Here is a 72089-nt window from a genome sequence, read left to right on the forward strand (position 1 = left end):
ATTATGAATTTCTAATTATTACAATCACTATATTGCATCATACCATAGTGATTTAGAAAGAAAAATCTCCTTAAAGTTATAAATAGTGAAATGGTTTGAGAAATATTTGTCAAATGAATTATATGAGTTGTACACATCCAATTCAAAAGGGGAAGAACTTTTGATGTTGCACACAAAGGACTTTCAATATACAAAAAATTAGACACCTTCATATAACTGAAATAACAATATTAAACTGAAAAAAAAAAGGAAATCTGAAATAGCCCATACAATCCATCATTATTATTAATAGCAACCCCTCATAACAAGAAAAACTGAAAAAAAAAAATGAAAACTATTCATAAAATGACATAAAGCGAATAGAAGTGAATCAAAAAGCTAAAAATACAACTCAAATAATACCACAAATAACTTTCAAATCACTTAAAATTCTAATTCAGGTGAGTCAAATCTGAGGGAAGACAAAAAGTTGTTATTGATAGCAATAGAGTAGTGCTTCATTTATATTGTTTCGAGCAAATCGAGTTAATCCAGCAAGCTGTATAGAAGCCATCAGTCCAAGGAAAAGGAGAAGAAGAAAAGGTTACCATATATAATACTATAATTTGTTAACTACATATCCTATCTTATGTCTAGAAACTAATAATTGTACTCGAAGAAAAGGTAGTCTGCAGTGTTGGTTGGTCTGATACTTTTAGCTCTTTGTGGAAATATAAATAGTATTCAAGTTACACTGGAGAATTCTAAAGGAACCAAATCAAAATACTAATTACTAAACACACAAAAGAAGCACTCTTTTGACTCTTTAAAACTTTAGTTTCTAAACTACCTACACTTAAAAACATTGACAATTTCCCAATTAACACGGATCATACCTAATAAACTGCTTTTCTTTCTCTTCAAATTAATTTTGTTAAATTTTCTACTTTAATCCAACAAACTTATCTTAGTCTACGAAGTCCAGTGATTTGCTTCTCAATTAGTCTAATGTAACCAAGAAGTTGCTTGATGAAATGATAATGACTTGATCCCTTCACACACTTTTTTTTTTCCTAACCCCTTCTCATTTTTTTTTTGTTACTTGTCCTAATAATTTGCGTAATAAAGATTTTTTGTATTTTAAACGATAAGTTAACAATAAGAAAAAAGAAAGCATATTAAGAAGATGCATCTTCAGGAACTAGCCACCAGGCATCCAATTAATTGACCTACAGAGATGAACAAGCATAAATTGATTAATTACACTTTTACATGTTTTCCAGGCCAGGCAACATCTAAAACATGTATTCCTTTCATTTCTTTATTTCTTAATTACACGAGAAGATGCTTCAAGCAAAGAAGAAGCAATATTTATTTATTTTTGAATGGCAAACGGGCTCCAGCATTAATCCAGGAAAGTTAAGAGTCAAAATGTTGAAAAAAAAAAAGAACGAAATAAAAAATGCTAAACACATGAAAATCACTCTGATGACTATTTGGAATTTTTGCTTTTTGAAACTACCAAGCAGGCAAGCACTGAAAACATTGACAGTTTTCCATTAGCCCGAACAAGATTCGGTATTTTCTTTTCTTTCTCTTTAAATTAATTTTGTTAACTTTTTCTTCTCCATTCCAACGCTATCATCTTACACCATTAGACTTGTTGAACCGAATTTTATGATTCTGATACTATCAACATGCATGCAGGATTATTAGGCAGTTGCCTCTCCTTTGTATTCAAAAAAATGTATATATATATATACATATATATACACATACATACATATATATATATATATATGAGTGTGTGTGTGTGGGTGTTTGTGGGAGATAACAAAAAAATAAATAGAGTAATCTTATTGCAAATATATTAGCAAGTTGATTAATTAAATTAATCTAGATAGATAAAATAGAGTAATCTGATTAATCAGACTTTTATTTATTTTACTAATCGATATCTAAAATAGTTCATACCTAGTGCATCCTATATAGTACTAGTAAACAGAATTTCTTAAATAAATAAAGGCCGCCAGCAGCACAAGCCATTGACCAAAGCTAGTAACATGGCCTCATCTTAATGTGCTACTAGTAAATAGAATTTCTTAATGAAGAAATCACAAGCCATTGACCAAGCCAAGAATGATGGCCTCATCTTAATGTAGCCTTAAAACTTTCTCTCCTTCTTTAATATTACCCTCGTTTGGTACATGGAAATGCACAGAATAGAAAGGGTTTTAGCCAGAATATGTTTCCACCGGGATGGTAGGGAAAAAAGTTACTATTCCAGGGCTTGATATACAAGTTAGAATGGAATATTTACTCAATTTCCAGATGTTAGAATGGAATATACTAAATACAAATTTGATTTAATTACCCTAGATTAGTTTATAGGACATAATATATCTTCTTTTTTTTTGTTTTATTTGGTCTGCAATAGTATTTGTCTATTTACGTGAAATTTTGATATCTTTATTTAAAAATAAAGGAGGATTGATATCAAAATTCTTCAATTGTAGTGAAGATTCAAGTTAAATTTCATTTACTACCAATATCAATAGTAGCGTAAAATGTAAATTACATGAAGTTAGACAATTATAATTTATTTTTAATCTATTTTCAATTTTAATATGAGATTCAAAAAAGATTCTTGAACAGTTGTTCAAAAATCAAAGAATAAAGTATCTTAAAACATTTGTTTCCTAGTATAAAAGCAAAATATTATTCTAAGTACAAGAAAATTAATTATTACAATAATTACATTCAAATATTAATTGAGTTTATAAATAGCTTAAGATATGGCGATGCAGTAGACTTGTGACGATAAATTGGACATCCTACTATTTAGGCATTCTAGGATGAAGGAGAAAAAAGCTTTCACTAAATTTTTTTGAGGAATGAGAGATTCTAGAAAAAGTTAGAATGAGCATTTCAGAAAGAAAGAGCTTTCCCACTTAACCAAATACTAGAATAGAATGAACAAGTTGGAAAGGCCTTTCTTTCTTGGTGTATTTGTGAGCTGCATTTATGAGGAAGAAGCTAATGAGCTTCTAAATCCTATGTCGGATCACAAATACATGACAATTTAGTGGTGTAAACTAGTGAAGAAGAATCTTAGCACTGCTGATAGGTTGTAATTTTATCATTTATTTTATTATTAATTTCCCCTATTACCTGACCTAATGTGGATTAATTGTTAGATTCTATTCACTTTTGGCAATTTGCATTTATTTCAGAGAGTAGAACGAAAATACCATAATAAGTGCCAATTTAGCAATTATCAGAAAAGAGTTTAAGTAACAGGGGCATTTTTGGAACGTCAAGACGCGACCCTTTTTTGGTAATTTGGCGGAAGACAGCAGCGAGAAAAGGACGAAAAGGCTGAAGTCTTCTATTCGGCTGGAGGGGCCGCCGCACAGAAGCCAAGCATTAGAGTAGCTAGGTATTAGATAGAAAAAAAGGCACAGAGAACTAGCACTACTTTGATGGCTTAGCCTTTGACTTTTCTTTTTTGTTTAGCTCTTAGTAGTTTTCTTTTCATTTCTTGGATGTCAGGAGTAATTAGGAGATTCAATCATTTTTTGTAATTTTCGTTTTCCTTTCACTTGTTCGGACGAATTGGGCTTTCCCAAATGCAGACAATGGCCGCGACTTTTGCTTCAGCTTTGTATGGGTTTTTCGCATCAAATATGAACTAATTTCTTCACTTTAGTCAATGAACAACGGAGGCTTTGGTTCCCCTAAAAAATGTGAGATCGACTTAATTTTATTTTTTTTTTATTTATTGGTATTCGCGTATTCCTTGATTGCAGTACTGATGATTATTTAATTAATTGATTGTTTTGGATCCGGATAATTAGTTAACTTGAAAATCTATTGTCAATTAGGGCATTAAATTCGTAATTGTTTAATTGCCTTGAAATAGTGACAACTGGCATGATTGGGTTTGTGTCAGGGGAACTCGCGGGCTAATCTGAAATAACTCTGGTAGTGCGTTATTTGATTAGAATAGGGCTCCTATAATATGTAAGGCAATTGGGGAATTAAATCTTATGGGCGTACCTAGGATTATTTCTCAATTAGAACAGTGATTAACGGGCGTGCCTTAATCACCGACACAGTAAGGAGGGATTGACTGTCATCGCTTGTTTGCCAGTTATTACCTATTTATTAATAAATAATTGGAACTGCCTTTGCATCAATGATCAATTAGGTGAACCATTGTTGAAGTTATTTCTTGGCTAGACCTTTAATTATTGTTACTCTAATTTTAGTGAATTGTCATTTAATTTCTAGTTAGTTATTTATTTTTATTTGAATTTCTTTGATTGTCATCGTTTATACAAAAACACCCCCGTGTTATTTTTGGATTTCGAAAGAGACAAATATCCCTAGTCCCTGAGGATACGACCCTACTTGCCCTATTTACAAATTAATAATTATTTGTGAAAAAGCCATCCCATTCGGGTATATCGGATCAAGCAAACTCTTCGGGAACAGGATGAGTCAAGTAATCCATTGCACATCTAGAGTCCCTGCTCCAGTACTTGGAATCGGGTTTTGGTTATTTTAATTGACAAATATGTTTATTTTTATTATTGCACAGGCATTGATAACCTGTCAACTGCCCATAATTTTTTTTTTCTTCGTTCCTCAAGAACGTAAAACAGAAGTCCTACCAACCACATAACACTTTATTATGATTCAATCAACTCATTTGGTTGAGCAAAGAAACCGAGGTTTCTATTCCAAAATGAAAAAGATATTATGTAGATCTGCCAACTCTTTTAGATTTATTTTAAACGACAAAAGGGCTTCAGCATTGACCCAAAAAATGAGGAGCGAAAATTTTAAAATGACTCAAATCAAAGAACACGTAGAAAGCTCTCTTTTTCTGAATCAAATTCATCAATATCTTTCCTTTATCTTTAAATTAATTTTATTAAGTTTTCTTCTCTGCTAATCCAACAAGTTATCTTCTGTCTACTAAATTTAAATAATTCCATTTCTCAATTTGTTTCATAATTACATAAGCAATCAAGAAGTTGGTTGATGAAACGAAAAAGTCCTCATCGATTCTAATCTGTTTGTTCCCTGTCTTAATTGATTAAGTAGTCAAGAAGAGTTGGCTTAATTGTTTCAGAAATCGAGAAGATTCTTTGCAGTGTGAATAACAAATAAACATTGAGGAAAAAAGAAAAAGAAAAATGCAAAGTAGGAAGATGCATTTTCGAGGAAGTAGCCACCAGGCATATTCTAATACCAGCCAGATTGAATAAATGAACTTGATAGACAAAGTAGAATAAATTGATTAATCAGGAGCGAGATTTCAGATCTATGTCTCCTGTTGCCAGCCCCTCAATCAGTTTAGTTAAGTCAACTCTTCTGAGTTTTGTGCACTGTTACATTAATCACAATTATACTAATCTGAATCTCACACATCAACCCACTGGAATCGTTAATCATCTCTCTCTTATTCTGACTGGCTTCTATTCTGATTTCTATCATTTGTTGCTGAAACATTCCTTCCATCTCTGATATTAGAAAACCTTTCGATCCAAGTTCCAATTCCAAGCAAGAAACAATGGCTGACGCTGCTATCAGTGCTACTGTTAAAGTCCTCTTGGGGACAGTTACTTCCATTGCTGCGGACCGCATTGGTATGGTTCGGGAGGTCGAAGCGGAGTTGGAGAGACTAAGCAATACTGCTGCAATGATCCAAGGTTTCCTGGCTGATGCTGACGGGAAAATGCATAGCCAAGGGGTGCGAGAGTGGCTCAAGCAGCTAGAGGATGAGGTTTTTAAAGCTGATACCGTGCTGGACGAGCTCCACTACGACAATCTTCGTCGGGAGGTGAAGTACCGAAATCAACTCATCAAGAAGAAGGTATGCTTCATCTTCTCCTCCTTTAATGCAATTGGTTTTAGTTCCAGCTTGGCTTCAAAGATCCGAGACATCAACACCAGCCTAGAGAGGATCAACCAGCAGGCAAATGTCTTGCAATTGGCCAGAAAGCAGCAAAAAGAAGCTGATGCGGCTGGTGCCACGGCAAGCAGACAGACCGACTCTATTGTCGTTCCGAACGTTGTAGGAAGAGCTGGCGATGAGTCAAAGATAGTGGAGATGCTGTTGACCCCATCTGAAAAGGTTCTTTCTGTTATTCCCATAACAGGCTCGGGAGGTTTGGGAAAGACAACTCTGGCGAAATCAGTCTACAATAATCCAAAAATAGATGGGCACTTTGGCCAAAAAATTTGGGTTTGTGTGGCTAAAGAACAAATTAAGATAATGGAGCTGTTCAAGCTCATTTTGGTACAATTGACACGAAAAGAAGTTAAAGTGGATGACAGAGATGTTATCGTTAAAGAAATTGGAGAAAAGCTGAAGGGACAAAAATATTTCCTTGTTCTTGATGATGTGTGGGATCATGAACAAGGATTGTGGGATGACTATTTCAACACTTTGATGGGACTCAATGAAACCAAAGGAAGCTGGTGTCTTCTCACTACTCGTCTAGAATCAGTGGCTAATGCTGTGCCTAGACATTTGCAAATGAATGATGGTCCTTATTCCCTAGGAAAGCTATCAGACGATGAGTGCTGGTCTATGATAAAAAGAAAGGTACTCGCAGGGGAAGAAGTACCAAAAGAATTGGAAGCAATACAAGAGCAAATTTTAAGGAGATGTGATGGTCTACCATTGGCGGCAAGTTTGATTGGTGGCTTGTTGCTTAACAACGGAAAAGAGAAGTGGCACTGCATTGTGCAGAAGAGTCTCTTGAATGAAGATCAAAGTGAGATCAATCAAATACTTAAGGTGAGCTTTGATCATTTATCACCTCCATCAGTTAAGAAGTGTTTTGCATATTGCTCGATTTTTTCCCAGGACACTGAATTAGGAGAAGATGAACTAATTGAGCACTGGGTTGCTGAAGGTTTTGTTCTACCAGATCGGGAAAACACAGGAATGATGGAGGAAAGAGGAGGCGAGTATTTAAGGATTTTGTTACAAAGTTCCTTACTAGAAAAAGTCGCAGATGAGGGGAGCACATATTATAAAATGCATGATCTCGTGCATGATTTTGCAAAATCAGTTCTCAATCCTAAAAGCAGCAGCCAGGATCGCTACCTTGCATTACACTCATATGAAGAAATGGCAGAAAATGTCAGAAGGAATAAAGCGGCATCAATCCGCTCGTTATTTCTCCATTTAGGGGGTGGCATATCTACTGACATGCTTTTAAGATTCAAGTGCTTGAATGTTCTCAAATTGTCTGGAGATGATGTCAAGTTTCTACCGAGCTCCATTGGCAAACTACTACATTTGCGGTTGCTCGACATTTCATCTTCTAGAATCACAAGTTTGCCAGAATCTCTTTGCAAGCTATATAATCTGCAGACACTAACGATGAGAAATGGTGCACTTAAAGGAGGTTTTCCAAAACGGATGAGCGATTTGATTAGCTTGCGGCATCTAAACTACTGTTATCATCGTGCAGAATTGAAAATGCCGGTGCAGATGGGACTATTGACTTGTCTTCAAACTCTGGAGTTTTTTAATGTAAGTCAAAAAAGGGGATGTGGCATCGAAGAGCTTGGGACCTTGAAATATCTGAAAGGATCGTTGACTATAAGAAATCTTGGACTAGTGAAGGGCAAAGAAGCAGCTAAACAAGCAAAATTGTTCGAAAAGCCAAATCTGTCTCGCTTGGTGTTTAAATGGAAGAGTGGGGATCGAGAAAGCGATAACTGTGATGAGAATGTGCTGGAAGGTCTCCAACCTCACCCAAATTTGCAAGAGTTGGAAATTCGATATTTCATGGGTAATAAATTTCCGCAATGGTTTATGAATTTGGCAAATTTGGTGGGGTTGCGGATAGAAGATTGCCAGAGATGCAGTGAACTCCCTACAGTCGGACAACTGCCATCCCTCAAACGTCTCTATTTGAAAAGATTGGACAACATTCGATCTGTTGGAGATGAATTCTACGGTGTTACTACTAATGAGGAGGAGGAGGGCAGATCACGAGCATCAGGGAGCTGCACTAGAAGACGGAAATTCTTTCCAGCCCTTGAAGAACTTCGTGTAGAATATATGGAGAATTGGGTAGAGTGGAAGGATGCAGACCAAGTAGATGTCTTTCCCATGCTGAGGGATTTTCACATTCTAAGTTGCCGTAAGCTAACAAGTATAAAAACGGGTCACGGCACTGCTTCTATTGAGGAGTTGAGTATCGACACTTGCGACAATCTTAGGGAGCTGCCAGAAGATGTGTTTGGATCGAGTTTGCAGCAGCTGACCATAAAAACTTGCGCAAGATTAATTAATCTGGGAGTAAATGGACAGAAATGCCCCCTACCATGTCTTACGCGATTGTTTATTTGGGGTTGCGATGGGTTGACCACTATATCCGACAAAATGTTCGAGTCATGCCCGTCTCTGCGGTCCCTGTCGGTGGGGTGGTGCCCCAGTCTGGTGTCGTTTTCGCTTAATTTGCAGGAGACGCCTTCTCTCGAGGAATTCAGCTTACTCCGATGTCCCAAATTGATCCCTCATAGGTTCAAAGGATTTTCTTTTGCCACCAGCTTAAGAAAATTGAGCATCGGTCCCGTCTCCTTAATGGATGATTTTGATTGGTCTGGCTTAATATCTGCTTCAACACTCCGTAGCCTTCAATTAGAAGCGTTGCATCACTCGGAGTCCCTGCCACACCAGATTCAATACTTGACAGCACTCACTAAACTGAGTCTTCACAACTTTGGAGGAATAGAAGTGTTACCGGATTGGATTGGAAACCTTGTGTCCCTTGAAACCCTAGTACCATGGAATTGCGAAAAGCTTTGATCTTTACCATCCGAGGCCGCCATGAGACGCCTCACCAAGTTAACTCGTGTTGAAGTTTATTATTGTCCTCTACTAAGACAACGATACACTCCCCAAAGAGGCATCTACTTGGAGGAGTAGATTTCAAGTGATCCGGTGAGATTTTCCTATCTAAAGTTCACACTCATACATATTTATATGTATATATGTATATAAGTTCACACTTATTTTGTATCTGGATCTTATTGACATATATTTGCTCTTCAGTCTCTTATACTCTTTTTCTCTATCTCGTTTCTGCAAAGTTATTCTTTATAATTCTCTTCTTTTGGGCAGACATTGGTTTCTCTTCAAAGATTAGTTTTAACAAAGCCTGGTTTTGAACAAATTGGAAGCAACCAAAATTCTGGATTTCGTCTGCCTCTCTGAACCACTGAAAGATTTTAAACATCTTAAAAACTCCTTACACTTCAACTTGTTAAATTCTATTTGGCCAAGGACGAAATTATTAGCGACGGTGCATACACAATTAGCCTCTTTGTTTTAATGTGTTGGAAAATGCTTCGTTTGATGTGCAATGCTAGATGTACATGGATGCATTCTTCATTTTTCTGTCACTGATATTGCCAGTCTCAATGGATAACATTAAAGCTAATCGAGAAATGATGTTGAAAGAAAATTCAAGACACAATTTGCTGTTCTTTGGGACTCTGTGTACTTATTTGCTATAAAATTAGATCAGTCAAATTGAACTTCAAATATGTATGTGGAGGAACCCGAGTGCTGTGAACGTTCACCCCTTACAATTGATACTGCATGCTTCATATCAATGACAATAATGTTTTTTTTTTCAAAGAGATAATGTTGGATAGTTGCTTATCATCTTTCACAAGTTTGAAAAGTTTATACGCCACAATTGCCTTGATTTTCTGTTCAGTGAGCTGGATTAATGTATTGTAACCTTGCAGACGAGTAATGCAATGAATGATGGTGCTCAAACATCAGCTTCATGTTGTTTCCCATTGTTGCTGAAGAAGAAGAGCTCAGGAGGTATATAGTGCACAAAAGTGATAATGCAGCACTTCTCTCCCCAAGAACTCTAAGTTTGCATTCTAGTATGCTTAAGTCATGTAATTGGCATGAAAACAGGGTATTTTTCTGCACTTTTATGTGTTGTTGAATGTTCCTGCGAAAGAGTGTGGTTTTCAATTTTCTTGCACAAGTTTCCAGGCCATACTTTTTCTTTGCTTTCATAGTTCGTCATGATTGAAGCCGTTCTGAAACGTAATATTACGGTGCTTATTCCAGAGTCTCAGGAAGCAGACCTCATGTTGTTGGACAAAGGACACTGCTGTTACCCATTGCATTTTTTACTAGATTGCCAAGGGACACAAGTTATTTTTCATTGACCAGAGGATTTGAAGATGAAGGCAGTTATCAATGATGTCAATTTAGCTCATTCGATAGCATTAGCTTTGATGGATGTTTCACAAATAGTTGGTTTCTCAAACATAAGTTTTTCGTTATTTCCTGGTCAGAATGCAGAAAGGAAGTTTTTATATAAACATAGGTACTTAATACAAATGAAACAACGCCTTTCATTATTTGTACCATTTCTAGATTCGTGAGATGTGCATGCCCATCAAATATTCTACTTGTACCAATTTTTATATAACAAGGAATCAAGAAAGTTTTGGGCAGGGAAGGAGCCAGCCATAGCAAGAACAAGGCATCAAATTTTCATCAGTATTCAGTAAATTAGCCATCCTTTTTTCAAATTTTAAAATTGGACCAATGTGTTCAATATTGTGGTCGTATTATAAGTTTTCTCCTCTAATTCACCTGTGCTGCCATTGAAGTTCAACAAAAATGTCATACATTTCTAACAACTAGAGTTGTCAACAACCATTCAACTTGGTATTCATTTACTATTATTTGTGGGAAAACCGGTTAAAACGTTTTTCACATTTTGCAAAATAATTTTTTTCATCCCTCATTTTTAAAAGTTTAATTTTACATCTCTTACAAATACAAATTCATATCAGTTAAATTTGGTCCCTACGTAGGTTTTTGACTGTCTTTTGGCCGGAACCCAAACACAATTAGCATTATTCTCAAAGATATGTGTAAATTCCATCTTATCTTTGCTAATGTCAAGAGCCTAATCTTCAAATCCAAAAACTTACTAAAGCAATTAAATTAAGTATTTGTACTAAGATTTTTATTTCCCTCTTTCTTTCAAGTAAGGTGGGGTGAGATGAGCAATCCATAGCATTCTTCAATCTTCAATATAGAGAATAGGAGTCTTTTCTTTAAGGGTGTGTTTGATAAAATTAAAGTTTGAAAACTGAAATCTAAAGTCTGAATTCTGAATCCATTAAATTACTGAATTAGTAAGTACTAAATTTGATACATTTAATTATATATCACATTAAGTAATAAGTAAATAACTTATCATTTGTTTTTTAAAATAAGTTTACATAGAAAATTCAATGCCATTTAATTAATTCATATGTTTTAGTTTTAGTTATCAAACGTGTCTGAACATATTAAAATTTAAATCCATTAAATTTAAGTACTAATTGGGTTATCAAACAGGATCCAAACTCAACAGAGTTTCAACTAAAAATCAATAGGTCCGTTGGGCTAACATAATTTGCTAATAATAATAATAATAATAATAATAATAATTTCAAATATTATTCAGTCTGTATTACAAACACAATTTTTAAAAATCTTTTTATCTCATATACATCACATTAAAAGTACTACAATGTTACATTTCTTTTACCGATTCTTTGGACTATGAGATTCTTTTCCCATGCTTGCTCAAAGAAATGAGACATGAGCCTTTAGTCTTCATTCTCCAGTTGAACTTAGATGCTTTAGACTTTTAGTGGAGCACTTCTTTCAGGTAAAAATAAATTTCACAAAAACATTTATATAATTATAGAAACTATTGTTCTCTTGATTTTGGATCATAAAATATTTAAAGGTCTAACATATTGATTCCTATGTTGTTGAACCTCATAGTAATTATCCAAGAACCTTTTGCAATAACATCCTGCCAAGAGATTCATAATCCATGCTCTATTGCATGTTGAAAATCAAACAAAAAACCTTGCCCAGTCCCACGAAAATCACAATACTGTAGCACATATAATTAGTTAATCTCTGGTCTTCGTAGAGTACATATAGTCTCTGTTTGAACCATTTCTTTAGCCCAAAAAGGAAATTTATAAGCAGTGAAAGAAATGACCACATGAACAAAACAGTATGACAAAATATACTTTATCCTCCTATGATTTAGCGCTGATAGAGCAATTGTTGGGTACCATTTGCGATGTTATTTGGTCATAATCTTGGTTACTTACTGTGTTAAGTATTGAGATTTTGCTCAAATTTGATATTTGTGTAAATTGCAGGCGGTTGGTGTTAAAAGTGGTATTTTGGGGAGAATTTTCAGAAGATTTTTCATCTCAGGGCATGCCAACACCAGAAACTATAGAAGAATACCCAAAAGCCTGACTCGCGGGATTGGTAGCAGCAGGGCCAATTAGGAAACCCTAGACAAAGTCTTGCTCCCTGACGTTTCTTTGCTTTTCTTTTCGGCGGCTACAAAAGGGGAAGAAGGCCAGATTCACGCCATATGAATTAGATTAGTTTTTAGCTTCTTTTCTTCGATCAGACTTTTTCTCTACTTTTCGGCGGCGAACAGAGGAAAAGCCAGAATCACGCGAGCTTAATAGATTAGCCTTTATTTCCTCCTGTCAGACAATTTTACTCGCGGCTTTGGCTCTTGTTTGCAGCCGACTTCCTGTAGTGCTTTTCTTTTACTTTTTGCTTCAGTAAGAACACAGACCGAGAGATAATCAAGACTTTTCCTTTTGCTTTCGACGTTACTTTATTTTTCCCAATTCTTTGGCAATTGCATGGATGGAATCAATTAAACCACACGAGAGTAACACGATGAGGAGCGGCTAGATTTCTCCTCTACCCAAAGGTTGACGCGAAGGCGCGGTCCATAACATCTATGAGATCTAATCGAATTTTTATTATTTCTTCCGATTCGTTACTATTCGTGCGTTTCCTACATTAATTGTTCATGGGTATTTTATTAATTGAGTATTAATAGCCGGATATTTAATTTAATCTAATAGCCCACTGCCACGTTAATTAAATTGAATCCATAATTGTTTGTTTAGTTGACAACTAGTGGCAACCACCATAATTGATTTTATGTTGGGAAAACGTAAGATCTAGTTTAAGTAAGATCTAGTTTAAGTAAACCCTCTTAGCGTGTTTATTGGTTAGAGTTGGGTTCTTCTAATTTTAATGCAACTGGATAATTAAATTCCTACGGTCGTACCTAGGGTTGTTTTCTTGTTAAAGAAGCAGTCAATGGTCGTACCTTGACTGTCGAAAAAGTAGGGAAAAACTGGTTGTCAGAGTTTGTTGATAGTTATAACCAACCTGGTGACGAATGAATGAAATGTCTTTGCATCGATAATCATTTAATTGGACCGTGTCTGAAAAGTTGATCATTTGGGTAGAATTTTATTAATTGTTATTTTTAGTAAATTGTACTTGTTGAGTTAACTTTTGAATTTTGTTTATTTTATTCTCATTCCTATTCCATTAAATATCCCCCAATTCTGTTTTATTGACTTGGAAAGAAACAACTTTCTACTCGTTCCCTATGAAATCGACCCTACTTGCCACTGTCTGTTAGTTAGTGAATTTAGTCAAGTAATTAATTCTTGTATATCGGATTAAGCAAACTTTTCGGGAACAGGGTGAATCAAGTAACCCATTGTATACCTAGAGTCCCTGCTCCAGTACTTAGAATTGATTATTGACTTCTTTTGGTGGTAGTTAAGTTATATTATTACTATTGCACAGGCTCGACACCTATCAATTTTTGGCGCCGTTGCAGGGAAACGGTGTTTTGGTTAATTTTGTTTCTTTCTAAGTTGTTCTCTTTGGATTTGTCTGGCATTTTTCTAGTTTATGCCTCGTTCTTCTCGTACAAGCGATTTGATTTTCGATCCTGAAATAGAGAAGACTACGCGCCGAATTAAGAAAGAGACTAGGCAGCTCAGAGAGGAGCAATCTAGCACTGCATCTCAGGGACTTGATCCTGAGTTTGAATCAACAGATTCAAGTAGTGATAATTCAAGTGACCCAGGCCAAGAGAATATCTCTATGGCGATTGCAAGAACACTAAGGGAGTTGGCTGCTCCGGAATTGCCCCAACAACCATTGTGCATCACATTTTCAACTTTAGCTGAGAACACCTTATTCGAACTGAAGTCAGGATTGATTCACCTTTTGTCCACATTCCATGGCCTCTCGAGTGAGGAACCACATAAATACATCCAAGAGTTCGATGTGGTATGCTCCAGTATGAAGCCTCCAGGAATTATTGAGGAACAATCAAACTTAGAGCCTTCCCCTTCTCTCTCAAGGATGCAGCAAAGGATTGGTTGTATTACTTACCTGCAGGCAGTATTACAACATGGACCCAACTGAAAAGAAATTTTTGAAAAAATTCTTTCCTGCATCCCGGGCCGCAAGTCTAAGAAAGGAGATATGCAGCATTAATCAGTATCCCGGAGAATCCCTATATGATTATTGAGAAAGGTTCAATAAGTTGTGTACTAGATACCCACAACATCAAATTAGTGAACAACTATTGATCCAATATTTCTATGATGGACTCCAGTCGTCCGACAGAAGTATCATTGATGCTGCGAGCGGGGGAGCACTGACAAATAAGACCCCGAGAGAAGTATGGCTGCTCATTGAAGTTATTGCAGAAAATTCTCAACAGTTTGGCTTCCGTGAGAGTAACCCTACCCGTAGGGTTAACGAGGTAGAGACGTCATCCATTCAGTAGCAGCTATCAGAGCTAACATCTTTTGTTCGCCAATTAGTTGTAGAGAACATGCATCAAGTCAAGGTCTGTGGAATCTGCACAAACGTGGGCCACCCCATTGACTCATGCCCTATGTTGCAAGAGAAGGGAGTTGAACAAGTGAATATGGCTAGGGGCGTGTCAGCGCCTAGTAGGCAGTACGATCTATACTCCAACATATACAATCCGAGTCGGAGAGATCACCCCAATTTTAGCTATGGAAACAGGCCACAGAATTCATTTCCAAATCGTCCACCAGGGTTTCAATAACCATGACAACAAAAGCCTCAACCATCATCCTCAAATTCAGGAAGCTCTTTGGAGGATATTGTTAAGAGCCTGGCCATGAGTATTGCTCAATTCTAGCAGGAAACTAGATCTGGTATGAAAAATCTGGAGACTCAAATAAGCCACATGGCGACTGCAATTAATCGCTTAGAATCCCAAGTTTTTGAAAAATTTCCATCGCAACCCGAGACAAATCCCAAGAATGAAAGTGCTATGACACTGAAGAGTGGCAAGGAAATGGAGGGGTCAAAGGCCACGAACCTAAAGAATAAAAGTGAATAAGAGATCGAAAAGGAGATTGAAGAAAAAGAGCACATTCGCGAAGACCCTAAGGTAAAATTTACTCCTTCACCTCCTATTTAATCTAACTTACTTTCTTTTCCTTGCAGGTTGGAAAAGACAAAGAAGCAAAATAAGGAAAAGGAGATTTTAGAGGTATTTTGAAAGGTAGAAATCAATATCTCTTTGTTGGACGCGATCAAACAAGCGCCAAAATACGCTTAATTCTTGAAAAACTTATGCATCAACAAGAAGAAGTAGAGGGGGGATGAACAAATTGTGGTAGGTAAGAACGTTTCAGCTATTTTATAAAGGAAACTATCACCTAAATGCGGAGATCCAGACATGTTTACTATCCCCTGTAAGATTGGGCGTTCTAATATCAAAAATGCCATGATAGATTTAGGGGTTTCTATTAATGTGATGCCTAAATTATTATATGATTCCCTAAATTTAGGACCTTTAAAAGAAACAGGAATAATAATTCAATTGACTGATCGTATATTTGCTTATCCGGATGGGATAGTTGAGGATGTTTTAGTGCAAGTAGATGGATTAATTTTTCCTACTGATTTTTATGTGCTTTACATGGATGATAGAAGTGCTCCAAATCCATCACCCATTATATTAGGAAGGCCATTTTTTAGTATTGTCCAGACTAAAATTGATGTTAGTAAGGGTACTCTCACGATGAAATTTGATGGAGAAATAGTCCGATTTAATATTTTTGATACAATGAAACATCTTGTTAACTCTCATTCTGTGTTTGCTATTCATGCTACTAATCTCTCTGTGCAAGAATTTTCTGAGTTTGCTTGTAGAGATAAATTCAAAGTTACTGCAATCAAGTATCATGGAATGAAAGCAATTCATGAGATAAAAAAAATTAAAAAATTAAGAAAAAATATTGCACTCAATGGATACTTGGATCCCGGAAGAGGGTTACCGATTACAAGAAAAATTGAATTACACCCAGACTAAAGAGTGGTGTTTAATGTCTAGCCAAAAACATTAAAGAAATGCGCTACTTGGAAGGCAATTCAAGGATTTCAATTGTATTTTATTTCATATTTGTGTGTTCAAGATCAGTGGGTTTAGGTTCTTGTTGACAAACAATCTGTATTGTAGGTCATGAGTGTTTCTGTGCAGTTTTATTCTAGGTTGGGGGCACAAATTCGTGGGCAGAAGACTTCATGTTACAAGGCGTGCCCGCGCCTTGTATTCACCGCACATGGACATTTGTAAAATTTGGTGAATAGAGGACTTACACCCCCAAGGCATGCCCACGCCACACAGCAGATCGTGTCAGACATATTACACCACGATAGGTAGATGACCTCGACTTCCAAGGCGTGCCCATGCCTTCCAACCTTTGCGACAACAAAAGTCAAACGCGACCAGGACCCTCTCTAATCCTATTTTTCTACTTTTTTTATTTTCTTGTTTTGTTTGGTCTTTTTAATTTCTTTTGTCTTAGTTTCCCCTTGTCTTCTCCCCCTTTGCTTCACTCCCCCTCGTGCGCCCCAGCTCGCGCAGCACCTCACACTACCGCTCGCTCGACCTCCAGCCTAAGCCAGCTGACGAACGACTCAGCGCACGCCTTCCCCTGTGCGGGAAGCCTAGCGAACCCCAGTTTTGCAGCGCTGCAAGTTTTCGCACGTATTCGGACAGAGAGTTAGGCAGCTTTCTTTCCTCATATTGGATTCCAGTCGCCTCATCCGCCTCCCTCTTAGTGGTTTGCTGCATCGTCTTGGCTGTCAGGGAAGTTTCACCCCTTTATACTTACAATCTATTTGTCTTTGCTACATTGAGGACAATGTACGTTTTAGGTGTGGGGGGTATGGTTTCTATTATTTCTTTTTGCTTAAAACACAAAAAAAAAAGCAAAGAAAACAAAAATAAAAAAAAAGTGTAGTTAGTTGACTTTTTCTTTTGTTTCTACATTTGTTAACTGCTAGAGTATGTTGCTATGATGGATTGCACAATCAGGGTGCACGGGTGTGTGGTTATATATGCTAGCTATGCTTTTTGGTTTTTCTTGGCAATATCGTTGAATGTTGAATATGCTAGACTTGACCCATTTTTGAAACTTTTGAGAGCTTTTGAGCCATACACAAGCACATTATTCTTGTTTGCTTCGTTTATTTGATTGAGTGGGTATCACACATGGTATTGGCTTTCTAGAACTTGCTATTTTATATATGTTGAGGCCACATTTTGTAGAACTGAATGCATTTGAAATGATAAGGGCATTTAGGATCTAACCCTCTTTAACTTGCTACAAACCATGCCTTTATTCTGTTTCCCAATAGTGAACCAATTTGAGCTTTTAACCTTTCCTTTTGTTTATTGGATGTGATCGATAACCCATTACTTTTTTTAGACTTTCTTGTTCACCCTTGTGTCGTTAAGGGAAGTTTGAATTTCATCGTTTGTGCAAGGCAAATGAATTTAGGGTCGCAAGTGTTGTTAGAGTAGAATTTGTATGGTGCCGTTTCTATGCATCTGGAACAAAAAAAGGAGAAATCGTCAATAAGCTGGTGAGCAGAAGACTCTGTCTTCATCTCAGGGCGTGCCCACGCCAGAAACTGTAGAAGGATATCCAAAAGCCTGACCCGCGGGATTGGTAGCAACAGGGCCAATTAGGAAATCAGGTCCACGTGAACCGCTAAGATGCATGGGATGAAAACCCCTGGACAAAGTCTTGCTCCTTAACGTTTCTTTGCTTTTCTTTTCAGTGGCTACAAAAGGGGAAGAAGGCCAGATTCATGCCATATGAATTAGATTAGTTTTTAGCTTCTTTTCTTCGGTCAGACTTTTTCTCTTCTTTTCGGCGCCGAATAGAGGAAAAGCCAAAATCACGCGAGCTTAATAGATTAGCCTTTGTTTCCTCTTGTCAGCAATTTTACTCGCGGCTTTGGCTCTTGTTTGCAACCGACTTCCTCTAGTGCTTTTCTTTTACTTTTTGCTTCAGTACGAACACAGACCGAGAGATAATCAAGACTTTTCCTTTTGCTTTCGACGTTACTTTATTTTTTCCAATTCTTTGGCAATTGCGTGGATGGAATCAATTAAACCACGTGAGAGTAACACGATGAGGAGCAGTTAGGTTTCTCCTCTACCCAAAGGTTGATGCAAAGACGCGGTCCATAACATCTGTGAGATCTAATCAAATTTTCATTATTTCTTCCGATTCGTTACTATTCGTGCATTTCCTGGATTAATTATTCATGGGTATTTTATTAATTGAGTATCAACGGTCGAATATTTAATTTAATCTGATAACCCACTGCCACGTTAATTAAATTGAATCCGTAATTTTTCGTTTAGTTGACAACTAGTGGCAACCACCATAATTGATTTTATGTTGGGGAAACGTAAGATCTAGTTTAAGTAAACCCTCTTAGCGTGTTTATTGGTTAGGGTTGGGTTCTTCTAGTTTTAATGCAACTGAATAATTAAATTCCTACGGTAGTACCTAGGGTTGTTTTCTGGTTAGAGAAGCAGTTAATGGTCGTACCTTGATTATTAAAAAAGTAAGGAAGAACTGGTTGTCAGAACTTGTTGATAGCTATAACAAACTTGGTGACGAATGAATGAAGTATCTTTGCATCGATGATCATTTAATTGGACCGTGCCTGAAAAGTTGATCATTTGGGTAGAATTTTATTAATTGCTATTTTTAGTAAATTGTACTTGTTGAGTTAGTTTTTGAATTTTGTTTATTTTATTCTCATTCTTATTCCATTAAATATCCCCCAATTCTGTTTTATTGATTTGGAAAGAAATAACTTTCTACCCGTTTCCTGTGGAATCGACCCTGCTTGCCACTGTCTGCTAGTTAGTGGGTTTAGTCAAATAATTAATTCTGATATATCGGATTAAGCAAATTTTTCGGGAACATGGTGAATTAAGTAACCCATTGCGCAACTAGAGTCCCTACTCCAGTACTTAGAATTGATTATTGACTACTTTTGGTGGTAGTTAGGTTATGTTATTATTATTGCACCTCTCATATGATTTTAAAGCTATATATAACGCCCTCATAATTTGGATTAAAGTGTCAAAATGACAAAATTTGCATTCCATAATATAGTCAACTAAAATGTCAAAAATGTCTCTATGTAAAGTTGAAAATTATTTATTAACCACAGGCGTTTATGTATATGGTTTGAAAACTATAAGGGGATTATATGCTAAAACAATAAATCATAAAGGGATTTTATGATAAACTATAAAATCATACAGAGTTAGAGTGTCATGCATATTATGTTTATATATTTTGGTTGCTTCAAACATTTTAGTTATTAAACAAGGGTAATTTGGATATTTTCATGAATTCTATTGCAAATGATAATTTTCGTCATTTTGACACTTTAATTTAAACTATGAAGAGGTTATATATAATTTTTGAAACTATAGAGGGATTATATAAAAAATTGCTCAACGATGGGGGTAAAGTGTATTTTGCCCAAAACAGTACTGCTAGATTCAAACTGATGGAATCCTCTATGGATTGAAATTGTAAATACCCTTTTTCCTTTGACAGGACGAGACTTTCTTTGTAAAGGATTCGATTCTGCAATTACTTAACTCGAGCTGAATTCATGTTGCTCCATGAACTTTCAAATCAAACTCGATAACGATGCAGTCTACTCTTTTTTTTTTATAACAATGATGACATTTCTATAATTTAATTTATCCTATTCTACTCGAAGGGGAACTTAATCTATCCTATTCTACTGGGAGGGGGAGCCTAAAAAGCCTAGGCTACTCTTTTTTTTTTTTACAACAAAAATAACATTCCTATAACCTAATCTATCCAATTCTATTATAAGGGGCTAGCAGACATACAGATCTAACTGGACCAATGGGGTGTTTTAACACCTCCTTTGAATTTTTTTCACTACAAGTAGGATTTGAACCCCTGACCTATAAGCCAAAGAGGAATTTAGTCCTTTTTTGATAGCCACTGAGCTAAGAACAATGCCATTTTCTCAAAACCATTAAAACTATATTGAACGGAGTTTGGGGCAAGGACTATTGTAGGTGGCAACACTTCGGAAAGGTTGACGGCAATGATTTGGTTTAAAAAAAATTTAAGGATCAAATCTCATCTTGTGCATGAATTTTAATATCATATATGAGGTCCACAAAATTTTGTTCTATATTTATAAGTTGTTGAAAGAAAATTACATTCTAAACAAAGTAAGTTACATCTTGTGCAAATGAAACAAAATCGGTCCGAATGATTTTTTTGACAATCATTTGGACCCTTGGTCCATGGTGAACTTATTACAATATATAGAGACCTTCTCTTATAGACTATATATCACTGTACACCATTACACTGATAATTGAGTTTGACTTGTGAGGCCGATAACTGTGGTCCGTAATAAAACTTTCATAAGACGTACTTGGTTTCTGAAATGTTCTTCACATTTCATCAAATAAAATTTTTCATTCTTCACTTTTAAAATGAAATTTTATGTTTCATATAAAATCAAATTAGTAAAATTTAGTTGCAATCTAGATTTTTTACCTCTTTTTACCGTGAATCCATCCTGTGACCCATATGCATTCATTATTTTATGTATGGAAAGGTTGATCAGTTGCATGATGAAAAATGATCCACAATGTACAAGGAGAGTCTCTGATGCCACATCATACATTTGCACTTGTTAGTATAAAAAAATCTTTACATTGATAATATATACAATATTAATCTTATATATTTATTAATTCAAAGAATTATTGGATTAGAAAACTTAATGTGCATTCAGATACATAGATCAAGAAAATAAAATAAAAAGTGCAACGACAATTGCATATCTTTCATATTGTAGGTTTCGAGCAAATATGTCTTGATCGGGTTAAGGTAGTTGGTTTTGATATAGATTTGAATCAACTATCGTAATATAGAGGGCAAAGGTTATGGTTAGATTAGTAGATGACCTTATATTCTTTTCAAGTGGTCTACTTGAATTTGTTTAATAAGATTGAATCCAGATAGAGGATGAACTACATTCAACACAGGATATGGTGATGTTGAATTAGAGTAAACTAAAATTTAGAAAAGACTTCACTTAAAAGTAGCAATAGACTTTGTTTTAGCAAACCTTAGGAGAGATAAATGTAGTTGATTGAATATGTTTAGAATAATAATATACCATCCAAATCTATTTTCAATTGAGGTACCACATATGTTACATTTATGCATTCAAATCTACCAATTGTGATGCTTAAACAGCAACTTCTTGATCATATAGTTGGGTTTCTAATTTTTTTTAATGCTTTGAGGGATAATTTCTAAAAGTTAGTTTTTTTAGGAGTACAATGTCCTTTTTCTTTTTTTTTTGAAATATAAATTCTAGCCATATAGATAAGTGAGTTTGCTTCAGTAATCTTTCATTACAATACACTGACAATGAATTTCAATGATTTTCTTATTGTCCCATTCATCAATAGACTTCTAATTACCCTTTGGACTATTTACATAATACTAGCATTGAGTTATTCTTGCAATATTGCTCATAAGAGGGACAAAACGAATATGACTCTCTACTTTGTAAGTTAATTTGTTTGAACTTCAAGTTAATATTTTAAGTAAAGGATAAAAGTAGCTTGATAAGTATATAGTCTGTATTTGAGGCTTACAATGTTTTAGCAAATGCTGGGTAATCCCCTTACTAATCAAATTCAATGATCAATTACTAATTGATTTTCTAGATAAAGTGACCATATCCTTTAGTTAAGCATTAAGAGATGAGGCAAACCTATCATTGGAGAAGACCTTAGAATAGTTGGTGAGGTGGTAAGGAGGTTTTCCTAATTTTTCCTTAATAAGATTTTTATTCCTCTTTTTTCTCAAAATAAACTTTTTGGCTTTGGTATTCTGGCTATTTGAAACATTTGCAAGTGACGTTCCATGAAAACTGCATTAGAGTTTACTTATTCGAGATAAGGCAAATAAATCACTCACATGCAGTCACATATTTGTTGAAAAAATTCTTAAAAGAGGAGCAAAATAATGAGTAATCTTTAACAATAAGAATAACAAGCGTGCTAACATGTTAGTAACTAATTACTCAAGAAAAAAGAAAGAAAATTTGTTAATCTATACTAAAAATTAGGAATCGCATTTTTTTTTTTACTTGGAGACACTAGAGATAGTTAGTGAAAATTAATTCTGGATCAATGAACTTGGTGTATTGATGTTTTAGTTTAAAAATTTTCCTTCTTTTTATTGGTTAAATAGTTAACAAATGAGTTATTAGTTCTTAATTTTATTGTTTAAAGTTAGCTACTATTTTGCTTCTTTATTTTAAAATTTAATTTAATAGGCACATGATTAGACATGACTAAATTTTGTTAGTAATTGAGATAAAATTCTTCAAATGTCCTAAATCAACTTTAAATTGGATATAATGGGAACCGGATTTGCTCTTGCTAAAACTTTATGGACTAGAACTGCACATGTACTAAATATTGAGGATCATGATTGTTTTTGTTAAAACTTTAGGGACTAAAATTGCATATGGACTAAATATTAAGAATTAAAACTACATTTTTTTTTTCAAAAATGGAAAATTTATACCTACAAAAAAATTAAAAGTGGCATTCAGCAAATACAGCTTTTCAACAAATAGGATTGGTTGATTTCATATTAACTTTCAAAGACTTCTCTCATTGTGAGAGGAAATTTCTCTGTGCTCTAGAGAGAGAAAATCTGTGGCACCCCCACTTCTCCCTAAGGCGAACCAAAGGGTATCCACGGGACGCCTGCCTAGCTCTCGCCAGGACTCAAGCAATTCCATTTCAACTTATAGCCGGACCACACAATACAAGCCAATAACTTAGATACAATAAATATGGAAGCGTTCAAGCTTAATAATCGTCATCCATTATTCAATTCACACGTCGGTATACAAAATACATTTCGCCCCAAAAGTTACATTTCCATACCCAAAAGTACAATCCAAAACCAAAGGCATAACCAAGAGTAATAGCAAACCCTAAACAAAAGTACATCAGGAGGGTTTCTCCATTTCACCTCCGAGTTCAAACCTGTTAAGGAAAACAAATCTATAGGGTGAGAAAAACGCTCGTGAGGCTAAGAACACACATGCAGGCACACAGCTCAGGTAACAAACCCAATTTACAATTCAAGTAATAATTTGAAAGCAATTAATAATGCCAACAAAATGTAACAAAAAACAATTCAAGGATATAGTAGCTCTCAGGAGCTAAGTTCCACATTTTGCCGATGTCATTCGTATATCTCCCCGTGATGACTCTCCGTCAACCGGGTTGATATTTTCATATCCGTAGTTCACCACTTACTTCTCATCCGTCCACCATACACCTCTTCGGGCCCGCACAACATTTATAAGGCGATACTACACAAGTATGCCAAGCGAGATCTCTCAATAGATCAAACTTATCCTGTGAATCTCATGGCTCACCGAGGTTTTCGACCAAGCCCATGCCGGCTCAAGTTCCAAGGTCGGCCTATGAGTTTGGGCGTCCCCTGTGTATCATGTAAGTGTCGAGGAAATTCACTCCAACGACGTATGCAATCATAGCATACTATGTCATGTATTCAGGTATTTGACAGGTTTAAGCAGTATTTCAAGTCATGTAAACCAGGTAAATCATATTAAGTATGAATCATTTGTTTCAAATGAGAACGAGTGCGATAAAGTACACACTCGACTCCATTTTCAAAGAATCAAGTAGGCTAAGCATGTAATCAAGACCATAGAGTTCAAGTAGTCAAACACTTGACACTCACCAAGATATGCAAGCAAGTAGGTTGGATTGAGAGTTCAAACTTCCACGGTAGGGTCCTCTTGGAGGTTCTCGTGCGTGCCTGAACATTGAATAGTAGACAATTACTATAGGTCCCCATGTGGTGTGAAAGGTTGAACACGAGTAGGGTTCGGAAGTATTTTGAAATTTCGTTTAAACTTGTCTTTGAAGTTGGATTCTCGAAAAGGTACGAGACTCGAGTAATATCGGATTTTTATTTTTAAAATCATTGGATGGAAACGAGTACGTGCGAAATGATTGCAAAACGAACGATCGAAATCGGAAAGGGGATGGCCACGTCACAATCCGGACGGAACCTGGCCGGATATCCGGCCGGATTTCTGGCCGGATTAGAGGCAGTGGCTAACCTCCCTTTTTTTTCAAATTTCACCACCAATCCGGCCGATAATCCGGCCAGAAACTGGCCGGATTCAAGGCCGGATTCTGGTAGAATAGTTCCCACGCGAATTTCCTTTGAAATTTCAGAATTTTTCGATTTTTTGTCAAATTTTTGAAAAATCATAACTTCTTTTCTACTAGTCAAAAATTAATAAACTTGGTACCGTTGGAATCGTTTTTGAAAGTACTAAAAGTTACTAGAAGACACTGTTCCATGAATCTAAATGGAAGGTATTCAAAAATGAGTTTCAAGTTGCTGTCCCAGATCACCCAGGATTGAGCCGGGGTTGGTTTTTCGCTAACTTTGGAAATTCGGAAGAATTCACTCGTTGCAAACCAGCCCTTGAAATTTATAGCTCAATTAGAGGTGCAAGTAAGGTTTAGGGCAGAATAAACGGATCGAGAATTGGAGTTTCAAGCACCAAGATATGGTAGCTCAAAGTTGGGAAAAATTCAAGACTGTTACAAAATTTCCAGATTTGGTTCCGACTTTGGACCTTTTGTTAAGTGTCGAAACGGACTTGAATTGACACCAAATTTTGCAGTATGGTACTCCAATATGAAGGGTATTTCTCTATCAAATTTCGTGGAAAAATACCTTCGGGAAGGTGGTTAACCAATCAACCAAAGTTTGGAAAAATTCTCAAGGCAATCTGCCCTTAATCCTTTTCTTCCCAAATCCAATCGTTTGGCTAAGAAAATCCTCCAATCATGGTTCATATGTGAAAGGAAAGTTTAAGAAACATTCATGGTACATTTGGTAGGTGTTTAGTATCAAGAAATTCATTTAGTAAGACCACCACAAATGTCACGTCAAATCTGTCCAAATCCAAGGCTTTCAAGAACAAAACAGTCACCGTATCTTGATCATAACTCACTCAATTTAACTCGGATTTGAGCATGGTTGATAGTGTTAGAAAATACATGCATAGGGTTATAATTTCACAGAAGAAATCGTTTTAAGTTTCAGCATGCAACTAGCTTGAAATTAAGCCTAAAGTTGCAGCATCATCAAATCATTTCGGCAGAACGGCGAAACAGGGCAGCTGAATTCAGATGAGTGGTGCGGTTCACACACATGGAACCAGAATGTACATTATATACCGTTGGAAATATGGGAATGTCTAGTTTCAAATGCAGCTAACGGCACTTGATTTCGACGTCGGAGTACGGAGTTATGGACGAAATACGAACACTGGTCTGGATTACGACGAAACTGTTTTCCAGATTACTAGCTTTGGGAATAAATTCGTTTGACCAACCAAAACTCAGTATTTTTCAATGAAAATTTTTACACAACTACTACAACATATAAACAACACAATCAAGCCATTAAATCCTCAAATTTCTGCATTAAAGTGACCGAACAGAGCAGGGGTAAAATGGAAACTTTTTGCTTCAAGAGCTCAATGAAGTTTCTGGCGATAATGCACCTTTAATCTACTCCCTTAAACACTAATTCAACAATAAAACCATCATCAAACATCATCACAGCCATCAACTCAAAGTGGGAGTTCATAGAGCCCACATTTAACAATTTCTAACAATAATAAGCTACCCATAAGCATAATCAAGCTCTTAAGTGTGAGTTGGCCTTCAATGAACAAGATTTGAAGAGTGGATCATGGTTACCTTACTTGTGTGCTAAAAGGTCAGATTTTGGTGTCCAAAAGCTCCAAGAAAAACCGTGAATGTGCAGCTCCTTCTTTGTCCAAGTGCTTGTCCAAGTGAAGAGCTAAGTGTGTGTGAAGTTTTGGTTGAATTTGGTGGAGTTTGTAGAGGAAATGGTGGAAGTTTTCGGTTGCTCTTTGCTGCAGTTGCTAGCCGTCCATGAAGCTTGCAGATATGAATGTTAGTCTGATTCCTTTTTGCGTACAAAGAACGCCGACCGTCTAATATTTTAAGTACGTAAAATTTAATTGCAACTAGTGCCCTACTCGCGCGTTTTGTGTTCAATTTCCCTTAAGTTTGTTGCACTAGTGCACTAAACCTCTAGGGCACTTACATTCATATAAATATTATTCATTCTTAATTGTCCCAAAATAATTGTCCAAAGTCCCTCAATTAAGCGCGCACATGAAAATACGTATTTCCAATTTATGCGCAATAAAATGAAACCTTCGAGAAATTCTTATAACGATCGTACCACAAGCTATCACTTGTGTGCTTAAACCTAAAGTTGTCTATTTTAGGACCATTGTATATGTCTCAAATTTTTGAACTTATTGTACTCCCAATTGGCCAAAGTTTTCAGACACGTTTTCACTTTTCACTAATCAGGCTTTTTTTTAAAAAAAATAATTTTTGAAATGAAATACTTTAAAAATATAACGATACTATAAATCATGTACTTAGGTCCAATAAGGCTTAAAAAAATATTATTCGTGACAAAAATCCAAATAAATAATTAATTTAGCCAAAATTAGGGATTTTTAAAATAATAGAATTTTCGAGTCCTCACAAAATCCCCCTTTTGTCGGTGTTCATACTTTTCATACGTTTCGCACTTTTCCCAACAAAATTCAAAATCCTGATCTATCAGCTCTTGGCGCCATGAGTAACAACCTTCCATTAATAGAAACTTAACGATTCCTTCCTTCCATTAATGGAAACGTACCGATCTCAGCATTTCTTCTGGAATAAGCTTTGGATGCTCTAATGATGGCAGCCAGATCAATCGTTCTCTTTTAGTTTCGTTTTGAATAAAAAGCAGTCGTTGCTGATTTTATTTCTTTTGCTTCAAGTTTTATCCAGTAGAGCTAGGTTCGTGTTTAATTTCGTTCTGTGTGTTTTGATTGTTTGTTTCAGGACTGGTTGGTACTGGTATTTGTTGGCGACATTGAAGGACGCTGAATAGCTCCTGGCCTGGCCTACTCTGGAAGCTTCCTGTGATTTCCAGTGAGAGGTCTATGGGAAGGACAATGGAAGGTATCGAGGAGGTTTTACGCAGATTCAGGTTGTCAGAAAAGGAAAGAGTATGAGTCCAGTTAGAGGAGGGGGAAGTGGCAACATGTGTATTAGAATGTAAGCAAAGTTTAATAGGTAAAGTATGGGGAAATTAACCGGCTCACATAGGTGGAGTTAAGAGCTTTGTGCACAGTATGTGATCTCGGGTGAAGCACTTAAAAATAGTGGAGATTGGGCGTAATATGTTTCAGTTTATATTTGATAAGGAATAGGATATAGAGGTGGTGTTGAACAGGAGGCCATGGATCTATGATGGACAGCCTTTAGTGTTGTTGCGATGGGAACTTGGATTGGAGGAAAATGAGGAAATGCTACGTAAAACCTTAATCTGTGTGCAGATCTGGAACATACCTTTGCATTGGGCAACAAAGGAAGCTGGTAGGAAGATTGGGAGTATATTCCAACAGGTGAAGGAGGTGATTATTCCACAGAATGGAGGTAAGGAAGGTAAACACCTAAAGGTTCTAGTTGAAATTGATCTTTCCACCCCCTACCTAGAGGTGTTATGGTAAACAGTAATGGTATTAAGAGATGGATTGAATTCAAATATGAGAAGTGTCCAGATTTTTGTTTTGGTTGCGGTTTAATTGGTCATGGTTAAAGGATTTGTAGCAAAAGAGGATTGGATACTGAAAAGGCATCACAATATGGGAACTAGCTGAGAGCTAGTTACCCTAGAAGTCCTAACAGGAGGAACAGGTCTGAAAATAGGAATGAGGATAGGGGAGAGGAAGGGAGCCATAATCATGATAGTAGGGAAGTGAGGAGGGAGGGGGAACAATTTTTACTAACATACACTGATGATTTCCATAAGAAGGAGGATCTCAAGCACACTGTCTAGGTGGAGTTGATTGGCGACAGTGGAGCATTGATGGGGGGTAGAGAGGGGATGAAGAGGGGATCTGCTGAGATTGGGGAGGGGAGAGGGAAAGGTAAACAGGGAGAGGATGGATTAGACAAGGAAGGGACAAGGATTATTGAGGTAAGGAAGGGTGATGGGAGGAAAGAGAGGCAAGGAGTATAGTAGGAGAAGGAATGCTCAGAAGTAGGGGTAGGGGACTTAGCTGATTTGATGTGGATTGATGGAGTAAGGGGTAAGGGAGGTGAGGATAGTGCTGTGATAAAGGGAACAGGAGGGAAGGAAGAAGAACTGGTAACTAAGGGAGAGGAGGAGAGAGGAAAGGGGGTAAGCAGAGAGGAAGACCAAAAGGGAACCATTCTGTAAGCAAGAGTTGGAGAAGGCTGGTATTGGAGGTAAGTAAAAGGAAGCCACTGATTGAGGCAAACAGTGAGCTTACTGACAATAAGAAGGGGAAAAGGAAGGTAGGAGCTTTGGGAAGCGAGGGGGAATGGACTTAGCAGAGAAGGAAAACTGGAAAAGAGCTAGAACTAAGAGTGGATCCTGTGATTGGATGGAAGTAGCTGAGGGATTGGAGTCCTCCATTAACAGGACTCCAACAATCAAATGAAGGCTGTGGTGTGGAACTGTCGAGGTGTTGAAAGCCCCTTGACAGTTCCCCAACTGAGGGAGGTCGTGAGACTCCTCTCCTTCTTTAGTATTCTTATCAGAAATAAAAAAGAAAAAAGTTACCTGAATAGTGTGATGCAATGGATTAGGTTTGACAAGGTATTTGTGTTTGATCTAGTTGGCAGGGCAAGGGGTTTGGTTGTGATTTGAAAGTAGGAACTGAGGGTGAAAAGGATGTTATTTACCAGTTTCACCATAGAACTGCTAATAGAGGACACAGAATTTGGTTTTGATTGGTGGTGCATATGTGTATATGCCAGTTCAGATGTAGGAATCAGGAAAGAACAGTGGAATGTAATTCACAGAAGAAGTGCTATATAGGGGGAGCATTGGGCAATCATGGGAGATCTGAATGACATTACTTCTAATAGGGAAAAGTGGGTAGGTAATCTGAGAGCTGAGGTGAGGTGCCAAGATTTTAACTCCTTCATCAACAACAATGAACTAGTGGACATTGGTTTTGAGGAAGTTCCTTGGACATGGTGTCATAACTGGGGGAATGAAGGAGAGGTAAAAGAGAGGTTCGATAAGATTCTAGGAACAAAGGAATGGATACGGAAGATAGATAAGGCAAAGTGTTTGCATGTGGGAACTAAGGCTTCAGATCACTGCATGTTGGTGTTGGATACAAATCCAGGGGGGAGGAAGTGTAAGAAAAGGTTTATGTTTGACAGAAGATGGTTACTGAATAAGGATGTAAAGGAGGTAGTGGGGAGAGCTTGGGGAGAGCACCAACAAGGATCCAGGCTATATACGGTTCAGTGTAAAATAAAAAAAGTAAGAATGAATCTCCTGAGCTGGAGTAGAAAAAGCTTCAGTAACTCTAAGAAATTGATAGAGCAGGTTAAAAATGAAATAGAGAAGGTTAAGTTGAATAAGCTAAGTGGCTTTAGGATTAAACTATTGGGGTTGAAGAGGAAACTGGCTAATGCCTATAAAAAGGAGGAATTATTTTGGAGCCAGAAGGTAAGGCTAAAATGGTTAAAGGAAGGGGACAAAAACACTGGTTATTTTCATACTACTGTGGTTGGTAGGAGGAAAGCAAATAGGCTTAGAGCATTGAAAAGAAGGAATGGGGACTGGTGTAGAAGTGCGGAGGAATCTAGGGAAGAGATTTTAGACTACTTTGAGCAAATTTTCACTTCAGATATCCTAAGGAATTTGCTGAAGTGTTGCAAGAAATCCCACAGACTATCTCAGCTGAGATGAACAGGAAGCTAACCAAGGAAGTCTCAGAACAGGAGATCTATCAGGCAGTGTTTTCAATGCAACCAAACAAATCTCCTGAACCAGACGGTATGTCTCCTTGTTTCTTCCAAAAGTTTTGGCAAATTGTTAAGTCTGATATTGTTCCAACTGTCCAAAGTTTCTTTCATTCTGGTTTCCTTTTGAAATCTATTAATAAGACTCTGATCAGTCTGATTCCTAAACTTGATTCCCCTACTTTAGTCACAGAGTACAGATCTATTAGCTTGTGTAATGTTTCATATGAAATCATTGCTAAAGTGCTAACTAACAGATTTAAAAATGTCCTGAAACATTGCATTAGTGCTTCTCAGTCTGCCTTTGTTCCAGGCAGGCAGATTCTGGACAATGTGTTGATTGCTCATGAAAGTGTTCATTTTTAAAAAAATAAAAGGATTGGAGGGGATGGTTATATGGTTGTCAAGTTAGATATGTCCAAAGCTTATGATAGAGTGGAATGAGTGTTTCTAGCTAAATGGGATTCTATCCTAGGTGGATTCAATGGATTATGGAATGTATTACTAGTGTGACATATTCTGTAAACATTAATGGGAAAAAAACTGGTTTCATTAGACCTACTAGGGGTCTAAGACAGGGGGATCCATTGTCTCCTTACCTTTTTTTTGATCTGTGCTGAAGGATTCTCATCTCTGATCAAACAAGCTAACAGTCAAGGCAATCTGTGACGACCCCACCTCCCCCTAAGACGAACCAAAGGGTTCGGCAGACCGCCTTCCCAACTCTCACCAGGGCTCACTCACATATCACTTTAAGAGCAAGTAAAGATGTGCCAATCAAACTTAACATATATACAATCATTAACACAGATATACAATCCTCAAGGTTAAGTACAAAATTTTAGGATCCAATCAATTACTAATACTATCACTATTACACAACAAAAGTTCTAATCAAAAGTTTAATCTTCCTCTAATCATTCATCCTTGCTCTCAAACCCTGTAAGGAAAACAAATGTAATGAAATAGAGGGGTGACCTAAAGTTCAGTGAGGTTCCTATACACATAACCAAGCAATTAAAACAAGAACATTATTCATTTAATAATAATCAATCGAGAAACATTCACAATATAAAAATAATGAAAACACACTCATTAAAAGGATACATGTTCACGTAGAGTCCTTCGTTCCATCATTCATTTATTCAGCCCATCATTCTCCCACATTCCATCATTCATTTTTTTCCTTATAACTTTAACATCTCATTTCATTCATTTCATTTCCCATCACTAACCAATTCACTGACCAGTTCTCCACCAACTTTCGTGGTCATACTCGAATATATCAAAACACTGTCCCAAGATCACCAGTAGCCCGACCGAGTCTACTTCTGGATTGAGTCAACTGGCAACGAAGGGCAAGTGCCCAATTCAGCCAAAAGGCTTACATTCATGCACAAGTAGTATTCAATCATTGAAAATTCACTTTTTGGCTTGGGTCGAGTGCGATAAAGTACATATTCGCCCATCGAAAATCTATTTAACAATCATTAGAAAGCATTTAACATTCAAACAATCACTCATAGATATTCATATAGTCACTTATTGCATAAACATGCAAGGAACACTCATCCTAAACAAGTCACGTTTTATCAAAATTCATTTCAGGGCCGGCACCTTGGCCACTCTCGTAATCTGCAGTCAAATATTGTCCACAAAGAGCCAATCATACACGAGTGCAAGTTGCATAACTTATATTTCTATATCAAAGGAAAAGGTATGAAAAGTATAGTAAGTCATATAGGCAATTGCACACATAATTTGTAAAAGAAAATGATCAAAACGGTTAAATTCAAAGCCAATATGTGCAACTAAAACCCATGTTTTGAATACTTGTTTAGAATGTTAGAAATCAGATTTAGAACACTTGAGAAGTACATGTTAAGTTGGACCAAAAAAATGAAAAACAAGAGAAAGGCAACGAAAAACAATGAAGATGGCAGCTTTGCCATCTTTTGGTGTTTTGGTCACAACTGAAGCTACATTTATCGGATTGAGGCAAATTTTATGGAGTTTCAAAGTTAAGATCTAGACCTACATTTTCTGTAGAGATAACAACATCCAGTTCTCGCATTTTCAGGGTAAAAAATGGACTGTCAGAATCACATGAAAAATAGGTCAGTGTGATAAAGTACACACTCACCTATCGAAAATCTATTGAACAATCATTATAAAGCATTTAACATTCAAACAATCACTCACAGATATTCACATAGTCACTTATTGCATAAACATGCAAGAAACACTCACCCTAAACAAGTCATGTTTTATCAAAATTCAGTTCAGGGCCGGCACCTTGGCCACTCTCGAAATCTGCAGTCAAATATTGTCCACAAAGAGCCAATCATACACGAGTGTAAGCTGCATAACTTATATTTCTATATCAAAGGAAAAGGCATGAAAAGTATAGTAAGTTATATAGGCAATGTGCACACATAATTTGTAAAAAAAAAATGAGCAAAGCGGTGAAGTTCAAAGCCAATATGTGCAACTAAAATCCATGTTTTGAATACTTGTTTAGAATGTTAGAAATCAGATTTAGAACACTTGAGAAGTACATGTTAAGTCGGACCAAGGAAATGGAAAACAAGAGAAAGGCAACGAAAAATAATGAAGATGGCAGTTTTGCCATCCTTTGGTGTTTTGATCACAACTGAAGCTATACTTATCGGATTGAGGTAAATTTTATGGAGTTTCGAAGCTAAGATTTTAGACCTACATTTTCTGTGAGACATCAATACCCAATTCTTGCATTTCTAGGGTAAAAATGGATGGTTAGAAGCACATGAAAAACAGGTCAGGAAAATTAGAATTTTTTGCGCAATCAGGAGTTCTCTAGCCAAATCATAAGCTAAAATGATCCAATTAATCTGAAATTTTGCAGGTAGAAAGTTAACTTAAATCCCTATAATTTTCATGTTTTATCCAAAAGCTGATTCAGTTTAAAACATGGAGAAATTCACAGCCCAAATTGATTCCAAAAACAGGGTAGAACTAACATTCACCACCAAATGCTGGAATTTTGCATATCAATCCTAAAACTACTCATCAAAGCTGGAAATTGCTTGACAAAGCTGAAATTTCATCTTTTAAGGCTAAATATCACAATCAAACCACTAATCATCTTACAAATTTCATATCCAATCTCTCTACCAACATTGGATAGCTAAACAACATAATCAAGGCTAAAAAATTACCAAACCCTAGCTGAAATTTCATAATCAACACCAAAACTAGAGTATCATTCAATATATTTCAAGATTCAAAACTTCTACTCCACATTTTGCTAAATTAGAAAGAAAAAGGAAGTTTTAGACTTATACCTTCCAAAACACTTGAAGAAAGTGAAGAACCAAGCTATTTCTTTCCAAACAATTCCACAACAAGCTTCCTTAGTTCCTTGGTGCTAGTTTAATCGGTTTAGTTTTGTAGTTTCAACTCAAACAAGGCAAGATTCAAGGTTTGTAGTTAGTGGTTTCCTCTCTTTTTTTCTCTCCCAATTTTTGGCCAACACAAGAAGGCAATGAAGAAAAATGAACCAAGAAGAAAGATAAGAAGAAAGAAAACTCATTTGGTCAACCAACTCTTGGATCTTTGACACTTGTCAAAGCCAAGTTTTCTCTCTTTTTTTTTTCTTTCCTTTTCCTTAGTCAACAAAGATGGCTGGATTAAAGGGTAATTTATGAAGGATTATGTGAAATAAAAACAAGAAGATTAGGGTAAGAAAGTAGTGGTCAAGTGGTGTACTCGATCGGTAGCAAACGGTGCACGTCGGTTCAAGTCGATTTTCCTTAACTCTCGCGTACTTGTGTTTTAACTTGTGATTCACTCACTTATTATTAGCACTTCTAATCACACACTTTCTCCTACCTAATACTCACTCTTATCCATCAAATTTAGCACACATACCTTACCAAGTGATCACACTACCAAAATACACAAAAATTCTAATTTACCCTAACTATAAAACTAAGGTAAAACTCTTAATACTATCATTTATTATATCTATTGGGGGAATAAAATTAGTAGTAAAATGAATTATAAAGTAGTTTATTCAAAATAAAAGGGAATTTTAAGAAAATATAAGCAAATTTTCAAGTCGTCACACTCTCTCCCTCTTACACAAAAATCCGGGATGTCACACAATCTGACAGGATTGAGAATTGCTAGAGGGGCTCCTTGTCTATCTAATTTATTTTTTGTAGATGATTCTCTAATTTTCTGCAAAGCAAGTGGAGGGGAGGCAGGCCAGCTAAGGAGGATCCTAGATGTGTACAGGAAGGCTTCAGGCCAGTTGATCAACATGGAGAAATCTTCTCTGTTTTTCAGCAGAAATGTGAGTCAAAGATAGAAGGTAGAGGTGATGAGTGTGTTGCGGGGAATGCAGCAGGTTTCACAAAGCAAATATCTAGGATTGCCATTGGTTATTGGTAGATCAAAGAGACAAGTTTTTTATTTTATAAGGCAAAAAACAATAACCAGGCTGAAAGGATGGAAGGAGAAACTGCTAAGTCCAGCTGGGAAAGAGGTGTTACTGAAAGCTGTCATTATGGCTTTGCCTACTTATGTCATGTCCTCCTGTCTCCTTCCAAAAGTATTGTGCAAGGAGATTTATTCTGAATGGCAAAGTACTGGTGGGGGCAAAAGGAAAAGGAGAATAAGGTGCACTGGTTGAGCTAGAGTAAGATGACTGAGGTAAAGGCAGAAGGGGGCTGGGATTTAGGGAGCTACATGAATTCAACCTGGCTTTGCTTGCAAAGCAGCTATGGAGAATTCTGATGAATCCCAACTTACTGATGAGTAAAATTCTGAAGGCCAGGTATTTTAAGGGGACATCAATCTGAAGGACAAAGAGTCATGGTGCAGACTCATGGTGCTAGAAGAGTCTGTTGCAGGCAAAAAATGTACTGGAGGAGGGATTGAGAAAGCAGGTGGGAGATGGCAAATCTATAAATATATGGGACAATAGATGGATTCCAGGTACTGAGGATCGGAAAGTAAAAACAAGGAGGGGGGAGGGTATTGAGTTACAGAAAGTGAGTGATCTTATTAAGGGGGGAATGTGGGACAAGGAGGTGATTGCACAGGTTTTTGATAGGGAAGAAGGTAGGAAGATATTGAGTATTCTACTTAGTGAGGAGCCTAGGAAGGACAGAATATTCTGGGCATTTTCAAACACTGGTATGTATACTGTAAAGTCAAGATACAGGCTGGTAAAGAGAAAGAAAAGGAAGGATGGTGAAGAGTGGACAGAGGCAGGAACTAGTTATAGGAGGATAGGTGCAACTTAGAACTGGAACTTTCTCTGGGGGTTGAATGTGAAACATAAATTGAAGCATTTCATTTGGAAATGCTTGCATGGTATCCTCCCAGTAAATGCGGTACTAAAGGAAAGATGTTCAAAGGGAGACCATATGTGCAAAGGATGTGGGGAAGGTCCAGAAACTATTGAACACATGTTGTTCTTTTGCAGCATTGCAAAATTAATATGGAAAGTTGCACCTCTGAGCTAGGAGGGCCTAAAGGATTATAGGACAGGTTTTGGCACTGGTGGGAGGCACTGAAAGAAGCTGTAACCAAGGAGAAGGGTAATGAGCATATATGTTTAACAGTAAATCTGCTATGGCAAATCTAGAAGTCCAGAAATGACAAGCAATTTAATGATCATGGTAGGGATCTGTTGGTAGCAGCTAACAAAGCAGTGTTGGAGTGGCAGGAGTATCAGGAGGCTCAAGAGACTGAGGTGGAAGTTAGGGTCAGCAGCACGAAGAAGGAAAGGGAGTTGCATGGTTGGGAAAGACCACAGGAGGGTTGGATAAAGATGAACTCAGATGCTGCTTTACACAGTAAGAAGGATAGAGCGGGCTGGGGAATGGTTGCGAGGGATTGGCAAGGGAAGGTGTTAGGAGCATGGGCTGTGCCATCTTTTAGCTGTTCGAACCCAAAACAAGAGGAAACATTGGCACTAAGAATGGCTATGAAGCTGGCAAAGCTGCAAGGATGGGAAAAGGTGGTGTTTGAGACAGATTGCTTACAAGTTGTGGAAGAGTTAAACAGGGAGGAAAATGATAGGATAGGGTCGGTAGTGGTTGATGATATTAGGAGTCTTAGAACTAGTTTTGATGAATGTTGTTTTACTTTCACTCGGAGAGTAAACAACTCTGTTAGCCATAAGCTTGCCAAAATGGCAGTTAGATTGGAAAACTTAGCTGAATGGAAGGATGACTTCCCAGCGTGTCTGCATGAACTTGTGCAGATAGACAGAGTGTAAGGGCAGTTGCCCAGTCTTTTTGTAACTTGTTTCGGTTTATTAATGGAACGTTGACGTTTTGACAAAAAAAAAAAACAAATAGGATTGGTTTAGTGGCTAAGAGAGGCCTCTTAGAGTTTTACTCGCTATCAAATTTAGGGTTTGAATCCTGTGCCTAATAATTGAGAGTAGGAAGTGTGTGGGAATGGATGGAAGGATTAAAAAAAACTGCAACTTTTGAAGTTGCAAAAATTGCATTTGATGAATACGTTTTTTACCATATGGGAAGAAGTCCGGAAAACATCACTTTTAGGAATTTTTTTTCTTTAAGTAGCACTCTTTGGGGATTTACTCCATCATCCACTAGATAGTTCTGCGTACAAAAGCAGCCAACTCGCAAAATAGGTACTACACTGACAATAATGGAGAACTTTTTGGTCTCTGGTTTCTAACGAGATGGAGTAACAAACCCTGCGTGGTCATTTGTAAAACCAAGAAAATGAAATGTCTAATTCCCATGGATTAGTAATTTATAAGACTAGATAATGCTTTCAGTTTTTTTACTAACAAATGACGTGAATTGCTATTTACTTTTCTCCAGTATGATTGCGATTAAAGTTTCTTGTCCCTCTCCGGTGGAACTTACACAATTATTCAATCAGAAAAAGATGAAGGCCCCGGCAACAACAATGATTAAGAAAGCTCATGCAAAAATGCCAAGCAACTTCCATTGCAAAAGCATCCAAATTTCCCACTGAATTGAACCACTGATCGAGGGCTCCCTGATGTCTTTCAAGTATTCTACCGAAACAACTAATGGCCGCCTTCATTGACCAAACTTAGAATTGTTGTGGCCGACAAAATTTAGTCTAGGCTTTCATACAGCTATTCTTTATCAAATCATGCAACATATATTTATTTGTAAACCAAAAACTTGTAGCAAATATTTGGACTTTTTTTGGAAAATTACTGTAGCATTGCTTTAATTGATGTATGATGTATGTGAGATAAAAAAATAATTAAAAATATATTGATAATATAAATAAATAAATCTTGACAAATAATTTACAGGCACAAACAAACCCATTACGACCAGATGACAAGTTACTATGAACTATGAACAGAGTCTTTTAGAAGTTTGCATCCGAAGAGCAAAAAATTCCTTTGCTAACTTAAATATATGCATTTACCATTCCATGTACTGAGAAATAAGTACAACATTGGCAATAATTCATACGGTAATTCAGATATTTTCAGTAACAGCCCCAGCATTGAATCATAAAAATATGAAGGCCCCATCAACAACAATAATGATTAAGAAAGCTCAGGCGAAAATGCCAAGCATCCTATTGAGGACTCCTTATTTGTCACATAATTGTCATTATTTATTGGGCAAATTCCACTTTACCCCTATGTGGTTTAGCATTTTTACATAATCCCCCTATGATTTCAAAAATTATATATAACCCCCTCATGGTTTGGATTAAAGTGTCAAAGTGACGGGAATGATCATTCGTAACGGAGTCACCTAAAATGTCAAAAATATCCTTATATAAAGTTGAAAATTATTTATTAACCAAGGGGGGTTATGTATATATTTTAAAAACCATAAGGGGGTTATATAATAAAGTATTAAACCATAAGGGGGTTATATGGTAAAGTATTAAACCATAAGGGGGTTAGTGTGTCATGTATTTATAAGGGTAATTTCGACATTTTCAGAAGTTCCGTTACGAATGACTATTTCCGTCACTTTGACACTTTAATCCAAACCATAAGAGAGTTATGTATAGCTTTTGAAACCATAAGGGGGTTATGTAAAAAATGCTAAACCATAGGGGGGTAAAATATAATTTGCCCTTATTTATTTCTTGTACCAAAACATAGTAGTCGAAGTTGAGTTGGACCACAGGGTTGTTAATGTGAACATAAATATCTCATGTGATTAGGGTGGTTCTACACCTCGAATGCAACAAATGTAGTACAATTTAAGCATGGGCTTGTGTTGTAATTAATGTATGCGAATAAAATTCATTGTGTGATTGTAACAAAAGAATTTTTTCTCATAATTTCTTAAATTGGAGAATAAAAGAAGCTGGTAAATTGTAATTAATTTGTTATACAGAAAAAAATTATGTTGTTTCTTCAACTTTATAAATTTTTGGTGTGAAATTTTTTTTCTTTGCTTAAGAATAAAAATTTTTAAAAATGTAATTTGGAATAAAAACTAGAAGAAAATAGTAGAGGGATTTTTTACCTCTTAGGGAGTTAAGTGTTACAAAATAGAAATTAGTTGGTAAAATGAGAAACATGGCATACCTTAGCAAGATAAATTGTAATTAACCCATATTATTAATTAAATAAATCTTATATACATTGACAGTGCATACATTCTTACCGTTAGATTCATGACACGTGTGCAAAAATTAAATTTTAAATTTAAATTTTATATAGTTATCATTCATCTAATGCTGATAATGTATACAAGGAAATATTAATTCTTATTAATTTATTATGTGATCTTAACTTCGAAGGTGAAACTAATAATGTGGACCATACGGTCGCACATGAGCCATTAATTAAGAACATCTTTAGCTTAAACTCTGACAGCCACTAAGTTTTTAAATTCCATACTTATACCCCTGAAGCAAATGTTTTGAGTTTATCTCTAAAGAGACTAACAGATTAGGTGAATGACTATTTTCCTTTTTCCCATGTCTCTGCCATCACACTTTATTGTCCCTATCGGGTGGAACGGACAAGTGAAAATGCCAAGCATTCAGATCTTTTCAGATTAAAGGGCTCCAGCAAGCATTTACTCAATAAAGATGAAGGCCCCAGCACCAAAGAATGATTGAGAAACTCAGGTGAAATTAGGGATGTAATCGAATCGAGTTGCTCGCGAGCTCGGTTAAAAGTTTGACTCGAACTCGGGTTGACCGAGTTCGAGTTCGAGTCGAACTCGAGCGCTTCGATAAGATAAACGAGTCAAGTTCGAGCATCCAGAAGCATTGCTCGAAGGCTCGTCGATTCTTATCGAGTTTTTAATTTTAATTATTTAATATATTATTATTATAAAATTACCCTTATACCCAAAAGAGTTGTTGAATTTACGAAATATTTCAAGTCATATAAAAATTTTTAAAGGGCAATAATGTCTTTTCACTCAAAAATTGTCAAGAAAATGAAAATTTCTAACTCAAGCTTGATAAGGCTTGTATTGACTCGAGCTCATGCGAGTTGAGCTCGAGTTTTGCAAGCAAGCATCGAGCTCGAGCTCGATCTCTAATAATAGTACTCGCTCGAGCAGCCTTTTTGCATGTCGAGTCGAGTTCGAGTATGGCGATATTCGGTCTCGACTCGACTCGATTACAACCCTAGGTGAAATTGCCAAGTAACTTCCAATGCAAAAGCATCCGACTTTGATAACCTTTTTTTTGGAAAGCCATTTTGCCTTAAAAGAATTTCTACGTGTTTTTCCAAGCACATTTTTTAATTACTTTTATATTTCGTGTATATCAAATTACTATAATATTTTTTTTACAAATACTTTAAAAAATAGCAATCCAAATGAAAAAGAAGCATTCCACTTCGACGTGGATTGATGACTTTCAAATGGTTACATCATGAACCATTTTTTTTCTTGTCAAGGGACTAGCGCTGCATTTGGGAGGCAAGAAATGATAAGAAAAGAAAAGTTTGGATGGATATATGTTAATTTTTGTCATTTGGGAGAAAGAGTGGGAAAGAAAATAAAAGAATTGGGCAGATTTTGATTTCTCTCCAGAGTCAAAATATTTTCCGCCTAAAGTATACTTTCACAATATGACAGTTTTACCCGTAAAAAGTTTCTAGGCAAAGTTAAATTTCCATGACTTCTAGCTTCCTTATAAAACCCCAGTCAATAAAAAATTCATCTCACTCTTCCTTCTCTTGACCACTAACACTCTGGCGGAGCGAAAATAGAGAAACTATTTGTGCCCTCTTTCTGCTTCAAGATCAGGTAACCTCCTCTTCTATTCATAGTTGCTTCATAGTATTATGGATACATTGACATGGGGTGTATGATGGAATTCTATTTTGTCACATGAATTTCCATAATTCCTTAATGAATTAAATTTAAAATTTCACATGCTTTAGTTGTTTCCTGGACACTTGATTACTTGATAGCTTATTCTTGGTCTTCTACCTGATTATTTGAATCATTATAGGGCTTCAATAATTTTTCAAAATTATCCCTCTTTAATAATAGCTAACAATCCTGGACGACAAGTAGGATGAGAGATTATGATGTATGTATTTCTAGGAAAGTTCGTTAATTTGCATTTGGATCAAAGTTTAAACAAGTTGGATAATTGATAATTTATTCCCGTTGAATCATCTTAGACATCCATTTATGCTGCACTTAGTACTGATCTTAATCACTCACAACAATGATCAGATTATCACCAATTAATGGCTTGGCATAATCACTCACAACAACCTTTGCCGGTTCTTTTAGTTGGAGTAAGGCAGCATACGACAAGAAATAATTGATTTTTTCAACTAGTATTGGGTGGCAAACTATGATCATATTTTAATGACTTCGTATATATATAGTAAGGTTGTGTGGATAGCAACAAATTTATCAATTTTATTATTTTAATTACCTACTGACTCATAAAACAAATACACTAACAATAATACTTTTAGTTGGATAAGAAATCACACTAAGATTCAAATTAGTTTCACATTCAACAAAAACAACGACAATTAATTGGTGTTGACGTTATTTGCCATGTAACAAAATTGATCATGCGTCAAAGGATTTGTAGCACAAATTATGTCGATCGATCCATTGGGTATCGATCTAAACAAAGTCAAAATATGCGAAAGGAAATATTGATGCAACTTAGGACAAATTAGATATGTAGTCTCGATAAACATTGACAAAAAGTTCCTAAATTTGGCAAACTTGGATATATAGACTTAAACAGTGTTGTGAGGTGAAAAATTAGGGGCAACATGATCGAACACCGGTCTAAAAGAATTATATGATAATTATATTTTAGATGGAGTATTTGAGATCACAAGCCTCACTGTCAAAATTTCAACTACATAGGAAGCAAATTAACTGATTTAAAAAGAGGTGTCTCTTTTTGTTTATTGATTTGCTATATAAACATTTTGATCCTATTAACTTTCGCTACCTTAATTTCCTAATTGAGGAACCGTCTTATAAAAGTTTCACCACCTCCTCAGATTACTACAATCAGATTGCGCTAAAATTATTTTGAGGTGACCCCACACAATTTGATTAATCCCAATTATACCGCAACGGAATCTGAATCTCACACATCAACCCACTGGAATCGTTTAATCATCTCTCTCTTGTTCTGACTGGCTTCTATTCTGATTTCTGCCAATTGTTGCTGAAACATTCCTTCCATCTCTTCTATCAGAAAACCTTTCGATCCTAGTTCCAATTCCAAGCAAGAAACAATGGCTGACGCTGCTATCAGTGCTACTGTTAAGGTCGTCCTGGAGACGGTCATTTCCATTGCCGCGGACCGTGTTGGTATGGTTCTCGGGGTCAAAGCAGAGTTGGAGAGACTAAGCAACACTGCTGCAACGATCCGAGGTTTCTTGGCTGATGCTGACGGGAAAATGCATAGCCCAGGGGTGCGAGATTGGCTCAAGAAGCTAGAGGATGAGGTTTTTAAAGCTGATACCGTGCTGGACGAGCTCAACTACGACAATCTTCGTCGGGAGGTGAAGTACCGAAATCAACTCACCAAGAAGAAGGTATGCTTCTTCTTCTCCTTCTTTAATGCAATTGGCTTTAGTTCCAGCTTGGCTTCAAGGATCCGGGACATCAACACCAACTTCAAAAGGATCAACCAGCAAGCCAATGACTTGGGATTGGTAACCAAGTACCAAATTGAAGCTGCACTCCCTGCTGATGCCGCTGGTGCCACGACAAGCAGACAGACCGACTCTATCATTCTTCCAAACGTTGTAGGAAGATCCGGCGATGAGTCAAAGATAGTGGGGATGCTGTTGACCCCATCTGAAAGAGTTGTCTCAGTTATTCCCATTACAGGCATGGGTGGTCTGGGCAAAACAACTCTTGCTAAATCAGTCTACAACAATACAAAAATTGATGAGAATTTTGGCATAAAGAGTTGGGTTTGTGTGGCTAGAAAAATTGATATAGTGGAGCTGTTTAAATTGATTTTAAAATCGTTGACAAGAACGAAGGTTGAAGTGGATGATAGGGAAGCCATAGTTCAGGAAATTCGAGGAAAACTTGGGGAAAAAAGATTTCTCCTTGTTCTTGATGATGTATGGAATTGTGAACCGGGATTGTGGAGTGACTTCTTCGCCACATTGTTGGGACTCAGTACAACTAAAGGAAGCTGGTGTATTCTCACTACTCGTCTACAACCAGTGGCTAATGCTGTGCTTAGGCATTTGCAAATGAATGGTGGTCCTTATTTCTTAGGAAAGCTATCAGGTGATGAGTGCTGGTCCATCATAAAAAGAAAGGTGCTCGCAAGGGAAGAAGTAACAAAAGAATTGGAAGCAATACAGGAGCAAATTTTAAGGAGATGCGATGGCCTACCCTTGGCGGCAAGTTTGATTGGTGGCTTGTTGCTTAACAACAGAAGAGAGAAGTGGCACTCCATTGTGCAGGAGAGTCTCTTGAATGAAGATCAAAGCGAGATCGATCAAATACTTAAGGTGAGCTTTGATCATTTATCACCTCCATCAGTTAAGAAATGTTTTGCATATTGCTCGATTTTTCGCCAGGATACTGAATTGGGAGAAGATGAACTAATTCAGCACTGGGTTGCAGAAGGTTTTGTTCAACCAGATCGCCAAAACCAAAGATTGATGGAGGAAATAGCGGGTGATTATTTGAGGATTTTGTTACAAAATTCCTTATTGGAAGAAGTAGAAGAGTCGTGGAGAACATATTATAAAATGCATGATCTCGTGCATGATTTTGCAAAATCAGTTCTCAATCCTAAAAGCAGCAGCCAGGATCGCTACCTTGCATTACACTCATATGAAGAAATGGCAGAAAATGTCAGATGGAATAAAGCAGCATCAATCCGCTCGTTATTTCTCCATTTAGGGGGTGGCATATCTGCTGACACGAACATGTTATCAAGATTCAAGCACTTGCATGTTCTCAAATTGTCTGGATATGATGTCATGTTTCTGCCGAGCTCTATTGGCAAACTATTACATTTGCGGTTGCTCGACATTTCATCTTCTCGAATCAAAAGTTTGCCAGAATCTCTTTGCAAGCTATATAATTTGCACACACTAACGATTCGAAATAATGCACTTGGAGGAGGTTTTCCAAAACGGATGAATGATTTGATTAGCTTGAGGCATCTAAACTACCATCATCATCGTGCAAAATTTAAAATGCCGATGCAAATGGGACAATTGACTTGTCTTCAAACTCTGAAGTTCTTTAATGTAAGTCAAGAGAAGGGTTGTGGCATCGAAGAGCTTGGGACCTTGAAATATCTTAGAGGACCATTGGAGATAAGAAATCTTGAACTAGTAGAGGGCAAAGATGCAGCTAAACAAGCAAAATTGTTCGAAAAGCCAAATCTGTCTCGCTTAAGGTTAGACTTTAGACGGAAGAGGGGGCATCAGAAAAGCGATAACTCTGATGAGGATGTGTTGGAAGGTCTCCAACCTCACCCAAATTTGCAAAAGTTGGAAATTCGATATTTTATGGGTGATAAATTTTCGCAATGGCTTATCAATTTGCCAAAATTGGTGGAGTTGTGGATAGAAGATTGCAAGAGATGCAGTGAACTCCCCTCATTAGGACAACTACCATCCCTCAAACGTCTCTTTTTGAACAGACTAGAAAACATTCGATCTGTTGGAGATGAATTCTATGGTATTACTACTAATGAGGAGGGGGAGGATGAGGGCAGATCACGAGCATCAGGGAGCAGCACTAGAAGACGAAAATTCTTTCCGGCCCTTGAAGAACTCCGTGTAGCATATATGAAGAATTTGGTAGAGTGGAAGGATGCAGACCAAGTGAGGTCAACAATAGCCGAAGAAGCAGCAGATGTCTTTCCCATGCTGAGGGATTTGAGCATTCAACATTGCCCCCAACTGACCACTCTCCCGTGCTCATGCAAAATTCTAGACGTGCAATATTGCCGCAATCTAACAAGTATAAAAACGGGTTACGGCACTGCTTCTGTTGAAAAGTTGAAGATTGGCTGTTGCAACAATCTTAGGGAGCTGCCAGAAGATGTGTTTGGATCGAGTTTGCAGCGGCTGAGCATCGAAAGTTGCCCAAGACTAATTAGTCTGGGAGTAAATGGGCTGAAATGCCCACTACCATGTCTTGAACGATTGAGTATTCAATATTGTGTTGGGTTGACCACTATATCCGACAAAATGTTCGAGTCATGCCAGTCTCTGAGGTCCCTGTCGGTGGAGTGTTGCCCCAATCTGGTGTCATTTTCGCTTAATTTGCAGGAGATGCCTTCTCTCGAGGATTTCGCCCTGCTCAACTGTCCGAAATTGATCCCTCATAGGTTCAATGGATTTGCTTTTGCCACCAACTTAAGAAAATTGTGGATCGGTCCCTTCTCCTCAGGTGACTCCTCAATTGATGGTTTTGACTGGTCTGGTTTAAGATCTGCATCAACACTCCGTAAGGTTCACTTAGAAGGGTTACGTCACTCGGATTTCCTGCCACACCAGCTTCAATACTTGACTACCCTCACTTCACTAAATCTGAAGAACTTTGGAGGAATAGAAGTGCTACCTGATTGGATTGGAAACCTTGTGTCCCTTGAAACCCTACAGCTATCGAATTGCGAAAAGCTTCGATGTTTGCTGTCTGAGGCTGCCATGAGACGACTCACAAAGTTAACTAGTGTTGAAGTTCGTCGGTGTCCTCTATTAAGACAACGATACGCTCCCCAAAGAGGCATCTACTTGGAGGAGTAGATTTCAAGTTATTTTGTAAGATTTTCCTATCTAAAGTTCACACTCATATATATGTATACAAATTTTTTGACATAAATTTGCTCTTCAGTCTCTTATACTCTGTTTTCTCCGTCTCTTCTATGAAATTTCACTAGTCTTGCAAAGTTAATCTCTGTAATCCTCTTCTTTTTGGGCAGACCTTGGTTTCTCTTCAAAGATTAGTTTTAACAGATCATGGTTTTGAACAAATTAGAAGAGACCAAAATTCTGGATTTCCTCTGCCTCTCTGAATCACTGAAAGATTTTGAACATCTTAAAAACTCCTTACACTTCAAATTGTTACATTCTATTTGGCCAAGGATGAAATTATTAGCAATGGTGCATACACAATTAGCCTCTTTGTTTGAATGTGTTGGAAAATGTTTCATTTGATTTGTAATGCTACATGTACGTGGACCCATTCTTCATTTTTCTGTCACCTGATATTGCCGGTTTGAACGGACAACATTAAAGCTAATCAAGAAACATTTGCGAAGAAAATTCAAGATACAATTTTCTGTTCAATATACAATAATTTTGGATAGTTGTTTGTCATGTTTCACAAGTTCCAGAAGTTTATACATCACAATTACCATGCAGGCCAGCAGTGAGAGCGAACAAGAAGAAGTCGATGACAATGAACAAGCAGGCAGACATGGTGAACAAAAAAGCACTGATAGTGTGCTCAAACATCAGCTTCATGGTGTTTCCCATCGTTGCTGAAGAAGAAGAAGATCTTAGGAGGTTTGTTGTGTAGAAAAGTGATAATGCAGCATTTCTCTCCCCAAGAACTCTTTTATTACCTCCATCCAATTTACTAAGAGTACAAGGAATTGGTGCAAGTTTGCATTCTAGTATGCTTGAGTCATGTAATTGGCCTAAGAACAGGGCATTTTCCTGTACTTTTATGTGTTTGTGAACTTTTACCCTATGCCAATAGCTTATCTTTTGCTCTTTAAGATTTTTTTATTTACTTGGTGCTAAACATGTCTTTTGATTGTGAAAGAATCTGGTCTTTTCCGATTTCCTTGCACTAGTTACTAGACCATAACTTTTCTTTGCTTCCACTGTTCATTATAATCGGAGCCAGACTGAAATGTACCATTGTGATGCTTTCTAGAGTCTTAGGAAGCATAGCTTATGTTATTGGACAAAGGACACCATCGTTTACACACCAATTGTCACACGATATTGCATAATAGGAGAAACTTCTTGAATTCTGGTGGGCTTTGATTGGTTTAAGTAGGATGATGTTTCTTTTATGTTTGTACTGACCCCTTCTGTATAGTTTACATAGATCTAATTGGGCTGCTGCTTCTGATATGATCCCAAAAGTGCATACCTTTAGTTTTTTAAGCTGCAGTATCGGTTTTTCTCAATGCACTGCCATCACTAGTTTGTTATATTGTTGGTTTCTGGTTGGCAGATGAACTTTTATTGAGTTGAAGTTTCATTTCTTAGCATTTATTAATTCTAATTTGAATTTGCTTTTCATTTAGGCCATGTCCTCGCTTAAAGGTTGGGATAATACATTAGAGAAGATTTGAGGAGGCTATTGATTACGTAAATGAGCAGCATCCTTCAGATGATTCCTCTGTTCCAGCTGTAAGACTGTTTGTTGCCATAAATTCAACTCTCTAGTTCTGGCTTTTATGAATCAAACGAACTGAACTCTAGCATTTTGATTGTTTTGCAGGATCCCGATCCTAACCTGAAAAATGCAACAGACAGGAAAGAGGCACAAATCCCTCCGGAGCTTATCACTCGATGTGTAGCTACTCTGCTCATGATTCAGCTGCTTTTTGGGTGTACATCTCTAAGATCCTTTATTCCCATCTTGTCTCTTTCTTTGCTTCATAGAGGGCCCACTTGTGATGATGTTTATATTAGAAGTTTGATCACTTGGACGATTCCCTTCCCCTTTTCCTGTTAAAACTACAAGCTGTGCATATTTTGGTTTATATTTTCCTTATGGCTTATTATCAGTTCAAAGTACTGAATCTCAGTTTCAATAAAGTGGATATTTATGGCTATTAAATTGTAGCCATAATGAAGTTACTGACTCAATCTAGCAACTATTCGTATAATGGGATCACTCCCTTGTTTTGCTTTTTTCAATGAATTAAGGAGGAGTTGAAACTAATCTCAAACTTCGTTTAACTGATAATGAAGCTCACCCTTCACTTGCTTGCTGCTGTTAGGTTTGCATCATATTTTTGAAATATTTTCTTTGTCAACTCCATTTATTGGTTAGAAAGTTCTTTCCGCAGTTGTAGGAATGACACGACTAGAATATCAGTTCTCTATTCGAGAATTGAACATCTGTGCGTACAATGTTTTAAATGCTCTTCATTCTACAATTTGTTGTTTTGTTTTCTTGTGATGTACACAGTTCGACCTTTTTGCGAATGTATACTTATTGGCTTAATATTGCAGTCATTTATTGCAAAAATGTACAGAGAGGCAGTTTCCACTAGCTGATGTGGCGCAAATATTGGATTCTGCAATTACAAGCTTGAAGCCTTGCTGCCCACAAAACCTTCCAGTTTATACTGAAATACAGAAGTGCATGGGAATTGTCAGGAACCAAATATTGGCGCTTATACCTACTTAGCCAATAAAACTTGGACGTATTTCTTTTTCATATCTGCAATGTAGTAATTGATTTGATTGCCATCTTAGCTTCTAAGGCTACCATGACAAAGTTTTCTGTTTGTACCCACCAACATCAATGCAATGAATTATCACTTCCATTATACTTCGAATAAGGCCATCTATGTTCAAATCCATGATAGATTTGCCTCTTACTTCCTGCTGTTAAGTAGATTACCTAGCCAGAGATTGTTGTCTCGGCCTGAATTTGCACACATTGCTAGCAGCTGTAGATGTTCAATCAATATTCAAAATATTGTGTATTGATCTAAGAGCTTTAGTTGTTTTACCCCTTTTAAACAAGATAGAATTTTTGTTATTGTTGCTCACTGCCTGGCTGCAAAGGCCAGGAAATTTCTTGATAATGGAGAAGTATTTCCCAGTTCAGGAAAAAAGAAAAATGAAAAAGATATGAATTGAAGTACAAACTATTTTGGCCCCTGTTGGGGTTTCAATCCCACATCGGCTGGGGGGGTTTGGGGGGTTTAGTAGTTAAGTCTCCTGGGTCGTCGTCAAAAGTTGCACGGCAACTTTTGACGATTGGTCTGGGGTTTAGGTTTGATGAAATTTCCTCTTGGGTTTTCCAAGAAGATGAAAGAAAAAAAAGTACAAACTATTTTTAGTACGTGGTTGGCGAGAAAAAAGTAGAAATCTAAACATCTCTACTTTTAATCAAGTTGTCTTAGGTGAGTTGGTCACTAAATGAAACACAAGGTACAGGCATGACTCGAGGTCAGAAGTTTTAACATTGACCAAAAAAAAAAATGGTCTACTTTTATTTACAAATACAACTAAAGAAAGAGAAAATTTTGGGTTCAATCCCCCACATTTAGGGGGAGTTTTTTTGGGTCCCACATTTTTTGAAAGGCATAATTACAAAAACACCCATAAGGCTTGTGACATATCACATGGTATCCCTAAACATTGAAAAATGTCACCTACATCCCTTATTTTCAACTTCTTGCAACTTTGTCAACCTGTTTAAACAAATATGATTTAAAAACTCATTTTGGGAGAGATAAGACATTTTCATTCCAAAATTACCCTTGTGGACCTTTAGCTTTCATAACAAACCAAATCAATTTCTTAATAACTACAACTTGTTAATGAAACTGAAAGACCTTTTATAGTTTTCGATATCATCTATCTAAACAAAAAGAAAAAAAATAGAAACTCTAAATGATTTAGAAGACTCATACGAGTCATCCAAAAATTGTTACAGTTAAGAAAATAACTTTTTGCACCTTCAAAACACCTCAAATAAATTTCTAAATATATTGTCAGTAATTTTTTCTTTTTCTTGTTTTCAAGCCATCAATTTGGACAGAAATTTTGAACATTCAAAATATTCTAAACAATTTATAGGATCCTTAAATTCATCCAAAAGACTTTGCAGCAAACAAAATAAGTTATCTTTGAAAATGCCTTAAATGAGTTTGTAAACTTAATTTTAGACATTGTGTCCATTTTTTATTTTCAAATCATTAGCCTATACACAAAATTTCAAAAATTCCAAAGATTCTTAAAATTTATAAAACTCCTCCAATTAACGAAAACCGTTACAATAAATGAAATATTTTTTCAGCTTGAAAAACCTTAAACATAATCTTAAAGATTAATCTTTTGTACCTTCAAAACATCTGCTAGTATATTTTATCTTGCCAAAATTACGCCTGCACACTATTTTTTTTTTTTTTAATTTTCAAGCTTTTAGTACTATAGTTTCACTTTTAAAAAACTAGCTGAACAACGCAAGGGCAATTTTGGCATGAAACATCTTCTTTCTCAAAATTGTGTTTTTAATAATATATTTTGAAATGGACTGATAACGTAGTTGAAAATGAAGGAGATAGGTGACATTTTTCAAAGTAGAGGGTTCCATGTAGCATTGTCATGACCTTAGGAAAGGTTTCTGAAAGTATTTCTCACCTTATAAAAATAAAGCAAACTATTCCCAAAATGACAACCTGATATATATTATAGAAGCAAAATTAGAACGTCACTTTAGTTTTTGTGGAATCTAGGCACATGTGATATGTGCATGACATTAGGTTGACGTAAAAAGGAAAAAAAATTAAAAATTATAACATAAAAACAAACCATTCTCTTTAAAAAAAATTTTTTTTTTTAGAACATAAAAAGGACAGTGTATATGTGTGTAGTGTTAAATTAACAACAAACTTGCATTTACAATATTGAAATACAGTATATATGTCTGTGTGTATACATGTAGTTAACTGGAGAGTTTTGGTATTTTATTTTCTTTTGGAATTGGTTTTTTCAATATTATATCTATCGGATTGTAGTTAACAACAGGTTTGTATGCATACTCAGTGTTACTTCAATCTGACGGCGCGCCCTATCGGTTGCAGCAGTAGCAGCAAGAGCAACGCGCACGCGATCGGTTGCACCGGCCAAAATTTCAAACGTTCATTTTTTTGAGTTCCAAATATGAAAAAGACGTGGAAGGCACAGCAATTTATGCTGCGCATTTCTTTGGTGCAAAGGATAGAAAAGGAACAGAAGGGCGTTATTGTCAACCATCACCTCATAATCAGGGTATTATAGTCAAGCAACAAACACACAACCCCTGCCCAACTGGTCAAGCATCAGGCCATTGATTAAGATTTTAACCATCTCCAAATTGACGCAAATACCCACCTACTCATGGTGCCCATAGGGGGCCATGAGCACCATACATACCCCGATTCCCCCTCTTTAATTATCTTTGATTGATATATATACTAACCATTATCATTATCATTACTACATAAAAAGTATCATGAGCCACATTATGAAGTGCAAGTATAAGCATTCTTGTGATATTCGTTTTTCTTATTTCAATTATGTCATTGTTAATTGGTGATTGAAGTTTCATATTATACTTTTTTAAATTTATTATGATGATTATAATTCATTAAAATTCTTTTTTTGGGTATTTTGGAGTATCTTTAGCAAGTTACTGTAGATGGTTTTTTTACAAATTATTTGTCTTCGTAAAATACTCCATAAACATAGATGCTAAACAAAAACCTAGTTTTTTTAAAAACATTTTTAGTTTAAAAGCTGGAAAAGATTTTGGCTTTACCACTAGTTTAAAACTTCCAAAAGGATTAATAATTAAGATTAAACAATAATGTTTTAAGTTTATCTCCAGGACTAACAGACGAGTACGTTCCCTCCGGATTGGAACGTACTCAGTCAGTAAAGAGATGAAGGCCACAGCAACAACATGATTAACAAAACTCAAGTGAAAATGCCAACCGACTTTGCCAATGAAGCAGTGCACTTCTACACGTATTAAGGGTCCACATTTGGTCACATCATTATCATTTTTGGTCATTAGAGCATAATACTAGAAATATGTGTATGAAATATTTCACTTATTATGGCGATGTACACTTTCAATGCAACGAATGTACAATTCAAACTTGAGTTTATGTTGTAATGAATATGTAAACAAGAGTTACATTATGGCTAATCTTTGAGCATAGAGCACAATTGTTAAGGCACTTTTTATCTATTCAATGAGATTAACACAAATGCACCATCATTCAAGTTATTCTTTGTCTAACGTCATTAGTCAAGCACTTTAGCGAAAAGCAAGAGATATGTAATTATGTTGATGCCCCTTTCTTGGTAAGATGGAAGCAAATGCATCATTCAAGTTATTCTTGGCCAAAATTCATTCATCATTTTTTTAAAAATAATAATAATAAGATAGCGACAATGGCACGCCAATCCCCCATGAAAGTGAGTTCAACATCCATGGTTGCGTAAAGTTTAAAAGGCTCATTTCTCGATAATTTTACAATTTAATCAAAATACTTCATATCTCAAGATTCCATGGATTATTATTTTCTCTTTCCAAAAATAAAGGTTCAAGTAATTAGACATCACAAGCCTGAGACACAAAGGTAATTCTATGTGTTTTACATGCTTTTCAAATTAAGAATACTTCTTATAGGTGCCGCAAAAAAATCCCAAAAAAAAACGTCCTTTCTTGTTTGATGGCACGAGAATACTACAATATTTTTCATTCTAAAGCAAATTATAATTAGAGTGTCATGGAATACAGTATATAAAACATACACAAACAATATTGCCAAGGTCCAAACTAGTTTCGAAAAGCATGAGGGACTATTTAATCAGTTACACAAGTCAAAAATTGCAATGTAACGCATTCTATTGTTGGACCAATTACGTGATGAGATCACTAAGCCTCATGAATGAGACACGAAGGTCATTGTCCACAAATCAGGCTACTTTTTGAAGCCAGTTCCCAAAACATGACGGTTTTCAAACAAACGTATTCAGTGAATGCGTTTTTTGGGAAATGCATTCGCTAAATGCAATGTTTAAAATTTTAAGAAAAAAATATAGTTTTAGTCCCTAATGTTTAATCTCTATGCAATTTTAGTTCTTAAAGTTTTGACAAAAGTAATCTGGTCCTCAATGTTTAGTATATGTATAGTTTTAGTCCCTAAAGTTTTGGCAAGAGCAAATCCGACCTCCAATATTATCAATTTGAAGCATTTTTAGGACAACTGGTGGATTTTTCTAAATATTGATCGAATCAGTCATCTTTGGTCACATATTTGTCGAAAAACTTCTTAAAAAGTAGCGAAATAACAAGTAATCTTGAACAATAAGAATAACTTGCACGCTAGCACATTAATAACTAATTAATTGAGAGAAAAAAAGAAAATTTGTTAATCTATACCTAAAATTAGGTCTTACAATTTTTTTTTTTTTTTGCTTGGAGACATTGGGAATAGTCAATGAAAATGAATTCTGGATTGATGAACTAGGTACATTGAAGTTTTAAATTAAAAATTTTCCTTCTTTTAACTATTTAATTAGTTAGGACATGAGTTATGAGTTCTTAATTTTGTTGCTTCAACTTAGCTACTATTTTGCTTCTTTATTTTGAAATTTAAATTAATAGGCAAATGATTAGGCGTGACTATATTTTGTTAGTAATTGAGATAAAATTATTCAAATGTCCTAAACTAGATTCAAATTGGATATAATGGGGACCAAATTTGCTCTTGCTAAAACTTTATGGACTAAAACTGCAGACGTGCTACATATTAAGGATCATGTTTGCTTTTGTTAAAACTTTAAGGACTAAAACTGTACATGGGCTAAACATTGAGGACTAAAATTGCATTTTTTTAAAAATGGAAAATTTATGCCTACAAAGAATGAAAAGTGGCATTTAGGAAATGCAATTTTTTAACAATTGGGGTCGGTCTAGTGGCCAAAAGAGAGCCTTTAGAGTTTTCATGGTCATTAGATTTAGGGTTTGAATCCTGTATCTGACAGTTGAGAGCAGGAAAGGTGTAGGGATAGGTGGGAGGGTTAAGAAAAATGCAACTTTTCTCAAAAGTTGCAATTACGAAATATGTTTTTCACCCTTTGGAAAGAAGTTTGAAAAACATCACTTTTAGGAATTTCTTTTTAAAAACTAGCACTCATTGGGGATATACTGACGGGCTTTTGATATGTGTATAAGTTTAAATCCAATTTACTCTTTTTGACTGTAAGTATCACTACAAGAAAAACAGCTTATAAAGGCGCATGAAAATGTCACAAGTCACACTTTGTTGAGGCACTTAATATATTGAGGCAGATACCTAGTGTACCATGTAAAACCTATGTCACAAAAGCTTTTGAAGGCACAATTAAGTGCCACAACATAGAAAACAATTCAGACATCCAGAAGTGCCAAAACAAGGTTATAATACTGTTGGCTTGTCAAACCAGCAAAAATAAAAGTTCCTACTCTAAAAATATGAATTCGAGTGTAGTGGTGAGTAGGGTCGTATCCACAGGGATTGGGTGATTTATTTCTTTGTGAAAAATGGGGGATTAGGAGAAATTAACCAAATAGCTCACTTGAATAAAAATAAAGACAGTATCACAAAATTAAATAAAACTAAATCAAGAAAAGGCAACACTCTAGTCGAAGGTCTAATCTCCACTTTGGTTCATTTAATTGATCATCGATGCAAAGGTGAAATCACTTATTCATAAATAAACTGGTTATGGTTGTCAACACGCTCTGACAACCTGCCTCACCTTACTGTTTCGATAACCACAACACGCTCTGTGGCTATTTCTCTTACCAATTAAGCAACCCTAAACAAGCTCTTAGGATTTAACCTATTGACAACATTAATAATTAGATAAACTACCAATTCTAACCAACAAACACACACGCTCGGTTCATTTAAGTTAGATTATATATTCCCGTGACATAGATTCGAAAGTTTCTTTTACAATCAAATTATATCACGCGCCACAGATATTAAAACCATCAAACAATTACGGATTTGATATTTTAGATGGCAATAGACTATTTCGACAATTAAATATTGATCAGGTATTTAACTGTAGCAAATAATCATAGTCATGAATGAGCAGAGAATATATAAATACTCATAAATAAATGAAGCAAACAAATCAAATTAGATCTCATAGTATTGTAGAACCAAAGCTTCAATTATCCTTCAACTAAAAAAGGAATTAATTAGCCGCTCCTCCTGGTAGAGTCGCGGCCACAAGGAATACTAGGGTTTATTGTAGAGAAAAAGAGAAAAAGAATGAGAGCTAGAGAAAGAATTCCCCCTGGCCGAAGGCTTCCCTCCTTCTTATACTCCTACGAGACTAGTTTAATCCCTATGGACCAAGGAAATTGTCTCCTAAAAGGAAAAGACTTCCTTTTCTAGTCTTATTCCTACTTAAACTAATAAAGTAATAAAAGTTCAATAAGCTAATTCCTTTCCAAATGGAATGCATCGCTCCACAATTGATCAGAACTTCCAATTTGTGGCTAATGTAGCAATCAAGGACACGGCAAGTGCAATTCCGTGGATTCAGTCCTTCACTTAGTCATCTCGCGTGCCCACGTCTTATAGAGTGCAGTCTTCTGAAATTCAGCTTTAATGCCCTTTTTACTCCATTCTCATCAACAACTTGTAAAAACAATACCAAAAATCAAATATGAATAAAATTTATCGCTTAACACCACATTTTAGCAAAATAAAGGGGAAATTATTCACCAATTATATGCACAATCAGCCACTTAACAAATGCTAACACCTAAAAATGCCTTAATTGGGATTCAACTTTCAAGAACTCAGCTTTTTAGAGGCACAAAACAATGTCATCTTAACTTTAAGTTGACACTTATAAATGCCTTAACAGTCCGTTCTTGAGATAGTAGTAAATGTCAAAAAATGATTGTTATTGAGGCATGCAAGTATGTCAATGTATATCTTAATGTAGATACTGGCATATGCCTCTATATTAACCTTTAAAGATGTTTTAAAATGCCTCAAAAACCTACTGTGTAACAAGAAAATTTCTACTGCGAAAAACCGTTATCGCAACACTTACAAGTGCCTCAATAGACTGAATTTGTTTTTCTTTTTTATACCCAGCCACAGGTATTACGGTGAATATAGCATTCCTATTGTATCAATATAATCATACATTCATATTGGACATCTCACATTCAATGACCAAAACCAACAATATTTGATTGAACAACCACTTTCAAATTATCTCCATAACCAATGATTACAATTAAAGTGCTCATAACTTCTAGTAGTTTTTCAACCAACCAATTAAACTTTCATCCTTGCAAAAAAAAAAACATAATATTTGAGACAACATTCATGAAACAGCTAGAATATCCTACTGATTGTTTGCCACGATTTCACCTAAATAGCACTAGATAAATTAAAATCAACTAAACCGCTGGTAGACCAACTTCTTGTAATATATGCAACAACACTTTGTCCTTTTACAGTTAGAGCACTTCCATATAAATGGATAAGTATCCATATGCTGCAACACCTTGTCCACTTTTGAATTTCAGCACATCAATCTTCGCAAATTTTACCTATAGCATAAGTATATTATGTATTAAAATCCATCATAATTATCCAATGAAACAAACATATGAGATATTATCAGTTAACATAATTTGAAAGCTAGAAAAGCAAAAACATACTAGTTTTGTTGGTCAAGCTATAGGAGCACCAATTGAGTCAGCAAGTCTGTAATAGCTAGAGAACAAATAGTTTAGCAGGTTTTCTATATCTTATCTTATACATTAATAAGTTCCAAAAGGAGAGGTTGAACAATTACCTTCTCGACTATATTTTTTTTCGATGTGCCAATAAGGAATGGATGATGTAAGCAGCAAAGTAGTCCGACAGAAATACATTTGGAAGCAGTCAAAACGGAAGATCCAATTACAACCGAAGCCTTCACCAAAAGCTCCACAGGTGGGATGAAGGGCACTTGAGGATCCAACAAATTTTCAGAGTCACTGCAAGCCAAACAATAAAATAAATAAAAAGAACAAAAAAGAATAAGTAAATTATGTACAAGGGTAAGTACAAGATCATAATAATCAACTAAATTCCAACTGTTGCACTGAAGTTTAAGCCAAAAGACAAACTGACATACAAGAATCTATCTTACAAGCAAAAATATAGTAGGAAAAATGGTGCACATGATTTTGGAGGCCATTCCTTGAGTGAAACAAATCCACAACATAGTTAATATTATTACATGGCCTCTCAAACACCTCTGGTACAAGGAACATGGTCCAATACCCAGCCAAGTCCATTCATAGACATACCCAGAACTCCAACATCAATTTTGAACCAAAACTTCACAATTAGTCAAGTCATCTGCACCCCAGCATGAAAATACATGCTTACTAAGCTGCATCTGCCCCAAAATATCTCACAATCAAACAGCATCACTTTGACCAACAAATCACCACTACCACAACCTTTTGAACTGTAACTATAATACCATTTCTACCAGATCCTTAAAGTATAACATCAAGATTCACATGAACTACAGGCAATCAAAGACAATTTGCAGTTTACTTCATAATATATTAAATCCCAAAGCACCCATAGATGAAGAAATTACTTGTCTAGATCAAAGCGTTTTCTAGGCTACACTTGTCTACAAAATTACTATAAAGTGGTCATTGCTCATTAGAAAGACTTAAAAAGCACCCAAATCAAGAAGAACGCTATATAAGTCAGTCTAATTATTGGGGTAAAGAAAAACAGATCTTTCTCCATATTTACATTCTTAGGTCTTGATCAACCTGTCAACAAATAATTTCATGCATAGTTTTTTTTTATGAATTCATCATCATCATCAACATCAAAAGCACACTGACTCAGAACTTTTACAAGAAAGCGCTCGCTTGAAGAAAAAACACAAAGGGCTGTTTACTTATGCAACTAAGAAATCATAGACAAAAAAACAGAGAGAGACAACCACCCTTAATTCAATAAAATCCCAATCTCTCTGATTATCTCGTTTGGCCTCAAAGAAAATGGCTCAGATCTTTCATCAGAGCAAAAGAGGGAGAGAACCACCGCCATGGCTGCAAAAACCCAGTTGCATGCAAAAGGGAGACGGGAAAGATTCCCCCATTTTCAGGCCATCAGGGTTGCCCTGCTAAGATACGGGTCTGTTCACCTCAAATTGCCCTGCAAAAGAAAAACTTGCTCCGATTTTGAGAATAAAAAATAATCATCACAGCCTTTTTGACGTCATCTTTTCTTTTCTTTCCTAAACTCGCAAAGTAAAGCCCCTGGGAAGTTTTCCAGGGAATCGGAGTACAAGGGCTCGTTTGGTTCGACTCAGTAAAAAAAAATGGGGGCGCTAAGTGTAATTAACCCTTGTCTAAAACGATGAAGGGATGTCAGTTTTGCTGTAATGTGATGGAGAAAGAAATCATAGGCTAAGAAGTAGAGAGGGGCAACCACCCTTGAAGAAAATCCCATCTCCCTGCTCGCATCATTTCTCGGAGCTCCCTCATGCCTAGTTGGAAAAAAAAAAAGAAATTTTTTTTCTAGTTGGAAAAAAAGAAAGTCATGAAATCCTTCATCTTTATTGACAGAAATAAGATCAGAAAAGCAAGATTCGACTATCTTAAGGCCGAAACCTTGGGATTAATCTTACCTACCATTCAACTATATATCATGGAAAACGCTGTTCATGCGTCCTGGTGGGTAGTCGAAGATGAAAATGCATTCAGCTGCTCGCCCAATTCTAGACCCACCAAAGTGCTTTTTGTTTCTCTCTGCTGCACTTTTCTTTCTAGAGAACTAGTGAGAGCTGGGAATGATTTTTGGGAAAATTTGAGGGTCGAGGACCAAGAGACAGAGAGTGAGGGAAAGAAATGGGTCAATGAAAAATGAAAGTGTTGGAGATGGTAGATTGGTTGAGGACCGAGAGGGAGAGTGAGACAGAAAGATGGGCACTTGGGATTTGGAATTTGGGACAATTTTGCCGCTATTCTTAGGCGCCAATTGGGGCATTTTTGCTGTTTTTTTAGTGAAACAATTTGCCGCTTCTTTTAATGGGCCAATTTGGGATTGTATTTCCTTCTAATAATTGTTGAGGCACATCTTTAAAATGCCTCTATAATTATATTCTTTATATTCTTTTATTTTCAGTTTTTCTTATAAGATTTGTCCCTTATACATTGTCTTTTTTATTTAATTAATAAGTGCTAATATGGCAAAAACTACCTAATGCCTTAATAAGTGTTTATTTGAGGCATATACTAAATAGTGCCCTAACAAGTATAACATAATAGGGAAATTTTCTTGTAGTGTATACAAGTCAAATTAGTAATTTAGACCATATATCGAGTCGATCCTGCAAGGAAGATTGGATAATTACCAGCACTACTAAAACTTCTCTATTATTTAGACGATCAATGAATTAAATAAAAGAAAACTATGCTAAACTTATGCATGAAAATTACAAATGAAAGCTTCTTAGGTTATGATATCCCTAACTATCCATGCAAGTGAAATTACCGGTTAATTGAATGGTATTATCTTGGCTAGTTATGATGTAATTTCCTAATATACGTGATATCCGCTTTCGCCAGTGTACCAACTATACCTATAATTAATTCATACCTACTTTCGTGGTTATGAAACTAACTACAGTTTCATTTCTTCTATGAAATTACATGAAATAAGTCACTAAAGCCACAAAAGTGCACCTCTACTTTTGTGAGTATATTCCCTATATTTATCACTTTCTTGAACTAGTATTAAATCTCAACTTTCATTGCAAACTTAAAACTTTAAAATTATCATAATTAATGATTGGCTAATCATGATTAGAGAAGCAAAAAGTGATAAATAACTTGCTCAAAATAATATCATCAAATAGTCAAATAATAAACATTAACAATCATAGAAAGTTCAACCAAACCAAAGGCATAAACTTTAAAAACACATAATAAACATAGAATCCAAACTTGTATATTAACTAAACAATAGAAAAAGAAATGTAACCTTGTCACATGAGTTTATCGCCTCCGTTTTCATCTCCTTCTTCATCTTTGCCTAGCTAATAAACAAAAAGGATGGACTAACTAATTAAACTATCCTATACTATACTAACCTAACACTAAAAAAATGTAAGAACTACATTTTAGTGGTATTTCTTGCACTCTCCAAACTCTCTTGAATCTTGCAACTCCATGGCTATTTATAGATGAATTTAGTCAAGAACTGAGGCTTCAAACATCACTTTTACAGCTGCAAAATAGTTGTCACACGTCCATCAATAGCTGTGAATTATTAGAGGAGAAAACAAGTTGTGCAAGTGGAGAGCAGCTATTTCTGACCAAAATCCAGCCAATAATCAGTCTAGAAACTAGCCGGATTGTCGGCTGGATTGCTTCCCTGCTTTACTTCTCAATTTCTATTCAGTCTTCAATGTTATTCCAATTTTGCATAAACTTCAACTAAACTTTTCTTGATGATAGAGGCTGAATTAACTCGTGACCAAAACATAAAATATAAAACTTGTATCCCTTTGAGTTAACTTTCCAATGCATCAAGAATCACCTCATTTGGATTTGTGTAGGCTGGAAAATGATGGAAATGCCCTTGACTGCTCAATGCCTTGTTTCAATTTCAACCATAGAAATTGACTATTGTAATTTGGCTTTTTGACCAGGAAAACCTTAAAAATGGATTTCGATGTCTTCACAAGAATTGTAGATCTATCTCTTATCTTCAAACCAGTTCAAGAATCATCTCAATCCGATTATTGTAGCTCAAGTTATAGCCAAAATATAAAAATGTGTCAAATCTGTCAACTTTCCTTTTTCATCCAAATAAAGTCTATTTCTAATTCCTATAAAAAAATTATGGACAAAATGCAAGTAAAAAGGACATAAATCTCATTTAAACACTTAAGAGCATTTCAAACTAATTATAGCCAAAATAATCCATTTTCTTCCTATAATATTGCCAAAGTGACTAAAAGTGGAATAAAATATTATCCAAATATAGTACAAAATAGTCATGATACTCCATCATCCACAAGATAATTCTATGTGCAAAACCAGCCAACTAGCAAAATAAGTAATACATTGACAATAATGGAGAACCTTTTGGTCTCTCGTTTCTAACGAGATGAAGTAACTGCCCCTGGGCGATCCTTTGTAAAGCCACCCTGAATTGAAGAAAGCTCAGGCAAAAATGCCAAGCAACTTCCATTGCAAAAGCATTTAATTTCCCACTGAATCGAAGCCCAGCACTACACTGATTGGGAGCTTCTTATTTGTCACATAATTATCATCATTTCTTGTACCGAAACATAGTAGTCGAAGTTGAGTTGGACCACGGGGATGTTAATGTAAGCATAAATACCTCATGTGATTAGGGTGGTTGTACACCTTGAATGCATCCAATGTACAATCCAGCATGGATTTGTGTTGTAATTAGCATGTGCAAATAATGGAACTAATAATATGGACCATTAAGCTTTGTATTCAATCAGTAAAGATGAAGGCACTGATTAAGAAAATTCAGGTGAAAATGCAAAGAAACCTCAGTGGCAAAAGCATCCAACTTTACCAACGAAGCACTGCACTTCTGCACAGAGATTGAGGGCTTTTATAATCCGTCACACGATTCTGGTTATTACTTGTTAATATTAGAATTTTGGGGTAGTAAACATGCATTGACATGAACTTCAAACAAATGTACAATTTAAGCACGAGTTTGTGTTGTCATGAACATGTAAATAAGATTCACATTATGAGTAATCTTTCCCACAATTTGTCTCAAGCAATTATGCCTAATAGTTTGTTGTCATTTGACAAAAAAAAAAAAAAAAAAAGATATGTAACAAGAAGTATGTAATTTTTCAAGCCCCTTTTCTGATAAGATTGAAGCACATTCATCATTCGAGTTATTCTTCACCAAACTTCACTCATCATGTTTTTTATTATTAAAAGAGTGACAATATGCCATTACCAATCCCCAGAGCATGAAAGAGAGCTCAACATCTTTGGTTATGTAAGTCTAAAAGGCTGACTTCTGAGGAATTTTACAATTTAATCAAAGTACTTCAATTTCAAGATTCATTGATTCTTATTTTCTTTTCCAAAAAAAAAAAAATAGAAGTTCAAGAAATTTGACATCACAGGTCATACTCTTGGGACACAGACATATATAACCATCCTATGGATGTGCTTCACCTGTTTTTTATAAATAAAAATGACTGCACTATTGAATACTTCGTATGGCTTTTTCTTTCTTCTCCCAAGGAAAATTTCCTTTCTTGTAATAACACTAGACTACTAAAGTATTTTATAAGCTAAAAGCTAATTATTATTAGACTAAGTGTCACGAAAAGAGTATTAATATTTCTAAACTAGTTTCAAGAAGTATGAGACACGAAGGTGATCATCCAAAAGATATTTCTGCACATAGAAGATCCAAAATAACTGTTAATTATAAAGCACTAATTGGGCAATGTAGAACTCTGGAAAAGCATTTTACTCTTTTTTCCAATTTGATTGTGATCATCGTTTATTGTCCCTCCTGGATGGAACTTTAAGTTACACCACTTTTCCAACAGTCATTCAGATATATTCAGATTAAAGGGTTCGGGCATTCAATCAGTAAAGATGAAGGCCCCATCAACAACACGGATTAAGAAAATTCAGGTGAAAATGCAAAGAAACCTCAGTGGCAAAAGCATCCAACTTTGCCAACCAGGCGCTGCACTTCTGCACACGGATTGAGGGCTTTTGTAAATCCATCACACCATTTTTGTTATTTCTTGTCAATAAAACGTATGTATGCATATGAACTGTCTCAGTCATTATGGTGAGTCTACACCTTCAATGCAACAACTGCACAATATTTTAATTAAGCACAGGTTTGTGTTGTAATGAATATGTAAATAAGGGTCACATTATGGTTAATATTTTCCGTAATTTGTCTCAAGCAATTATGCCTAATAATTTGTTGTCATTTGATTAAAAAAAAACAATGAGATGCGACAAATTCAATGTTCCAAGTTTTTTTTTTTCTGTTCAAACTTCATTCGTAGAACATTTTAACAAAAAACAAGAAATCTGTAATTGAAGCACAGTCATCATTCAAGTTATTCTTTACCAAGTTATTTTTTTTAGGGTAAATTCCACTTTACCCCCTTGCGGTTTAGCTTTTTTTCACATAACCCTCTAGTGGTTTCAAAAGCCATACATAACCCCCTTATGATTTGGATTAAAGTGTCAAAGTGACGGAAATTATCATTCGTAATGGCGTCACCTAAAATGTCAAAATTACCCTTATGTAAAGTTAAAAATTATTTATTAACCAAGGGGGGTTATGTGTATATTTTGAAAATCATAAGGGGGTTATATGGTAAAGTACTAAACCATAAGAGGGTTATATGGTAAAATATAATAAGCATACGGGGTTAATGTGTCATGTATTTATAAGGGTAATTTCGACATTTTTAGAAGTTCCGTTACGAGTGACTATTTCCGTCACTTTGACACTTTAATCCAAACTATGAGGGGGTTATGTATAGCTTTTGAAACCATAGGGGGGTTATGTAAAAAAGGGTAAACCACAGGGGGATAAAATGTAATTTGCCCTTTTTTTATTATTGTTGTAAAAAAATCGGGCTTTTTATTATTAAAAGAGCGACAATATTTTATTACCAATCCCCCACGCATGAAAGTGAGCTCAACATCCTTGGTTGTTTAAAGTCTAAATGGCTCGCTTCTGAAGAATTTTACAATTTAATCAAAGTACTTCAATCTCAAGATTTCATTGATTCTTATTTTTTTTTTCAAAAATAAAAGTTCAAGTAATTCGACATCACAGGTCCGATTCTTGGGGCACAAAGGCATATATAACCATCCTATGGAAGTGTTTTTCATGTTTCATAAAAAAAATGTGACACCAATTCCCCATGAGAATGGACACAAAATCCTTGGTTTTGTGAAGTTTAAATGGATCAATTCTGAACAATTTTACAAAAGAAACAAATTACTGATGATTATCTTACAATTCCTTGATGATTGTTCTCTTCAGAAAATATACGTTCAAGTAATTTGAGACACAAACCTATAAACCATCCACTTTATGTCTCTATTCTTAACCAGCCAAGAAGCAAGGTAGCTGGTCCAAAAAGAAGATTCCCTGTTTGTTTGTAAGAAAAGTTTCTCTACCTAATAGGATTATTGCTATAGTTTAGTTTCTTTGTAACTAATTATTACAACAGTTTAGTTTAATTTTCCAATGCTTGAGGCTCCCACTGTAGAATAAAGCACTAGCACTCGAAGTCCTATCTTAGAAGCAATTCAAATTCTTTTCTTCTCCAAACATTTCTGCTTTTAGCTGCTGAAGCTGAACAATTCCTTCTTACTCATTCCAAAAATCATCCTGATCACCACCTTAATTGATACTAGAATACTTTTCTTCTAATTTCAATCCCAAGCAAGAAAAAAATGGCCGATACAGCTATTAGCGCTACTATTCAGGTTGCATTGGAGACGGTTATTTCCCTTTCCGCTGATCGTGTTAGTTTGGTTCTTGGATTCAGAGAGGAGTTGAAGAGAATATGCAACACTGCTGAAACCATCCGAGGTATCCTGGCTCATGCCGATGGGAAAATGCATATCCCAGGGATGAAAAATTGGCTCAAGCAGCTTGAAGGAGAGCTTTTTGAAGTGGAGAATGTGCTGGACGAACTCAACTATGAAACTCTACGTCGGGAGGTGAAGTATAGAAATAAACTCAAGAAGAAGGTATGCTTCTTCTTCTCGTACTTTAATACAATTGGTTCTCGTTCAAGGTTGGCTTCAAAGATCAGGGAGATCAACAGGAACCTAGAAAGGATCAATCAGGAAGCAAATAACTTTGGAGTGGTCTCCCAGTTCCATATTGAAGCCTCACTCCCTGCTGCTTCTGGAGCCACAGCAAGCCGACAAACCGACTCTATTCGTGTTCCAAATGTTGGAAGAGTCGACGATGAATCAAAGATTGTGGACATGTTATCGAGCCCCTCTGAAAAGGTTCTTTCTGTTATTCCCATAACAGGCCCGGGAGGTTTGGGAAAGACAACTCTGGCGAAATCAGTCTACAATAATCCAAAAATAGATGGGCACTTTGGCCAAAAAATTTGGGTTTGTGTGGCTAAAGAACACATTAAGATAATGGAGCTGTTCAAGCTCATTTTGGTACAATTGACACGAGAAGAAGTTAAAGTGGATAACAGAGAGGTTATCGTTAAAGAAATTGGAGAAAAGCTGAAGGGAAAAAAATATTTCCTTGTTCTTGATGATGTGTGGAATCATGATCAAGGATTGTGGAGTGATTATTTCAACACTTTGATGGGACTCAACGAAACCAAAGGAAGCTGGTGTCTTCTCACTACTCGGTTGAAACCAGTGGCTGATGTTGTATGTACACATTTGAAGATGAATAGCGGTCCTTATTTCTTAGGAAAGCTATCAGGTGATGAGTGCTGGTCCATCATAAAAGGAAAGGTGATGAGTGCAGGGGAAGAAGTACCAGAAGAATTGGAAGCATTGAAGAAGCAAATTTTAGGGAGATGCGATGGCCTACCCTTGGCGGCAAGTTTGATTGGTGGCTTGTTGCTTAACAACAGAAGAGAGAAGTGGCACTCCATTGTGCAGGAGAGTCTTTTGGATGAATGTCAAAGTGAGATTGATCAAATACTTAAGGTGAGTTTTGATCATTTGTCACCTGCATCAGTTAAAAAATGTTTTGCATATTGTTCAATTTTCCCCAAGGATACAGAATTGAAACAAGATCTATTAATTGAGCTTTGGATGGCGGAAGGTTTTGTTCAACCAGATCGCCAAAACCAAAGATTGATGGAGGAAATAGGGGGCGATTATTTGAGGATTTTGTTACAAAATTCCTTACTGGAAAAAGTAGAAGAGTATTGGAGAACATATTATAAAATGCATGATCTCGTGCATGATTTTGCAAAATCAATTCTCAATCCTAAAGGCAGCAGCCAGGATGGCTACCTTGCATTGGACTCTTCTAAAGGTTTGGCAGAAAATACCACAAGGACAATACCAGCATCAATTCACACATTATTTCTCCATCTAGAGGGTGGCGTATCTACTGACATGCTTTTAAGATTCAAGTGCTTGCATGTTCTCAGATTGTATGGCGATGATGTCAAGTTTCTGCCGAGCTCCATTGGCAAACTACTACATTTGCGGTTGCTCGACATTTCATATTCTGGAATCAGAAGTTTGCCGGAATCTCTTTGCAAGCTATATAATCTGCAGACACTAACAATGAGAGATTATGCACTTGAAGGAGGTTTTCCAAAACGGATGAGCGATTTGATCAGCTTGCGACATCTAAACTACTACCATGATGATGCAAAATTGAAAATGCCGGCGCAAATGGGACGATTGACTTGTCTTCAAACTCTACGGTTCTTTAATGTAAGTCAGGAGAAGGGTCGTGGTATCGAAGAGCTTGGGACCTTGAAATATCTGAAAGGATCGTTGGAGATAAGAAATCTTGGACTAGTGAAGGGCAAAGAAGCAGCTAAACAAGCAAAATTGTTCGAAAAGCCAGATCTGTCTCGCTTGGTGTTTAAATGGGAGAGTGGGGATCGGGAAAGCGATAACCGTGATGAGGATGTGTTGGAAGGTCTCCAACCTCACCCAAATTTGCAAAGGTTGGAAATTCGATATTTTATGGGTAATAAATTTCCGCAATGGTTTATGAATTTGTCAAAATTGGAGACATTACGGATACGAAAGTGCAAGAGATGCAGTGAACTCCCCTCATTAGGACAACTGCCATCCCTCAAAATTCTCTATTTGGAGGGATTGGACAACATTCGATTTATTGGAGATGAATTCTACGGTATTACTGCTAATGAGGAGGAGGAGGAGGAGGAGGGCAGATCACGAGCATCAGGGAGCATCAGTAGAAGGCGAAAATTCTTTCCTGCCCTTGAAGTACTCTATGTAGAATATATGGAGAATTTGGTAGAGTGGAAGGATGCAGACCAAGTGAGGTCAACAGTAGCAGATGTCTTTCCCATGCTGAGGAATTTGAGCATTGAAGGTTGCCCCCAGCTGACCGCTCTTCCATGCTCGTGCAAAATTCTAGACGTGGGGAATTGCGGTAATCTAACAAGTATAAAAATGGGTTACGGCACTGCTTCTATTGAGCAGTTGAGTATCGGATATTGCGACAATCTTAGGGAGCTGCCAGATCTGGATCTGTTTGGATCGAGTTTGCAGCATTTGACCATCGTCGGGTGCCCAAGATTAATCAGTCTAGGAGTAAATGGACAGAAATGCCCCCTACCATGCCTCGTGAAATTGAGTATTGTTGAGTGCGATGGGTTGACCGCTATATCCGACAAAATGTTCCAGTCATGCCGGTCTCTGCGGTCCCTGTCGGTGGAGTGTTGCCCCAATCTGGTATCATTTTCGCTTAATTTGCAGGAGACGCCATCTCTCGAGCGATTCATCTTAGACAACTGTCCCAAATTGATCCCTCATAGTTTCAAAGGATTTGCTTTTGCCACCAGCTTAAGAGAATTGAGGATCAACAGTCCCTTCTCCTCAGATGATTCCTCAGTCGATGATTTTGATTGGTCTGGTTTAAGATCTGCATCAACACTCCGTGAGCTTCGCTTACGAGGGTTGCCTCACACGGAGTCCCTGCCACACCAGCTTCAATACTTGACTACCCTCACTTCACTAACTCTTCACAACTTTGGAGGAATAAGAGTGCTACCGGATTGGATTGGAAACCTTGTGTCCCTTGAAACCCTAGAGCTATGGGATTGCGACAAGCTTCAGTCTTTACCACCCGAGGCCGCCATGAGACGCCTCACCAAGTTAACTTGTGTCGACGTCCTTGATTGTCCTCTATTAAGACAACGATACACTCCCCAAAGAGGCATCTACTTGGAGGAGGAGATTTCAAGTGATCCGGTGAGATTTTCCTATCTAAAGTTCACACTCATATATATGTGTATAAATTTTTTGTATCTGCATCTCATTGACATATATTTCCTCTTCAGTCTCTTGTACTCTTTTTCTCCATCTCTTTTCTGCAAAGTTATTCTCCATAATTAATTCTCTTCTTTTGGGCAGACCTTGGTTTCTCTTCAAAGATTAGTTATAACAAAACCTGGTTTTGAGCAAATTGGAAGAGGCCAAAATTCTGGATTTTCTCTGCATCTCGCCATTGAAAGATTTTGAACATCTTAAAAACTCAATATTAGCAACGATGCATACACAATTAGCCTCTTTGTTTGAATGTGTTAGCAAATGTTCCATTGCATGTGCAATGCTAGATGTGCATGGGAGCATTCATCATTTTTCTATCACCGATATTGCCAGTCTGAATGGACAACATTAAAGCTAATCAAGAAACATTTGCGAAGAAAAATCAAGATACAATTTGATGTTCAAGTTACAATAATTTTGGATGGTTGTTTGTCATGTTTCACAAGTTTCAGAAGTTTATACGTCACAATTACCATGCAGGCAAGCAGTGAGAGCGAAGAAGAAGAATCGACGACAATGAACTAGCAGGCAGGGACGATGAATGAAAAAGCATTCATGGTGCTCAAACATCAGCTTCATGGTGTTTCCCATCGTTGTTGAAGAAAAAGAAGAGGTCAGGAGGTATGTTGTGCAGAAAAGTGATAATGCAGCATTTCTCTCCCCAAGAACTCTTTTCTTACCTCCATCCAATTTAGTAAAAGTACAAGGAATTGGTGCAAGTTTGCTTTTTAGTATGCTTGGGTGATGTAATTGGCCTAAAAACAGGGCATTTTCCTGTACTTTTATCTGTTTGTGAACTTTTACCCTATGCCTACAGCTTATCTTTTGCTCTTTAAGATTTTTATATTTACTTGGTGCTAAACATGTCTTTTGATTGTGACAGAATCTGGTCTTTTCCGATTTTCTTGACTAGTTACCAGACCATAACTTTTCTTTGCTTTCATTGTTTATTATAATTGGAGGCATACTGAAATGTACCATTGTGATGCTTTCCAGAGTCTTAGGAGGCATAGCTTATGTTATTGGACAAAGGACAGCATCGTTTGTTGTTTCATTTCTTACTAGACAGAAGTTATTTTCATTGACCAGACAGGGTTTGAAGATGAAGGCAATTATCAATGATCTTTATTAAGCTCATTAGATATCATTAGCTTTGATGGAGGCTTCATAAATAGTTGGTTCTCCCCAAGTTTCTCAAACATAAGGTTTTCATCTTCTCCTACTCAGACTGCAGAAAGGAAGGTAACAATTTAGCTTGTTCATCTTCAGGGAAGTTTTGGTAGTTTTTTAATCTGCATTCTTGATATGTATTTAGTAAATCAATTACCAAAACTTTTTTTTCCTTTCGTGTAGCATGCTGATTGCTGAACTGAAAATGGCTAGTAGCAGGCCTGCAAAGTGTGATATGGAGGAAGAATAAATTGGGGGGAGGGGGAGGGGGGGAGCATGGAAGCTGACACTGGAGAGCTATCAACATACAATGCTTATTTCAATCAAACTGGAGTTGGTCTATTGGTTCAGAAGGGATTTCAGGCGAAGAGTTGGATGCATCAGAATGATGTGATAAGTACATCCTGATAGTACGTTTTCTTCAGCTTTATTTGGAAGTAAAAGTGCATCTGGTGACCAAATTTATGACATTTTCATCTTTTTTTTTTAAAAAAAAAATTAATCATTTAATGTAGAGATCATAGAACTCTTGTTACTTTTCCTCTTCCAGAAATCATTTTTCGTTATTTCTTTCGCCTCTTTTAGCTGCTTCCCTTTCAACTACCGGGTCCAAGATTTCGATTAATCCATTGCAATCACCACAGGATTTCTCCTGGTTGGTTCCCTTATTTTCACATCTCATGACTGTTTGATTACTTTTGGGCTTCTGATAGATTCATCTTCTCTTTTTTCCAGGATTTTTACACTGGGTGGGCTTGTTTGGGTGTTCTTCAGGGTTCTGATGCTAATTTCTATGCGGCCGTAAGTTTACTCTGACTTCTTCTGTTTGTTTTCCTGCCTTGGTTAATTCACAGCACTTGGTTTGTATATATGCGTGTGTTTTCTGATATGTGTTTTGTTGCTTTTGGTTTTGCTTAGGCTGCCATCTTTTGTGTTTGCCATTTGTTAACTACTGTGTTTTTCCTGCTTGTCTTTGTTCAGGTTGCCCATCAGTCCTAAATTTCTCATTCGGTGAAAGTAATGGCAGTAACGGCAGCAGAAGCTAAAGTTACGCGCCTTCCAATCCTTAAACATCCCCGACTCCTTTCCCTTTCTTTTGGCGTGAATATTGCTTTATATTAGGTTATCTCTATGGTCTAATCGTATTCTTTATGTATACTAACTACCGAACTACATTGGAAAGTTCTTTTTTTTTCCCAGTTCATTGAATGTTAATTTCTTGTAATGTAATGTTTTACAGTTTGTGCTCACCAAATTGAACGGAGCTCATGGGTGAATTACATATGCTTTTGAAATTCAGTACACTTAAAAAAATTTTGTGTCTTAAATTTTACTTAGGACTGGTGTATTTTGGGAATAAGAAGATATAAATCTCTTAATTTTAAACTGAATTTCTGTTTTTCTTCTGGGGAAAATTTTATTGTGAAACTTAGGTCTTATGCTTGGGTAAAATGGGTAACTAGAGAACAAGTGGTTCCAAGGCAATCAATTGAAGGAAGTGTGAAGCAAAAAACAGGAGAAAAGGCTGATTAAACAACACCGAGTAACAATGTTCTGTTATGATGGCTCAGATACTAAGGGTCTTGAAAGCTACACAACCACCATAGCTTACCAAGATCGACAGTGATTTCATAACTCTGCCCTCCTTACTTTCCATTTTCTTATTTTCTGTATATTTTTTTATATGAATTTTTAACTGTGTACCATTTTTTTTTATGAAAGACAATGTTTTGTCATTCGATTATTTTGAACCACAATTGTGAAATCGGTTAATGTATCAGCTTCTGATTTTTATAAGTTCTGTGATGGGATATTTCAGGTTATGAAAGCAGTTGAAGCTATCGAAGGCTACTATTAAGGCACAGGTTCTGATTTTCTCTCCTGACCATGCTTCAATTTCCAATGAGGTTGTTACTTGGCATATGAATTTTACCATTCAGTCATCCGGGAAAAGGATTATTCACATGTGGTTCTTATTTGCTTGCAAGCCGTAATTTGGGTCTTGTTGCCCATAAAATGCTTTCTAGAGTTGCAAATCAGTGAGTTCATGGTTTCATTAGACTTAATGGATAATGCAGATAAGTTTCTCTTGATTATGTGTGTACGGTTCTGAGATAATTTTGTATTATTGTTTGAACTTGCTCTCAAGTCTCTTGTTAGACTTAATGGACCTAGCATAGTATCCTCTGCATTCTAATCTCATTTTTCCACTTAGAAACTCTGTTTGGTTTTGATTTGGGAAGCAGCAAAGTTCATTTTAGATTTGTCATTAAGCTCTGTTGTTATTTCTTTTGTGACCATGTGACAGCACACTGATACGTATTTGTATATATTGTTCTTATCAGCAAATTACAATTTTTTGTCTTTTTTCTTTGCTTTTACCTGGTATGTGGATAGATTGATGTCCGGAGGTTGTAAAGAATAGTAATGAAAGATTGCATGAGTCATGTCTTTTCTTTTTCTAGATATTGAAAAAGCATATCTGCATTTGACACAATTTGTCCCCAGGATTTTGACGCTGACAAGTACTTATATGATACCTTTTGCAGACCCCGTCCAAGGTTCCAGAGGGAGTGTGTTGAGCGCAATAACAAGCTGTTGTACTACATCCTTGATTGCCTTAGCATGGGTTCATCATCAAGGTTGAAAATTTGGAGATCAGCAGCAAGGCCTTGAAAATTTGGGCCCTCTCCCTTAAAATAGGCTGGACTAGAAGTAGGTGTCGGATAGACAAGTGCCGTTAACCAAAAAAAATAAAAATAAAAATGGCTGATTGTTGGATGCAGGTACAATTGCTTAGAGTTGCCAAAATGATTGACCCTTGTGTAGGAGGAGATTTTACAATACTAGAGGCATTCAATATGCTTAAAATGGGGGTTTTATGCAGCCAAGCTAATGCAATTTTGAGGCCTGATGAGGTTGTTTAGGTGCTCCGAGTTGTACCTATGCAATTGTTGAACCAAATGAATAGCCAGGGCAAGATGTTGGTTTGCCTGCTGACAATTCGACTGTGTTGTAAAGCTACTGGAGTGAAATAGTTGACAATAAAATAGAGAAATTGTTAGAATTAGTTTATAAGAAAAGGAATGGGCAGATTGTTTCATAAAGAGGCTAAAGATTGAAACGTACTTAGTGCAGATGAAAAAACATAGCTGTCAATTATTTTCTTACATAATTTTTAGAGAAAAATGCAGTTTTAGTTCCGATGTTTAGTTAGTATGCCAAACTAGTCTATAATATTTTGATAAAAACAAATGTAGCCTCGAAAATTTCTAATTTTGAGCAAATTTAGGATAATTTATCGAAATTCAACCATTCATAGCGGTAAAAATCAAGTTTCTATTAGTCAAAT

The 72089-nt window shown here is 36.3% G+C and overlaps 4 protein-coding genes and 1 long non-coding RNA gene across 25 annotated transcripts; 4 read left to right on the forward strand and 1 right to left on the reverse strand.

Moving 5' to 3' along the window:
• The first annotated feature begins 5403 nt into the window (after window positions 1–5403).
• Window positions 5404–10413, forward strand: LOC113699232 (putative disease resistance protein RGA3). Of its 5 annotated transcripts, none has more exons than XM_072045674.1 (3): window positions 5404–8956; window positions 9738–9850; window positions 10109–10413. In XM_072045674.1, exon 1 carries the CDS (start codon window positions 5561–5563, stop codon window positions 8819–8821), a length of 3261 nt encoding a protein of 1086 aa, XP_071901775.1. In that variant the 5' UTR covers window positions 5404–5560; the 3' UTR covers window positions 8822–8956; window positions 9738–9850; window positions 10109–10413. The 5 variants fall into 5 exon arrangements, with proteins under 5 accessions (XP_071901775.1, XP_027075535.2, XP_071901663.1 ...); XM_072045562.1 differs by having other exon boundaries at window positions 5405–8956; window positions 9769–9950; XM_027219648.2 differs by having other exon boundaries at window positions 5405–8956; window positions 9769–9850.
• Window positions 10414–23126: 12713 nt separating this feature from the next.
• On the reverse strand, window positions 23127–26350 carry LOC113699700 (uncharacterized). 2 transcript variants are annotated; one of them, XR_003450464.2, is made up of 3 exons: window positions 26127–26350; window positions 24079–24156; window positions 23127–23351 (listed from the first exon to the last, which is right to left on the reverse strand). It is a non-coding gene; the product is annotated as an uncharacterized lncRNA (long non-coding RNA). The 2 variants fall into 2 exon arrangements; XR_011813779.1 differs by lacking the exon at window positions 24079–24156.
• A 2978-nt stretch (window positions 26351–29328) lies between these two features.
• On the forward strand, window positions 29329–30198 carry LOC140038339 (uncharacterized). Its single transcript, XM_072083662.1, has one exon. The coding sequence runs from the start codon at window positions 29329–29331 to the stop codon at window positions 30196–30198; it is 870 nt and encodes a 289-aa protein (XP_071939763.1).
• Window positions 30199–40406: 10208 nt separating this feature from the next.
• LOC113699177 (putative disease resistance protein RGA4) lies at window positions 40407–48257 on the forward strand. 7 transcript variants are annotated; one of them, XM_027219364.2, is made up of 6 exons: window positions 40407–40504; window positions 41943–45498; window positions 46102–46245; window positions 47001–47106; window positions 47198–47272; window positions 47938–48257. In XM_027219364.2, the coding sequence occupies exon 2, from the start codon at window positions 41983–41985 to the stop codon at window positions 45481–45483; it is 3501 nt and encodes a 1166-aa protein (XP_027075165.2). In that variant the 5' UTR covers window positions 40407–40504; window positions 41943–41982; the 3' UTR covers window positions 45484–45498; window positions 46102–46245; window positions 47001–47106; window positions 47198–47272; window positions 47938–48257. The 7 variants fall into 7 exon arrangements, with proteins under 7 accessions (XP_027075165.2, XP_071901869.1, XP_071901899.1 ...); XM_072045768.1 differs by having other exon boundaries at window positions 47198–48257; XM_072045798.1 differs by lacking the exon at window positions 40407–40504 and having other exon boundaries at window positions 41714–45498; window positions 47198–47309.
• A 15653-nt stretch (window positions 48258–63910) lies between these two features.
• LOC113699624 (putative disease resistance protein RGA4) lies at window positions 63911–71820 on the forward strand. Of its 10 annotated transcripts, none has more exons than XM_072046178.1 (9): window positions 63914–67489; window positions 68048–68188; window positions 68564–68809; window positions 68921–69147; window positions 69323–69392; window positions 69473–69538; window positions 69719–69859; window positions 70557–70644; window positions 71287–71820. In XM_072046178.1, exons 1-2 carry the CDS (start codon window positions 63992–63994, stop codon window positions 68090–68092), a joined length of 3543 nt encoding a protein of 1180 aa, XP_071902279.1. In that variant the 5' UTR covers window positions 63914–63991; the 3' UTR covers window positions 68093–68188; window positions 68564–68809; window positions 68921–69147; window positions 69323–69392; window positions 69473–69538; window positions 69719–69859; window positions 70557–70644; window positions 71287–71820. The 10 variants fall into 10 exon arrangements, with proteins under 10 accessions (XP_071902337.1, XP_071902356.1, XP_071902314.1 ...); XM_072046125.1 differs by having other exon boundaries at window positions 70557–70602; XM_072046157.1 differs by having other exon boundaries at window positions 69719–69784.
• The last annotated feature ends 269 nt before the right edge of the window (window positions 71821–72089 follow it).

Source organism: Coffea arabica, chromosome 1c (assembly GCF_036785885.1).
Source record: "Coffea arabica cultivar ET-39 chromosome 1c, Coffea Arabica ET-39 HiFi, whole genome shotgun sequence".
In the NCBI taxonomy this organism is placed as follows: domain Eukaryota; kingdom Viridiplantae; phylum Streptophyta; class Magnoliopsida; order Gentianales; family Rubiaceae; genus Coffea; species Coffea arabica.

Bases quoted from the DNA above. Each gene is read 5' to 3' on its own strand.
- LOC113699624 (XM_072046236.1), top strand. From the start codon at position 63,992: ATGGCCGATACAGCTATTAGCGCTACTATTCAGGTTGCATTGGAGACG. The intron at 67,490-68,047 runs GTGAGATTTTCC...ATTACCATGCAG, and splicing joins AGGAGATTTCAAGTGATCCG to GCAAGCAGTGAGAGCGAAGA.
- LOC140038339 (XM_072083662.1), top strand. From the start codon at position 29,329: ATGGGAGATCTGAATGACATTACTTCTAATAGGGAAAAGTGGGTAGGT.
- LOC113699177 (XM_072045768.1), top strand. From the start codon at position 41,983: ATGGCTGACGCTGCTATCAGTGCTACTGTTAAGGTCGTCCTGGAGACG.
- LOC113699232 (XM_072045674.1), top strand. From the start codon at position 5,561: ATGGCTGACGCTGCTATCAGTGCTACTGTTAAAGTCCTCTTGGGGACA.